The sequence below is a fragment of the Nyctibius grandis genome, chromosome 17 (genome assembly GCF_013368605.1).
Source record: "Nyctibius grandis isolate bNycGra1 chromosome 17, bNycGra1.pri, whole genome shotgun sequence".
Classification (NCBI taxonomy): domain Eukaryota; kingdom Metazoa; phylum Chordata; class Aves; order Nyctibiiformes; family Nyctibiidae; genus Nyctibius; species Nyctibius grandis.
This window is the reverse complement of record NC_090674.1, coordinates 5,495,901-5,562,616: the sequence shown is the minus strand read 5'-3', so window position 1 is coordinate 5,562,616 and position 66,716 is coordinate 5,495,901. Positions and strand designations below refer to the sequence as shown.

The following is a 66,716-nucleotide window of genomic DNA, read 5'->3' as shown; positions in this document are numbered from 1 at the left end:
AATCACTGATGCTCCAAGGAAGGTGTGCTCTGCCCTGATACCTTTTCCTGAGCAGACGTGGCTATCGTCTGTGTGTTGGGAATTAATGATGTCATGTTCCTTGTCTGGCTGCCCAGCCAACATCCCATCCCATCCCATCCCATCGTGTCCCATCTCACCCCGGTGCAAGCGCAGTAATGAATCGGGTGGCTCGAGTGCTTTGAAAAGGCACTGAAAGAGGAACTGTGATGGCTCTGGCAGGGAGGGGAGCCGAGCCGGGAGAGCGAGGTGGGAGCACTGCTCACATAATGACCGCTTTCTTTGTGCGGTAGGCTGGCTGCTTCGTGCCTGGGAAAGGCAAGCCAGGCACGCAGCCCGCGCTGCCACCCACGCAGCCCGGGGCTGGAGCTGCTGTCGTGTGTCAGAGGAGCACCTCGTCAGCCTCCCCGCTCACCCCACCTCCTCCTCCTCCTCCTCCGCTCGCCTCCCTCGCCATCGCTGCCGCTCGTGCAGCACACGCCGGGGCTGCAGCACCTACTCAGCACTTAGACCCGCCAAGGTTCGCAGAGCCGGGCACATCCCCCTCCCCAAAAGTGTTTGTGCTGAGATTTCAGTGTGGGATGGGGTCGGGGGGACTTCTCCATTGTGCCCAGCTCATCCTGAAAGCGCGATGTGTATTTCTGTTTGCACACATCCCCTCCCCTTCCTTCCTTCTCTCCCTTGCTATTTTTTCCTCTTTCTCTGTATTTCTTTCTCTGTCAGCCTCCCCTCCTGCTTTGTGAGAACAAACATTGCACGGTCGCTGATTCCTAGCCGCATGCTCTAGCCAAAACACAGGGAGCTGGGAGGCTGGATAAGACTAATGGGCTGTTCAGTGCCCTCCCCTATCTTTGACAGGGAGCAGCACAAGTCGCTGCTGAGGATGGCGTGCCCCTAAAATACCCTTTCAGCCTCCTCCTGGATAACCTACTGCCCTCGAGCAAGACGTCTTCCTACACACAGCCGGTGCTGGATTAGTTCATGCCCCAAGCACGGGGCTTCATCCTGCTTACTGTAACTGGATGTTTCCTTGTTATTTGAGCAAATGCCTAATCCTGGTGATTGCATATGAGTACCTAATCCTTGTGCTGTCTAACCCCAGCTGCTCACTGCCTGCCTTGTGCTCAACAATCCCCCATGGAGCATCTTATGTGGAAGCCGAAGCCCAAGAATCACCTAGGTGTAACTGAAATGCATCCTGTACAGGCCGTGCTCAGCTGCTTCAGGGTATTCCTAGATGCTGGATGATGAGTTCCCAAGGGTCCGTTCATTTTGGGCACCTGGCTGGAGGCACTGCACAGACCATGTGCCTCATGGTGGCATCCAGGTACCTGTGGGACGCGGGATGAGGATGCTCACTGTCCAGTCTGCTTCCCTGCAGGGCAGTGATGGCTGCCATGGTGCCCCTTTAACATTTAAACATAATTAACATTTAAATATACTTTAAACACCTTGTGCAACCCAGGGCACGCTCAGCTGCATCTGCTGCAGCCTGGAGAGCAAGAAATAGGGGCCAAATGCATAAATCTCACCCTGAGAACATGAGGGTAATAGGTCTAGGCAGGGAAGGATAATTTTTAAAAGAGCTGGATGCAAATAGCGGTCGCTATCTTCAAAGGGAGGGGAGATTCAGATCTCTGTGTCCCTCAAGGTACTCAAGGAATGGGGAACTGAAACTCATCAGCCCTGGTCTGACACAGCACAAGGATCAGCTCACGCACGGTCAGCTGCGGGCTGGTGGCCTCAGCCCCGAGAGATTGATCGATCACCTGACTCTGAAGAGGTCAAAGTAGGAGTCCCCCTTTAATTGCTGTCTAATCTGCCCTCCCCGACAGACAGGACACTGCCCAGCCCTCCAGTTCAGCAGGTGTGTTGAAATAAAAATGACAACCAATTAAACAAATGACTTTTAAAAAGAAGGCAGCGCGCTGGCCTGAATGTTCATTTTCCAACAACACAAGGACAAGCGCAACGTCCCTCTCTTCGCTTCCATCTGTTTGTTACTGTTGAATGTCAAAGCCTTCCGTGCAAGCATCTCCAGTGGCTTTCCCACTACCCTTAAGCAGAGGCAAGCGGTGCCCGGCTCCCCGGGGCCACGCCAGGTCTGTCCCAGAAGCACGCGATGCCCAGAGCTCACCCAAGGGCAGTGGAAGAGGCAGCCACAGCGTGTTCAAGGTTTTATTGTCGCAAGCTGCTCCTGTCCTAGCCACATCCGAGCACGGATGCCAAATTCGTCATTCCCGATATAAGCTTAGGTGCTAAAAGTAAACAAGGCAGCTTAGAGGAATGAACTCACACCAGGTCCCCTGTGGAAGCCAAAATACTCTCTTTGATGGCCCCATCGCCCTGCCTCTCTGGTAAAACACACCACGAGGACTCGGGACTCCCAGGTTTATTTCCCACTTGCCGTGTGGGCCCGGCATAAATCACTTCTACCCTCTCCGTGCAGCCACCTTGTAAGTGCGTACAATAACCTCGGCTTCCCTCGGGTGCTGTGAGGTTTAATTGCTTGCAGACTGCTCTGAGGTCCTCAAAGATTTGCAGAAGCGCAAAGTAATATTAATGCACAAACTCAGAGCACACATTTCGCATAGTTATCTACCCTGCCTGGCTGGACTGGTTCCCAGCATCTTGCTCAGATGATTTTGCTTCATTTAATCCATTTTAATTACCTTTTGCTGATTGCTTTTGCCCTTTGTTTAAAGCATTTCAAATTCCTAATTGCATCTCCGGGTTCTCCCATCAGTTGTTGTCACGGCTGGTTCTTATCAGCAAGGCAGGGTTTTCTGAGTTTGTTTTCAGATGCTCTCGTGTGCTGGTGAGGCTGAAACCCAGCTCCGGGTCATGTTTGTTTGTTTGCTTTACTAGCGCAGGAACTAAGCAGGTTTTCACAGTTTCTCCAGGAAAGGGGCCACCCATTTTGTGGTCTGCTGTTTGCTAAACAGACAATTTAAGGCTTGAAAGTAAACAGGCGATTTTGCCTGCCTCCTGTTGTAAATTACTGGTTCCTGTGCTTTTTTGGGGGCAGCTGCACCAGTTAACCAGACTGAGACCTTGTCTGAACCTTGCAGCTTTCAGCCCAAGGTGGTTTCTGGGATGCTCCAAACCCCAGGCTCGGAAGGCAGCAGCCCAACCTCCACTCAGCATCATCACTCAAAAGCAACTTAAAAGCTGTATGTGCTGATCCCTCTGCTTGCCGGCAGAGGAAGGAAGCGTTAACCTCCTCGTCCCCACTAAGACATGTGCCTTGTCCTCTCCAGAGGCTTAAAAGTTGAAACCGAACCGATGACAGAATCTCAGCGCTTGTGAGTGAAGGCCACTGCCCACCACACCTGACATGGAAAGGAGGAGGAGAGGGCAGCCTGTTCCCTGCTCTGTAAAAACCAGCCCGGGAGTCAGACCAGCACGCAAGGTTTAACGCAGAGCAAAGCAGAGCGCAGACAGGTACCATGTCACCGAGTGAGGAGCAGGAGAAGACCAACCCCCCTGGCAGCCCTGCAGCCAGCCCTTGCCTGGCAGCACATCACTCCTGGCCTGGCCTGGGGGAGCCGCTGGCCCAGCATGGGCATCGCCAATGGCACAAGCCTCCTCGGGCCCCGGCTCTTGACATTATCTTCAGACAAACCTCTTACAAGTGATCCTGGAGAAGAACCTGCAGCCCCTGGGCTCTGGCCACGCAGCCTGGCTGCCCCAGCACGGGCTCTGTAGCTCACACGACACACAACCGGGGGCTTCCTGGTGCAAATTCAGAGGGACTGTAAAGGCCAGGGAGCAAATTCACGGCGTATCAAGACAGCATGTGTTGATACCATCCACCATGGCAGGACCTGACTGGGTTGTAACAGCACCGTGAAGAGGACAGGCCATAAAGGCCACCATGGACCAAAGAGGAGCTGGGAAAGACTGCACAAACTATACCCCCGCACCACGAGTGTCCAAATCAGGGACATTTCAGTGGAACCTAAATCCATTTCAGAGATTTTTCTGAGCTTCCTTATCAGCGGTTTATGAGTGTGGTGGCAGTGAACTTTGCACTGAGCTCTGCGTCGTGCTGTGCCGACGCACCTCAACCTTCGTTCTCGCCTGACAGTGCCCTGGCTCTTACAGCTCCCTGCCAGCCCTCTGCTCCCCGCGCCTCTGTGGAGCGTGTGCCTCCATCCACACCTCCCACATGACTCTTTCCTCATCTGCTTTGCCCCCGCTGTCTAGCCCTGGCTCTTAGACATTGTCACAGGCTGCCCAGGGAGGTGGTGGAGTCACCATCTCTGGAGGTCTTTAAGAAAAGCCTGGACATGGCACTTAGTGCCATGGTCTAGTTGACATGGTGGTGTCAGGGCAATGGTTGGACTCGATGATCCCAGAGGGCTCTTCCAACCTGATTGATTCTGTGATTCTGTGTGATTCTTTCCACATGTCAGCTAATGTATTTCCACACTTCGGGGTTGATCCTGTTACCTTTTTAGCTCCTTCACTAGCCTGTCCATGGTGGGGTTGTCAATGGGTACATGCAACAGCTTGCTTTCTGCCACTGTGACCTGCAGCATCCGTGTTTCTTGTGTGGATGAATTCTGTGTCTTTATTTCCCCAAAGAGAGATAAAACTTTAATCTTTGCAGCTCCTTCTACCTCATACTATTCCCCTCAGAGCAGGCATGACCTTGGTGCCTCGCTACCTAGCGTGTGCAATGACTCAGGTTGGCCAACATTAACCTAAGGAGCCCGGAACCATCAAATTAATTTCACTCGTTTCCTAAAGCAGGATTTTCACTTAGCTCTTTGGTGATGAGCATATGGTAAATACAACATTTCTGCTTCTTATTTAACGATCCGTTGACAGGAAAGATCGAGTAGGCAGAAATCTAAATTCTGGATTCTCTCCAATTTTTTATCCACGGGAGCCTGAGCCTTTCAGCATGGGGAAAGCAGCAACAGGAAACGAGTCAGGGGGAATTTTAGGAGCTGTTGAGATGGCTCCAGTGTTTTACATTCCCAGAACTCAGCAGGCAGCCAGCTGTCTGGTCTATTAATCCTCTCCAAGTTCCTCTTTTGCCCCACAAATGCATTCCTATTATGCCCGTGGAACATGCAAGGCATGGTCCCATCCTGGCGTTATCCCCTCGCACACCGCAGTGGGGAAACACCAGCAGCTGTGTCCCGTCTTGCTGAAAGGCCCAACAGGCCCTGTGCGCCTGTCATGTTTGCCTCCCACAGCTTCAGATTCAGCCTGAGGGGTTTCAGGGCTCCCTGATCCCAGCTGGATTTCCCGTGGCAGAAGGGTGTGTGGAGGTGACAGGAAAAACCTCAGAGGGAGATGGGATTTTTTCCTTAGGAAGGCACAGGAAAGCCTCCCCGACGGAGTGAGGAGCGAGCTGCGCTTTTCTCAGCTGGATGTTACTGTGACACGCGTGTTTTTCTTCCTCCTTGGCCCAGCTGCTGCAGCTGCTTTCCAGACCCCCCGAGGAAACTTGGACACTGTGCAGGACTGTCTCTCCTATGCAAAACTATCTGTGTGCATTCCGGGGGCTGTCTCCAAGACAGCTTTGGAGCCCAGCACCCTCCCAGAGGCCGCTTGGACAGCCCGAGCATCAGTGCGTTGCAGAGAAACTGCTCCCACCTCCCCTCGCAGACCCTCGTGCCCTGGGGAAGTTCCTTTGAGGTCAGGGTCAAGACACATCAGCAGGGCTCTGCGAAGGAAGCCGCCGTGTTAATTAGAGGAGTTCTGTGGGTAAGAGGAGCGTGCCAGGCTCAGCGGACTGTCACTGGAACCTTACACCCGCGCGCAAGGCAGACGGGCCTCGGCGGAAAACTCTTGGCATCCAGAGGTTACCACTGCAGCCTGGCACGCTGTCAGCAGAAAATCCCCGCTGGCTGGTTTCTACCTGCTGGAGGAAATCTTGGGCAGGAGAAAAGCCAAACCTCCTCCCTTTTCCACGCTCTGTCCCATCCCGGCCCCCGCCTCCCCCACCACCGCCCGGAGTCAGCGCTCGCAAGCACCTCAGCGGAGGCCAGAATTCCTCCCACAAAAATACGGCTGGAACGCAGCCACGAACTGCTCAACCTAAACACAAAAGGGGAAGACAAGCCTAAAATAAACACGCACGCACAGAGGCGCGCGCACGCACGCACACACACGGCGCTGGCAATGCTCGGCAGGGGGAGAGGTGGAGGGGGGACGCGGCGGTGGGAGGGTGGCTGGGTGGTGAGGAAAAATTTCATGCTGGCCTCTTTAAAGGTGTGTTATTTGTTCAAGGCTGTCCAAACATTTGCAGAGCGCTGGCAGGCCCGGAATGTGTGCAAGAGCTCCGGCAGCGTGTCTTAGGCGTGGGAAAGCTCTGCTCTCCTCAACCTTTACAGGCTTGTTCCCCCTCCGGCAGTGATTCAATAAAACCCGCGCCAGAGATTTATTGAGCTGATAATGACAGCTTCAGTCAGCAGGCAGACACCAGCAAAGCTGGGAGAGAGGGGGAAAGAGACTCTCAAGTCGCAGAGGAGGGAAGAGAGATCCCAGCGCCTTGCCTGGATGGGGCACGGGCTCTGCGTTTCCCGGGGATGGGCTGGGGTCTCTGCCTTGGGTTAGCAACAAGGGCTAAAGCCGGGCTTTTGGGCCCCTTTCGCTAGGTGCCTGGGCACGCAGCGCTGCCAGGCAGAGCAGAGGGTGTGCCTTGCAGGTGTGCAGGGCTGCCTGGCGTGGGAATCGCCCGGTGCACTCCCTCCGGGGTCAGGGAGGTGGCCGTGGGACGGGCTGGGTACCCCCAGTGTGACCGTGTCCTGGCATTGCTGCTGGCCTGGGTCGTGCAGCCCAGCTTGTGGTGCCCAGGGATAAAGAAGATGCCCCGTGAGAGAGCTCTGTGCCACTAGCAGCACCATTTCACTGGCCATCACTGGCCTGCTCAGGCCAAGCGTTGGCTTCCCTGGCTGTTGTCTTTAACTAAACCCTGGCAAGTAAAAGCAAGGGAGAGCCCAGGGCTGAGCACCTGTGAGAAAGGCCAGCAGTTCCAGCGAGGCACTGCCCTGCTGTCCCACAGCACTTTGTGGTCACTCTGGGGTTAAATCCCATAAACACACCTGTGGTTATCAGGTCCATGTTCCCAGTGGGAAATGCAGGAGATAGAAGGGAAGTGACTCACCAGCACGGCCAGGAACCGGCCTCGCTGACTCTCTGCCCGCGATAAGCCCTGGGCTTTGTGAGCCCGCACATACGTTCAGCCCAGTGAGCAGCGATCCATACGTGTGTGTAAGGACCGTGGCGTTGCGACTCCCCTTCTGCAAGCCCTGAGGGGTTCCGCGCCGGTTTCACTGGGGTGCAAAGCCATTTAATGGCAGAGCCCGGGGCGTTTCGGGCAGTGCTTACCTTGGGAGGGCCTTTGTTGGTGTTTTAACAAAAAATGCTCCAAGGAAAATCCTTCCCAAGATAACCTTCCGCAGCCAGGGAGACACGTATCTCTTAGCCTTGGCAGGCAGGTAGCTGAAGGCAATAGAGGCAGAGAAAAATGTGGCTGGCTAGCATTGCTGGGATAAAAGGGAGCTCGCATCGCCTCTCTTGTTTAATTATTACCGTCTGTGTTCTTTCTGGCATCGTTTGGGAACTTGGCGGCTTACTGCCCGTGTTAATACAAAGTGTTTTCTCTATAGTGAGAGTATTCGGTGGTGCTGGAGGGGCTGGTTTCAGCCTCACGCCCCGAACAGATAGACTTTCTCAAGCGTTAGGTTCAAATCCCAGCAGGACCTAACGAGAGCTTCGCGTTGCTCGATGCAGAGAGGGAGTTTTGCGGGTGTTTGGGCCGAGGCCACGGCTCTGCACGGACTTTAACAGTTCCACCAGGTCTTTGCAATTTGGCTGTCAACAAAGAGGGCAACTGGTTTCTATAATAAACACTTGGGGATAGGTTTTCAAAGAGCAGAGGCCCTGCCTCCTTTGGGTGTGGGTAATTTGTAACAGAGAGCAAATCTGAGAGTCTGGATTGCTGCCCCTTCCTGGCTTGCGCTTGGCTCTAACGTTGGGGCCTGGGTTTGGTGGGTACGAAGGCAGCCGTTCCTCTGACAACATGAGCCCTGGTGTAGCAGAGCTTCCCTGCTCTGGCCGGTCAGTGTCTTTGCAGTGGCTCGTTCCTGCTCCCTCTCTCTGATGGAGTGTCCTGTGTCAGCCCCAGCTCTTGGGCGTTATTCCAGTGAGGTGCCCCGAACTGGGCAGCACCCAAAGAAAAGGGCAGTGGAGCCAGGATTCAAGCTGCCAGGCAATCCTATATAAACCTGTGCTGTATCACAGCTCCAGCCGTTACAGCCCGCAGGGGAACAGGGAGACGGGGGTGCCAAGCGATGAGAAAGCCACCCAGGTGCCACAGCAAAGGCACTGGGAAGATGCAGAGCTGCTCTCTCGTGTTAAACTGGTTTTGTTCTAAACCCACCCGTAAGTTTGAGGAGAGGCATAAAGATTGCGTGGAGGAAGGAAAGGTTTTGGTTAGAATGAGAAATGCAGTCTTAGGCCTGCAAAGTACAGCTCAGTGGCTAGCATAGACCGGGCTCTGGGAACTGTGAAAGCGACTGAATCTGGGATCTCCACACAAAGTGTGTGTCCCCCCTCCGTGAGCACCCCACTCCCAGAGCAGGAGGTGCAGAGTCCTCTCCTTCATCCACGTCTCGTCCTCCCCAGAGCCCGAGCCAGACCTCGCCGCGTTATGCAACCCTGTCTGGAGCCCTGCAAACAAAGCAGGTGGTTGCTCTGGAACATGCAGCTCTCCTGCTGATGCCAGCGCAGGCAAGTCATAGATCAGATGACCGCTGCCCAGAAGCAGGACACTCCGTCCAGCTGCTGAGTGTGTCCTCAGACAGAGCTAACTGCAGCCAGGATGGAGCTCTTCTCTTTTAGCAGCCGTTGTTTGCCTGAGGAGAGCACCCCGCTGTCTTCCCGGAGCTTCCCCGGCGCTGGCTGCACCCCACGTGCAGTGGCCACTCAGCCATAGAGCTGGCTTTCTTTTCCAGCAGCGGCACGAGTTGCTCTTGGCAAAACAGCCCCAGCTCCTGACTTGCTGCCTGGCACAGCTGTCTGCTTCCTCCCTGGGTGGCAGGTATCGAACAGATCCGGTTCTCTCAGCCCTGCCCCGGGAGAAGCCACAGAGATATTGCACACACGTGCGCGCCGGCACGCACCCCTCGCCTGGCCCTTCCAAAAGCTCCACTGGATCCCCAGCATCTGTTCCACATCACCGTCCTCGTTTTCCAGGCTCTGCGGACTCACTCCATCCTGTCCCAGATGTTTCCATCCTCTACATCCCCTCATGGCATGAACACTCCTAATAGCACTGAGGAGCGAGTGCAGATGTTTTGGGTCTGGAGCAGGCTCTGGCACAGGATGTGTGCAGGGATCAAACGTGGGAGCCGTGGTGAAAGGCAGCAGCCTCTGTGGGGTGGGGACCCCCACAGGACCCCGGGGGCTGCGGGGGGTGTCTCCGCCGTGGGTCGGACCCACGCTGCAGCGTTAGCACCCGGCTGAGGGCAGGGAGTGGCACCGGGAGCACAGAGCTCAGGGAGAAGGTTCGTGCTGTTGGGAGACTTCATCTTTACTGGTACATTATCGAGCCTGTTGGCTTCTAACACACTCCCAGGATGAAAGCACAAGGGGAGTGATTGTCCGAGTATTTACCAAAGTTTAGGTCCGATAAGCCCTGTTGATTTTACAAGTGCTCCTTGCGGCCCCGGGAATGACTTTATGGCTGGAGCTGGCAGGTGGAACACTTGGCAGTGGAGAGGAAGGAGGGCAGACACACCAACCAAACCCACCATTATCCACTTGTTTGCTGATTATTTCTCTGCAATTTAACTCCTTGCTAAGCACCCCGGTGTGCTGCGCGCTTTCCATCACCTCTCTACGGGCAGCTCACTTGAGATGAGGGAAGTCCTCACCAAACTCCTCATACTGACATTTTTGCACGACCTTTCTGACAACCTTAGTAATTACCTTCAGTCCTTCTCCAGCCCTTCTCACTTTGTACATTGGCTTTATTTTAACAGGTGGAAAATAATGAGCATTAGTTTGTTGAGGGCTAGACAAATCAAACCAAACCGAGCTGAACCAAACCAACATGTCTTAAATTAGGGACAACATAAACCAGGGCAGCAAAACAACTGGGCAAATCTTTACAGCACCTGGGAAACAACCCACTGAGCAAGACCCTTTCTTCCCGGAGCACAGGACCTCACAGAACGAGCTCTGAAATGAACAGAAGCTGCTGAAGTCTTCATTTCCCCCCCATTACTCAGCACCAAAGCAATGACTCTTTCCGTAAATGCTATTTACGGTGAGAGGCACCTTCAGAGGGGTGAGGATGGGAGCTTAGATTTTTCAAATAGAGATAGTAAGGGGTTTGGCATCCTCAGGAAGTCAGAGCATCCTTGCTCTTAGCATCTCAGATGTTAGAGGAGAGGAAAACATCTGAAGTCAGACAAAATAAATAATTCAGTTGCTACATTAACACAACAGTTCCCTCTCTACTAGCTCTGCCATTTGGCTGCGATCCTGGCAAGTAGCCTTCTTTAAGATGGCATTTAAGTATTTTCTTAAGTGCTTTTAGATAGAACAAAGCAAAGCGCCTGTTTAAGCGCTTTCTTGAACCGGGGCCTTCTAACATTCCTGCCTCTCTGATAAGAATTTGTGTAACAGACGACGTGTGTGCATGTGTGACCATCAGCAGAGCGTGTCTCACCCAGGCAGCGTATGAAATCTGTGTATATGGTGCGTGTGTGCCTCTATCTGCCTGCATGTTTGCCTGCGTTCATGTGGAGATGTTTATCTGGCTGTTACAACAAACAAAAGGCACCTCGGTGTAAGTGCCTTCTTTCCGAATAAAGCTGATAATGACTGTAAACATCCCAGGTGCTGGAAGGCCCTGCTTGTTTGATGTTGGGTGACAGGGCCTGCGTGCCCACGTGCTGCTATCTCCTCAAAGTCTGCCCGGCTGCCAAAGCCACTGTTGATATTCCAACATACTATCAACAGCCAAAAGGCTGTTGATATTCCAGGTATGGGCAGTGTGGCTGCTGGAGCAGCCTACAGCTCTCAGGAGCGGGTCACTGAGTAATTAGTTATATTACTAATGGGTAGGAAACCCGAAGCAGCCGGTGACATCCAGTCCCGGTGGAACCGTGGCCCTAGGCTAGGACCTGCTGCCAGTCCCCGGTGTGTGACCGGAGCTGCGGGTCCCTCAGCCCGTGGGGTTCATAGAATCACAGAATCGTTTGTGTTGGAAAGGACCTTTAAGATCATCGAGTCCGACCGCTAACCCAGCACTGCCAAGGCCGCCACTAACCCATGTCCCTCAGCACCACATCTCATGTTCATGGAGCACCCTGGTTGTGTTGCTTCAGAGAGGAAACGCGGTGCTGGGCTTTCTCTTTTTTTTTTTTGCAAGTATCTGTCGAACAAAGCGCCTTTCTTCCCCGCAGACTGGCTGACCTAACACAAGGGGAATTGTCCTCCCCAGCACAAAGGGCGGAGGACGGAAACGGCCGGGTTCCTTGCTGGGCTGCACCTGTGTCCGTGGGCTCCAGCCCCACCACGGATGCTCTCGCCACCGGCCACCCCCGTCCTCACCTGCACGGAGGCGTGGGACCACGCCGTGGGAACTCTCCACCTCCCGTCAGTCCTGGGGCTGCGCCCGGACACCCGGGTTAATTAATTGCACCGGCCAGCAAGGGCAGGGGGAAGGAGGGGACTGCTCCGGGGAGTAGAGTATGTGAGGTCCTTACACATGTTTTATGCCCTGTCTCTTAGCAGCCTCGTCTCATCCAGGGGCACGGACAGGCAGGGAGAAGGGGTAGAGGCAGCCATGCATGGGAGAAGATGACTGTCACAGCTGATGAGAGGCGGGCGGGTGGGTGGCGGTGTATTTTTCTCATGACAAAGATGCCCTTGTGCTGCCCAGGCCAGAGCAGAAGATGCTGATGGGAACTGTCTGTCCCAAGCTGAGAGCGCTGCGATCTCAAAGAGCGACAGAGAAATTGTAACCAGAGCTGTAAGTACCCACGGGAGCATTTTGGTTGCCTTTTAAAACTCTTTGACCGCTATGTAAATCCACTTGAAACAACCTCAGCTGAGACCTCTGGTTTCTTCAGCGTTCAAAAAGCCGCAGAACACACCACACACAGTTCTACCTGAAGCCGTAAATGGCCCACAGAGAGCTGAGAGCCAGGAGCATCCTGCAGCCACGCTTCCCCCTTCACCTTCCTTTTCCCCTCCTGCTCCTCCTTGGATGTCCTTGCAAACCAAAATGAGGAGCATCTACGTGCAGAGACATCCAAGCCATGCAACAAGGATCTCTGAATTTTCCTTGCGCTTTGAGTTGTTAAGGTGCAGCTTCTCCATTCAGCCTCATTTACGGCCCCAATACGAAGTCAGCCCTAAAAGGACAGGATCACCCTGCCTCCAGACCCGTGCCTTCTCCCGTGGTGTGAGCCAACAGCGAGCTGGTAGACAGCCTGAGATTTCTGCCTTGTGCCCCATGGACGTAGGCCAAGGGCTGCTGGTGCCAGTGGTGAGACCTCAATGGAGTCTGGGTGAAGTTCAAGCCCTGGACATCTCCAGCTGTCTGAGGAGACTGCTTGAATATGCGTGTGGCTCATCAGGGCATGCCCTTGAGTCCCGAGGCAAAAATAGGAGGATGGAGTAATAGAGGTGAGCTTGTCTCTAAGACATCCACCCAAGGGCTGGGCATGGTATTTTCTGCAATATTTATAGAAGAAAACATGAGCGTGGAGTGATTGTATAGAGGTCAGGATGGAGCCAGGCCCTCGGACTGTTTCTTGCTGAAGCCCACATTGCCGCTGTGACCACGCAGGCTGATGTCTCAGAAAAAATATCCAGGAATGCAATGGTTAATCACAAGTGCATTGTTCCTCCTTAGGCTTCAGAGTCAACAACCCCAGAGCACTCCCCTGAGCTCCGACCAGCTCCCCTCCTCACCGCCCTGCAGTGATCTGCAGGGAACGGGGAAGTGGGCAGAGGAAGAGGAGGGACGCAGGACACAGCCTCTGTGGCCATGGCTTCCGTGTCAGGGAGTTCATGTCCGGCAAAGAGGGAAGGCAGGGTGCCTGCCCATTCCAGCGCTCACCTCTTGCTGCCTGCCCTGCCACACGCTGCCTCTGCCTTATTTCCTTCTCCCTGTGCGTGTGTGGTGTTGCCTTTGGCACCCAGGATGTTGTTTACACTTTGCGTACAGAATAACACAACTCGATACGAATCTGGCTTGAGAAAAAACAAAAAAAAAGGAAAGAAAGACAGAAAGAGCAAACCCCAACCTGCAGCTGAAAAAATACTGCAAGCTCCCTCGGCGGCCAAGATCAACAGCAAGGACGGGCTACTACTCTCTAAGGGGGATACGGATGGGTTTTGCTAACCCACTTCTAAATGGGAACCAGTTTCTGTTCCCCCAGTGTGAGCAGGTGAAAGCCTCTGGAAGATGGGAGCGTCCCCATGGGGGGGTGGTGACTGTCCTCCAGTCCCGTCCCAGCCCCCTGGGTCACGGACAGGGGTGACATGGGGTGCTCTGCACAGCCTGCGTTGGCTGCTAACAAGGCAGGTGGGTGCCAGCCCGTGAGCCTCTCAGCTTTCCATCATAGGTCCATCAGATCTCAGAGATGCTGATCCCAGCCCTTCTAACACAAAGGCCTTTTGCAGCTCGTTTGTGGTTCTGTTGAGGACCTCTCAGGGCACTGGTGCTGGAAGGCAGGGAAGACTCTTTATTTGGCTGTCAGTTTTCCTTAAGTCCTAAAGAGGTGTCATCTGGCTGGAGTGAGGAACCACCCGTACCTTTCCCCTGCCCTGTCTCTGTCAATTGTCTCCAGGACTTTCCGCTCTCGCCCACCTTTCCAGTTCAGCTCTTTTTCAATCTCAATACCCTTATTGGCATGACACGGTTTGGAAGTATTGCCAAAGTTAATACATCAAATGTCCGTCCCTAGGAGCAAGCATTTCTCAGCACAATTACTCCCCGAAGACTCGTCGAACGCACAGGCCACAGCTGAACACTACAGTTTAATGTCCTCATTAAATAACGATGAAGAACCAGCCCACCCCCCCACCAATGTCATTCTGGTTTCAGAGCACACAGTCTCTTGCGCTCCGAATCTCAGGGCCGCATGGGAAAAGCGTTGGGAGTTCGTTCCAGCGTGTATTTGGATTACAGGCACCCATCCAAAACCAGGCCCCTGTCGTGCCTGGCACTGCACATGCACAACAGGGAAAAGTCCCCGGCCCAAAGAGCTTGGACAATGCAGACAGAGGAATGATGATTCTTTTCACTTGGGAGGTGCTCAGGGACTTGCCCAGGGGTGAGCAGTGAGTCAGCGTCAGAGCTGGGGATTAAACCCACATCTCCAGAGACTAAACTGCAAAACCAGTTCTCCCTCCGAGGTGTAAACCCCAGTTTTGCCGGCCTGCCCGTGGAGTTCGCGCTTGGGACACTCGGAGCAGCTCTGTCTAAGCTAGCCCGTCCCTCCTCTGCTTCCAAAGATGCAACCGGTGCGTTTCAGCCCCGGAGCTGCCCGCACGCTCACCCTCTGTGTACAGCGATTCTCTGGGCGCTTTGGGATCCTGGAAGAGGAGAGCCGTGCACATGCTGCCAGCATCTTAATTCTGCTTTTCTGCTGCTTAATGTCTCGCAGGCAGGAGAGGGCTCGGCTCCACGCTCAAATTACCACTGCGAGATAAACCCCCTGCTCGGCCGAGCGGAGATAACTGACCTGTGCGTGCTCTTATTCAGCAGTGAACGCAGGTTAATTCCGTTTAGCTGCCCAGGCCGGGTTGTGTTACGTGGCTGACGGGCAGGCAGTTGCCAAGGCTCAGCTGGTGCATGGTAACACAGAGCTGCAGGACTCGCTCACGTCTTTCAGCCCTTCAGACAGATTTCCCTGTATCTGGCCTGAGCAGATGAACAGACAAGAAGTGATTCACGAGGCTCAGGAAGGAAGCTCTCCTCCCAGGTAACTGCTGGCAGCACTTTACATGTGCTTTTTGTGCAGCCTGATCCTGCCTGTTCTTGGTTGCTGGATCCTGCACCAGCTGAACCACAGGACTGATCTACCTAAGAAAAACACAGCCACACCAAAACTGACAGGACAGAGTTTAGAACATGCCATGACAATTCCCTGACCTCTCTCCTTCCCCACCTCAATGGGAGCAATTTCTAGCTACTAGACTTTTTCTCTGTTAATTTTGGAGTAGAAGAGATGGACACACCAGGCTTGTCTACACACAGAGTTCTGCACGTGCATCCTGCATCCCGATCAACTTTATCTTGCCAAGATAGGTAGCTGTGTCCCCGCCAGGATCAGCAATGCTGGGCCCATGGCCTGACATCCTCCATGCTCTGGTTCTTGCTCCCTCCCAGACTTGGGGATGTTCAATGGGCTGGGAGATACTCCTGAAAAACAAAGCAGGAGCCTCGTAAAGAAAACCTCCTATAGAGGCATTTCGGTGAAGATTTCCCCATCCCTGGGCAGGGAGACAATGGTGGGAAGGAAGTCAGAGTCATTATCGTCATTGTTTCAAGGTTTAATCAGTTGCCTAGGGATTAGCACCTCAGCACGGAGGGCACAGCTGGGTGGGAAAGGGCTTGGCTTTGTCCACCGCAGTGGAGAAAGGCCCGTTTGCTCGCTGCTGAGCTGCTGTTTCACGTGGGTTTGCACTCTCCTGCAACCAGGCTTGTTGGGTCCTGTGGCGGGTCATTGTCAGGTCCTGTGGTGGGTCCTTGTCGGGTCCTGAGGCCAGAGGCATATGGGCAACTTCAGGCTCTGGGCAGCAAAGAAAGGCTGACACTCTCTGGGCAGGCTCCACACCAGGGACTGGGGACAGCCAAAGGGGCAGGGGGGAGCCCATCAGCCAGGGCCCCGCCACCTCCTGCTCCAGCCTACGTCAGAAGGAATCGGCGAGAGGGTGTATTTCCGGAGAACCTGTTTTCCAGATCCCCTGGCATCCTTCCACCGCTCTCAGTGCATGCGTCATCACTTTATGAGGCTGCATCATTCCCCGGGAGCCCCCTTCCCCTCCCCTTTCTCTCTCTCTCTTGCACGCAGAGGTTTTATTTATTTGTTTATAACACTTCGCCTATCCCCGGGATGCCTTTCATCTGCAAGCGCTTAACCGTTTCGGTGACAGGAGGGAGGGCAGCAGCTCGGGGAGGCAGGGCAGAGCTGTCACCCTTCTGTTTCAGGCAGGATGGCCCTGGGCAGCATCGCTGGACCTGTGTCCGACAGCACTGCCAGCCATGCAGACATGTGGCTGAGAAACAGACCTTTCCCAGTGAAGCACATCCCTTGGGGCCTGCTCTGGAAGCCTGATGTCCCCTCCTGGGACTGGCCTCTCCATTAGCGGGGGACAATGTCTCTGAAGGAGACAATGAGTCCAGACCAAGCAGCAGCTTGGCCACCCTCATGCTGTGGGTGTTGCCTCCAGACACCAACTGCTGCCCTTGGCTCCTCTTTAAAGGGCTCTGAAAGACTTTTTGTTCATGGGTTGAGTGCAGGGCTGTGAAGTGACAGGGCTAGCTCCTTCCACACTCGATGCTTTGAGAGTGGGCTTAACTCTTAGAATCACAGAATCATAGAATCGGTTTGGTGGGAAAGGACCTTTAAGATCATCAAGTCCAACCATTAACCCAACACTGCCAAGCCCACCACTAACCCATGTCCCTCAGCACCACATCTACAGGGCTTTTAAATCCCTCCAGGGATGGTGACTCCACCACTGCCCTGGGCAGACTGTTCCAGCGCTTGACAACCCTTTTGGTGAAGAAATTGTTCCTGATCTCCAATCTAAACCTCCCCTGGCTCAACTTGAGGCTGTTTCCTCTCTTTTGTCCCTTTGCTTCAGCTGTGCTCGTTTCCTTCCCCTGGCATCAGCCTGTTGCATCCCAGTCCTACTGCAGCACTGTCCCACCCACTCTGTCACCGCTGTCCCTTCTGTCACCATGTCTTAGCCCCAGATGACATTTCTGGCTGTAGGAGAAGCACGCAGTTCAAACGAGGGCTGACCTGTGCATGCAGACCCCAAGCACAGGGAGCTCTGTGGGAGCAGGCTGGATGGAGATGTTCAAAACCACTCTCATATCCAACGCTGAATGTCATGCCTGGGCACACGCAGGACAGGAGAGGCACAAGTAGAGGTTCTGCGTGTGCCAGGAATTTGTGATATACATTGAAAAAGAGCCAAGGAGAAGTGTGGACACATCCACAGGCCAAACATCAGGCTCTGGAAGGCCAAGGGAAGCCTCTCAAACACCTCCAGGTGCAGCCACCAGCCCCTCGTGTTGCTGGGTGTCTCTGCCCAAAGGACATGGCAGGGAAAGCTCAGCCTGGAAGATGCATAGGTGGGGAAAAGCCCAGCTAAAGCAGAGGAGATGCCCAAGAGCTGTGAGAGGGTGAGGGCAGGGTCAGCCTTTGCACTCAGTATTGGGGGGAGTTTTCCACACCCAACGTGTGCGTGTTGGAGGCGGGGAGCTAAATGTCCCAGCCTGGCAAGTGTCAACAGCAATTAGCGTTTCACACTCGGCCTGAGAGGGGGATAAACATTCACAAGTCACCCAGCAGTGCTGGGCTGCCTGGGAGGGAGTGCCAGACAGGGAGGAGGGGAGGATGCAGAACAATGCCTTCTAATGCTAGTGCTTTGTCGGGAGAAGTTTGCAGCTTGGTGGGAAAGATGATCCATCCCACACAGTTTCTTGTCTCCCTCGTTGGGGAGGCCCCAGGCGTTGGTGCTCAGCTCCGTGCAAAGCTGCATCACGATATCGTGTGAGCTTAGCTAAACCAGTGCGAAAGGCCGTGGGAGTGCTCTTACAGCCACAGCAACCAGGCTGAGCAGGGACCACGTAAGGCAGCACTGAGATGAGCCTATCTTGAACGGTGCCTTGCATCAGGTACAAAAACCAGCTTCCCTTTTCTGTCTCCCTGGGGAGAGCGAAGGATCTTGGCTCTGGGTGGAGAGAGGCTGTAGGCATTGCAGCTGCTGGGGTTGGGCTGTGCCGTGCCAACACCAGCTCAGGTAAAGGTCTCCCCTGCAAACCACCCCCGCGAAGCTCCTGGGGCCAGTGGAAGGGCTTGCCCCTCTGATGCTCCAGCCTCGAGCTCCCCGCAGCATCGCACAAAGGAGCTTTGTCCACATGATTAAAAGTCAGACGGTCACTTTCTGGAGCCTGGCAGTGGCAAGTCCTGCTTGCCCTCCTCCTGCACCCTCCTCCCCAGCTCCCCACCCGCGCCGGCAGCCCCCACACTTAGGGGAGCCGCAATCCATACTCTCGCCTCCTCACACGCGCTGCGAAGGGGAGCTTCAAAAGCAGGATGCATTCCCAGCTCTGAACCGCAGCAGCTCCTCGGGGAGCCCCTAATCCTACCCAGGGCAAGCGGAGAGTGCGGCAGCTCCCGGTGACACCCTCTCCGGAGGAACGTTAATGGGCTGCCTGCCTCCGGAGGCATCGCCGCCGGCTCCGCGTGCCTGGCGCTCGCAGCCGCGGCCTACCCGGGAGGTACGAGCTGCAGGCAGGCTCCTGACAGCTGCGCTCCCGTCACCAAAGGAGCTTTTCCTCCAGAGTCACATGGATCCCATTAGCCCTTCACTTAACATCAACCAGAAGCAGCAACAGCCACCAGCGCCAGCCCCAAGCTGGGCTCTGTCACAGAGCATCCTCCCGTGGCACCTCTTGGCAGCCACGCTGCTGCCAGCGCTGAGCCCTCCACACGGTGACCGTGCCGGGCCTAACCCATGCCACCAGCCCTGGCCCAGCTCACGGTGATGCTCTGGCACCGCTGAGCCCTGCGAATGAACCAAAGCGCTCCACCACTGTCGGCTCAGGGTGATTAACTGGAGTGTTAGGCAATTAACTTTTTCACGCTTGCAGCCTCTAAACTCCCCCATAACTCAGAGGCAACAGACACAGTGTTTATTTTCTGCTTAAAGAGAAGTCAGTTGCAGGTTCCAAAGGAAAACAACCGTTCCCCAGATTTATAGCTTCAAGGCAGATAGTAGGACAAAGGAGCCAGTCAGTTTGAAAAGCTGAAGGCCAGGTCCTTGTCTGCAGAAACTGGCATCAAGGAAGCGATTCCAGCAGCACAGGCCTTGTACAAGTCATTTGATTTCTCGAGTCAGCATCTTTCTCCCTGCCTGGATGGAGCGGGAGCTGCATGTAAAGGGCAGCGGTGCCAATTATAATGTGGCAGTCTGAGGGCACGGCTAAAACCAGGGTAGGTCTTGCTGTGTCCCAGAGCCCCATGAGCAAGGCACATCTGCTCATCTGTCACAGACTGTCTTCTTACCTTTTTAAGTATCTGGGGGCAGTGACCATAACTTGACACGTGTCCAGTGGGAATCCTGCATCCATCCATGCTCCCGGCTGGGAACAGGCCTTTGATTTTGTCATTAGGCAGCCCAGAGCCAGGAACGGCGTGTGTCCTGCCGGAGCGAGCCCTAAGACACCATCAGATCGCTCCATCTGCCTCTTGTCTATAAAATAAACTTCTCTGCACCCCTTCCCTGCTGCAAGAGGATGACCCAACACAGCCAGATCAACGTGTACCTGGACAGCAATCTTCCCACCAGAAAGCAGAAAGCTCTGCTTCTGCCTCTGCCATGGACCAGTGGCTACCCCGTGCTGGGAACTGGGCAAGGGAGGAGGGCTGAGGATGGGTTTGCATGCAGGTGTTACTCATCTTTGCAGCTATCTATTTAATTTTTTTTAGCTAGGAGATATTTTGTATGCTGCAACAGGCATGTTTTTGCATAAAACTGGTGCTTGGTGACAGCCCATATTTGCATTAGGAGTGAGGAGGGACACTGGGGACCAGAAAACTTGAAACAAAAACGGGGCTCTGGCTGACTAGTCAGGGTCCTGATGCTAACAGATGATTAAAGGAATTTGCTCAGAACATCCATATTTTGATTGGAACCAAGAGCATCTTCCTGATCTGCTGCAAGAACTTCAGCTGCTACACAGTGGCTGTTTTTTATAGTAACATCTCCAAGGTCTCAGCCTCATTATCCCCATTTTAGAAATGAAGAAGTAAGCAAAAGGAGGTGCTGTTTTGAATAAGGTCTCCTGGGAGGCCAGCAGCACACCACAGCTTTCCTGAAGGTCCCAGCCCTGTGGCCTTCCCACCAGACGCTGCTGGGATTACCCCATGAGCAACCCATCGCTCACGGGGCGGCTGACAGCAACTCCCTGACCCACAGCTGCTGCCTGCGAGTTGACAGGAAAGCCCGTCTGCTATTAAGGTTAAAAATGTTGCCCATAGGGAGAGCAAAGTCTGACATTGCCTGCGGCATACTTCTCGCCTGGAGTTATTGCCTGTGGATTAGCAAAGGTCAGGGTTTAGTGCTCCAAACCCTTCCCAGTCTCTTCCTTTACCGCAGGTTAGGGCTACACTTGAAAATGTTGTTGATTTAGCCTGATCTGTAAGTGCATGGAAAAATCCCACCCAGTCTGGGGGAGCCATGGGAGCAGGATTCCTAGAGCAGCTGTAATCGTGCTGGCAAAGGGAAAATACCCCACCCCTTGGCTGCTGCGAGGGAATTAATAGGATCCCTATGGGCAAGAAAGCTCCTTATCAGCGATCGCTGTGTTCTCCTGGCCCTGGCACCCTCTCTCCAGCAAAGCTTGATCCCAGCATACCCTCCGCTCCTCCTTTTTCTGCCTTCAGTCTTTTCATCTCTTTTCTCTCTCCCGCCCATTTTCATTTTTGCCCTGACAACTATTTTTTTTTTCTCCTTGCAGAAAGTAGGAGGGATGAAAGCTGCAGATAATTAATAACCCCGGCACTTCTCAGCTCTGTCTTCCTGGGAGAACTCAGATATTCCTGCTCCCTCCACCTCTGCCTCCCCCTGCAAACAAACGCTCTCGCACTTCCAGTCATGTGCTGTCTGTTCCCATTGCCTGAAAAATTGCAGCTGGCAGCCCTTGCTCCAACTGACTCCGCTTATTTTATGTGTGCGCTCGTGGGTAAGGATTCAGTATGAGCCAGGGATGGGACGGCTTAGCAGGACTTCTGGAGATGGGTGTCACCACAGTTTATCCACAGGCAACACCCATTTGCAGAAGCAGCTTCTTTCTGTGAGTCTGTGAGGGCTTTGCTGAGATGTTTGGGTACAGTTTGGGTATAAGGAAGAAATTTTTTATGATGAGGGTGGTGAGACACTGGAACAGGTTGCCCAGAGAAGTTGTGGATGCCCCGTCATTGGAAGTGTTGAAGGCCAGGTTGGATGCGACTTTGAGCAACCTGGTCTAGTGAAAGATGTCCCTGCCGGTGGGGAAGGTTCCTTCCAACCCAAACCATTCTGTGATTCTATGTCCCACTTCCCCACCAGCTCTGAAGCTCGGGATGGACAACTCAACTCCAGATGTATGCGCTGTTGGTTTATTTTGGGCGCTTCTCTTGCTCTCTGTCCCCTTTCCTTTTCCCATTCAGAGAACTTGGGGCCCTGTGGCTTTTCTTTTTTTCCCATTTGTGGGCTTACTTTAATCTCTGTGACAGCATTTTGTCTCCTTACCTCCTGCCTGGTGCCTGAGCCGTAAGACAAAGCAGTGTTTACACTCCTGGGCTGCCGGAGACAAGCAGCACAGCGGAGGGCGGATAGAATTGAACATTTCAACATTTCTTTTTTTCCATCTGTCCCCAAAACCAATATTGACCCAAGACCCCTGGGTGGCCGCTTTAGTCAAAGTTTTACCAGACAAAGCAACTCTTGGGAGCTCAGGTCTGAGGGGAGGTGAGGACATGGATGCTCCCCAGAGGGGACCGTCCCACTGGGGTGGCATGTCCCCTGCCCGGGCAGAGCCCGAGGGGTGCTTTGCTTCCCAACACAAGGAGCCAGCACTGCTGGGCTGGTGCTGAGTAGGACCATGCAAGAGGAGGGCTGGTGGCCTTTCTCCCCAGGCAGGACCAATCCACCCTGCTTGCTGGACGTCCCCCTGCTCGGGGGTGCAAGGAGTCGAGGGGCCGGAGCCCTCCATACTGGGTGACAGATTTTCAGCTCCAAATTATGTTCAATTAAGGAGCGCTAATAGGGCTGGATTTGGCCTGAGCAATAAGGGAGGGGGGTCAGTGCCGAAAAATATCCTGTTGACATCGCTTCTGAGGAGCGATTCACCGCGCAAGAGGAGAAGGGGCCTTGCTGAGACGATCCTCAGCACAAAAAACCCTCAAAGAGGGCTTTGGCCTCTCCTCCTGCCTCCCCCGGCTCCATTATCCGTCAGGGCCATGTGGTTAAGGACGAGGTGGAGGGGAGTGAGAGGGGGGAGAGTGGCCATTTTCCCTCCGGCTCGTCTGCTGGTGCTAGCACGTCCCCTTGGGAGGGGGGCCGTGTGGGGCCTGGGGTTTGGATAACCTGCCTCATTAGTGGCTGTATGACATCATTATCTCACATTAGCGACACTCTTCCAGAGGTAATTGGGAAGCCTCTGGAATGGCCCCGTGACCTTTAATTAATGCAGTGGGGCCTTTTCCTTGTGCGATTCCTCACTCTGCCTCAAGCAGCTGCTTCTTGTTAAGATGCCAGCACAGGGGAGCCCTGCTCCCATGCCGGGATTTTCTAAGCCTCCATCCCCCAGGGGAGAAATAAAAAGGTGCATGAACAGTCAGCAGCTGCCTGACTTGTTTCAGCTTCTGTATTCACCAGCCCCTTGCTCGGGCAATTACCCCCGGCTGCCTCACGCAGAGCTGATGAGCTCGGCCGAGGGTCTCTACCCAGCGGGTACCCCACATCCCACTGTGCCCACGGGGGCTCTCGCCCCACTGAAGGGTGGGGATGGGGGAGGAAAGGGAAGAGGAAGAGCAGATCTTTGCGTATCTCTGGGGAAAGGGCTTGGAGGGGGCTCGAGGCTTCCAGAGGCCCCCGAGCAACACATGGTTGGGGGGATGCTGCTTGGGGGGATGTAATGGCCACAGCTGCAGACAGGACTAGCTCAGATGGGGCAGATGCAAGGGAGAAGTGCCGTGTTTCTGCAATCGTCCTGGCTGCCAAAGCAAAGCAGAGCCCTACGCGCTGCTGTGAGAGCGAAGGGATAGACCGTGCTCCTCCCAAGCCTTTCATCTCACTCCAGCTGTAATTCTGGTGCCTGCGCCTGTCTTTGCAGTTGTTATTGTCTCTTCAGCTTGGTCTCAGCTGCTAAATCAATGGCCAGAGATTAGTCGCTGGCAGCCCCAGGTAGCACGGAGATTTCCATTAGTGCTGTGCATCTGGGCTGTCATTATTCCGAGCGCTGTTATTACAGCAGCGTCCGGAGGCTCGGGTGCGGAGTGGCACTTTGTTGTGCTTGGCACAGCGCAGGAGGGGAAAGGGTGCCAGTGCTGATGCGCTGAACCAGCAAAGGAGACAGCTATTGCATCCCTGTCCTCCAGCCAGGGCACTGAAACACAAGTAGAGCAGTGAGTCCCAAGCAAGGTCCACAAAAAAACCTGGGGTGACCTAAAATACACCCCAGACCTCCCCATCTACTTCCCAGTGCGTGGGTCCTGGAACTGCCTTCTCTGTGCCCTTGCCAGTAAGAAGCCTGACTGGAGCTGAAAAACATAGGTTTGGATTTGTTACCTTAAATTCTTTTTAAAGTAGCACAAGAATTTTTGCAGCATGCAAAGGAACCCAATACCTCAGAAACACCCAGTCCCCAGTCAGAACCCAAATAACTGGTATGCAAATACAAATGCAAGCTACACATCCACCCCACTCACGAGGAATGGGGGAAAGAAATATCTGACTTTCGGTAAGTAGGGGAGGAAAAAATGTGCACTTCAAGCAGGATTCCCAGATGTGGCGGGGGGAGACAGGAGGATGGGGAGAAATCAGTGCTTGGGAGGGTTAGGGTGGCCAGCACTGACCTGGCTTGTGTTTGAACAGACATAAGCAGGGAGGTGAGAGCTGCAGGAAGACCTCCCCGCTCCGTACGATGGTACTGGGTTTGGGTACTCTCGCTTGCGTGCACACAGCACACTGAAATGGTCCCAAATAACCCTCTGTCCCTCATCACTGTTTATTATTCCACTGACAGGGCAGAGGAATCATGCCCAGATGTTTCTGTTCCCTGACTGCAGGACTACAAAGACGTCCTACAGCTAAGACCAGGACTTGAGAAGGCTGGTTGAGCCGTCCCAGTCCAGTGGACAAGAGCAGCGTATGGGCCCCTGGAGCCAGCCAGCCTCTGATTTCGCCACCCAGACTGAGACACCAGCAATCACTGGAACATCACATCCCAGCCCTGTGCTTCTGCATCTCCTATCACCTCATGTTTGGCTGTTCTCTCCACGTCCCGCACAGCTTTCCTCCCTTGTGCTGGGCTCCTCCAGCAGAACCAGCCCCTGCACAGGTGGCAGGAGCTTTAGGTGCTCCTGGGATGTAAATAAAGCTCCTGCCTTTGTCCTGACTCAGGCTTTACACTGGCTGCTCTACCCAGGCTGCTGGGAAGCCTCCAGCACACACATGCCTTAGGCACTTGGGTGGATAACCAAGCGTTGTGGTGGTGGTACTGGCCCAGCTCTCATCCTAATTTTGTCTCAGAAGCCTCTGTAATAATCTTCAACCTGAGGAGATAAGGACCGCTGGTTGTTATTCTCCTGGCCACGATTCTCTGTGGGGCTTTTGTATTTAAAACGTGGAAACGTGGAAACAAACACCCTGGAAAGAGCTAATCAGAACTTTGGGGCTTTTAATTCCCAGGTGACCGAGGGCAGCGTATTTCCAAAGCAGGTGAAGGATGAAGGTCCTTGGGAGCCTTCGACTTGCAAAGAGCTTTCAGCTTTTTTGACAGTGGCATTTGGACTCCTTGGGCTTTGGGGATCAGTCTGCCCAGTGCACAGCTCACTCCTCCGCAGAGGACACAAGTCCCACCATGAGTCCCGCCGTCCCTTGATGCAGTAAGCAGGGCCGGCGTGTCCATGGGTGCTTGGAAAGCACTTCCCCATGGGCATGGAGATAACCCATTTGTTATCTCCATCACAAACAAGTATTTGGGGATTCCCATTTCCCAGCCACAGCCTTCAGAGGGTTAATGTCATCAGCTCTCCAGGGCTGGTTTAATCCAAGCCAGACTGGAGTGCCGCACAAGGAGCCTCCCACAGAACTGGAGCCTCTGCTCGGGGACCCTCGGGCGCGATGGTGAGCAGAACAGCCGGGTGCGAGGAGCTACCGGTGCCTGTTGTATTTGCAACCTGACCTCTGCTTTGCTCTGTGAAGCTGCTGACAGTGGGTGGGCTGAGATCAGCGGAGCAGCAGATCTGCTGGGAGTTAGAATAACACGACCGCAATGCCCCGTTCTGCTGGGAATCAGATCTGTTGGGAAGGGGGTGGGCAGCACAGGGGTGAAGAACTGGGGACCTTGAGGACTGACAGAGTCCTGCAGATGTGGAACAGCTGGCCTTTGGGGCTGGGGTGGGAGGGGAGGCCCTTTCAACCCAAAACATAATTAATCAGTGACTTGGACAGAAAATGGAGCTGTGGCTGCAGGTCCAGCTACCGTTGCCCTTTCCAGGCCCACAGCCAGCACGGGGAGGGGAGAGCTTCACCAAGCTGATGCTCTGTGAGAAAGTCTCAGGTCCTTCACAGTGGGACTGTGAAGAAGACCGGGCCATGGGGAAGGGGAGGCAGGTCCTGCTGCGGGTGGGGTAGGGGGAAGGGGTGGCTCAGCGATGCCCGGGGCTGCCTGCACCCCTCTGCTTTGCATAGGAAGAAGAGCCCTGAAGGAAAGGTCTGAGCCAGCACTTTGGTGTGGTGCCAGGCTGGTGGGGTGAGGGAGGCTTTTTTCTTTCCCCCAGAGGCACCACACCAGCTGGGTGGGATGCTCAGGAGGTGTTGGCTTCCCCTACACCCTCCCTTACAGCCTGCAACCCTGACTGCTCTAATACCACTACAGTCCTAACGTCCTGGACATCTAAGACCCCTTTTGTAGGATTAGCATAGACCTGTGCATCAGGAGGAGGTTAAAAATCTCGGGGAAGGGCTAACTTTCTGGCTGTAAGTGACATCTAGTGGAAATGGCAGGAAAAATGAGTTCCACAGGTAAAACACTGATCCTGTTGGATTCCCTGGTGAAACTCTGGTTCCTGTGAGCTGGAACTTCAGCCCAGCAGCCTCTTCTAAGGACTTGTAAAAAAAAAAATAGAACAGCTCTATCTGTCTGGGTATGACTTGCAGAGAGCTTGGCGTGCTCGGTTTGTCTCGCATCAGCAAGCAAGGTGAAAAGCAAGGTGGCTGTGACATGACAGTGGTCACCTGGCCTTACGGCTGCTGGTCCCGATCCAGAAACGCTACAGCCACAACAGACCGGGCACTGGGCTGGTATTACTGTGCTTTACTTCAGATTAAAACAATGCAGTGGGGTCACTTTGCACTGCTAAGCTTCATACCAGTTACAGAATCACAGACTCACAGCCTGGTTGGGGTTGGAAGACACCTCTGGAGATCATCCAGTCCAACCCCCTGCCCAAGCAGGGTCACCCAGAGCACGTTGCACAGGGTCGTGTCCAGGCGGGTTTGAATATCTCCAGAGAAGGAGACTCCCCACCCTCCCTGGGCAGCCTGTGCCAGGGCTCTGGCACCCTCAAAGTAAAGAAGTTTTTCATCATATTGAGATGGAACTGCCCGTGTTATGGATACTGGTCCCACCTGTGCCCTGGGACAGCTGGGTACCCTGCTTCCCCTGCCTCCTCTTCCCTGGCACTGGAGGTGGCTGCCCGCTGCCGCCCCTGCCCCGGCACGAAGGGTCCAGCCAGCACAGCAGATGTGGCCTGAGGTTATTCTCGTGTAGAGCAAAAGCCAAAGCTTGCACAGAAACCTGAAACCCAGCGAGACTTGGATTAGCAGCCCGAAACTCCGGCCAGGATACAAGCCTTTTGGAAGAGCTTGGCGGAGTTTCAGGCAAGCGCAGGCTGAGTTTCAAGGCAGCCAAGGCTGACCTTTGAGTGAGCTGCTCGGGAAGCATGGGCCTGAATTTTAAGAGAGCCTGGGGAGTGAGTTTCAGGCAAAAAAAACCCCAAAACACTTAAAGGGTTTAGGCAAAAACAATGCAGAGCTCTGATGGTTTGGGGGTGATGATCATTCCTAGCTGCTCACCTGCCCCCAAACCAGCAAAACCAGACCGGTGGTGACAGCTTCGTTGCACTCAGTTTCAATGCAGCCTTAACCCCTTCCTCAGCATGGAGTAACTGTTGCTTCCAGGCTTTCTCTGGGGTAGATCTAAATTCCCTGTTGGCTCCCTCCCTGTCACAAGGGAGGTCTCATGGCTGTCAGTGGTGCGAGGTGGAAGCTGTACCCGAGCAGCTCAGCATTCCCTGCTCGTGGAGACGAAGGGCTGAGCTAGCTACATGGCAGTTTGTACCTCGCAGGAATTGATGGAAGGGGAGAAATGAATCAGATCTGGGGGGAGATCACAAGAGGGAAAGGCTGGTGCTGTGAGAGCAGAAGACCAGAGGCCAGGGATCAGCCAGAGGATGATCAAAATGGCCACAACTAGAGCTGTGTGTCCCAGGCAGTGGGAGGCAGCAAGGGCCAATGCAGCCTTGCTCCTGAAGCTGTGGATATCTTTCTCTTCCCATTATGTTTTTTTTTTCCTGTTGCTTTTCCTGCAGCCTCATCACTCTCTTCCTCCCCTAACACACCGCATGCGATGGGTCTCGATCAGGGCAGGGAGGATGTGTTTGTAATCAGACCCACAGTTCTCTGCACTCTCTGCCTTGTCTCGGCAGTGAATTCAGCCAAAACCCCCATACCCGTGACGTTTTAGTGCTGATTTTAAAAGCTCTGTGAAGGTAGAATTTTCCCAAATGGAGTTTCCTGGATAGGAAGTTGCTTGTCTTAGAGTATTATTCTATATGGCTCTGATAGCTCCTTTCCCCCCTGCCAGTCTGTTGGGGGTCCTTTACACTGGGAGTAACGAATGTGGAGCCTGAAGCGGCAGAAGGGGTCTTTATGCCAAAGGATGTGCCCCCCCATGGCACTCCCAGTTTTCTTGCCTGACTCCCTCCTCCGTGCCCTTGATTCTGGGTCTTTCTCCCACGCTGTGTCCTATGTTGTCAGGCAGAGAGGGGCCTCATCTGCTGCTTTATTTCAGGCCCTTCTCTAATTACACGTTGACATTAGTTATTTATATAATGTCCTTAATACCAAAGCGTCAATACTGGAGGTGCTGGGAGGTGGTGGGGAGGCCCGTGCCCACCTGCCCCCCATCTTGGCAGGTGGCATCCACCGGTCCCGTTGGTGCAGAGGTGCTGGAGCAGCCCTGCAGCATCCCAACATCTGGCATCAGCTCTTCGGATGATGGCTGTGGAGAGCTGGAGCCGGGCATCCCAGAGAGGCACAGGGTCACGCACCACACGCCAGAAGGCAATCGGAGACCGTCTGTCCGGGCTGCAACTGCTGGATGTCCTCTGACGCTGCTGTGCCTCGGGGCAGCATGCCTTGCCCTTGAAGTCCACGCTGCGCTTTTATGGCCCCCCCCAGAGGAAGGCAGGGAAGTGCTAGCAGATGCGTAATTTCCCCAAGGACGGTGTGTGGGCTTTACCCTGGACAGCTAAATAAATACTGGGATGTCTCCTGCGCCGAGACTTGTTTGTGTCTCTGAGGCCGGGGTGGGAACGCGTGGTGGGGTGTGTGCAGTTCCTGTTGGGTTTGGTGTGTGGCTGCCCCAGCGCTGGTTTTAAATGTGACACTGATAACGCGGGCCGCCAGCCCGCTGCTGGCTTCCAGTTCCGTCTCGCTGCCTCTGGCTCTTTTATGTTCTCTGCTGCGGTTTGTGAGGCAGAGTTTAAAGGTTTCTCTGACTAACCCTGGCTGCTGGACTCAAAGGGAAGGAAGTCGACTGCAGCCAAGAAGAGGAAGCCAGTTGGTTTCCCTTCTGCGTCTGTGAGCGCGTGTGAGGGGGAGAGGGAGAAGGGTGTAGCCAGATCAGAAATGAGATAGGATGGGAAGACAGCAGACCTCTTTCCTTCCATATTTTCTCAGCTCAACAAGCTCCCTGCGTGCGTCAGCCTGGTGCAGGGAGAAAGGAAGCGTGTCCTGGTCAATATTTACCCGGCGGCGTGGGGCAGTGAGCTCCAGCTCCAGCTGCACGCTCCTGGCTCGCTCCCCGACAATGCAGTGCGTGAAGGCAGCCACGATGGGGAGCTTCCTTCCCGCAGGCTGGCCAGGGCTGGCAGGGAAGGGCAAGAGGTCTGGCTGCCCCCCAGCCTGTGGGGCAGGAGCTGGGTGCTCACCCCCGGCTCCCTGGAGCGTGCGGTGCGGCATGCGGCACCCCAGCCCCGCCAAGGAGCCCCGAGGTTGATGCTCCCGCAGCATCTACACAGCTTGGCCAGCTCCAGTTTGGGGTCTCCAGCAGCCTGGTGACCCAAGGGGTGGCCGGAGGCTTGGGGCAGTGCTGGCCGCCCTCGGAGGGCTCGGTCTCACGCTCACTGTGCTGCAGGCACCTACTTCAGGGCATCTATTTCTGGCCCCTGGGACAGGGGAGGGCATGCAGTGGGAGGCAGGCGCCGGGACTCGCAGGAGCTGAGGGCTATTTCTGGCTCTGGTTGCTGACCCACCAGGCCACCCTCAGCCAGTAGCTTCCCCGTCACTCCCTAATGCCAGGCTCACCCTGAGTCTCCGACCCGAAGCGGCGTGGGACGGCTGCCACGCACCACACCAGGTTTGTCACAAGACCATGATGCTGGCTGTGATCTTTTGATGTAGATCTTGCAGCAAGGTGGCAATAAGTGCCCCAGGAGTGCTATCAATAGGCAAAGGATGCCCCTGAGGCATGTTTTTATCACCCTAGAAATAGGTAACCTACAGACTGAGGCAAAGAGGTGGGTGAGTTGAAAAAAGAAGAGTCATTGCCACCCAGATGCCTTGTGCTAAAGGCTGTGAGCTCTGTGGCCTGGCCCCCTTCTCTGCTGGCCATCCCATGGAGCAACCCCAGGCAGAGGGCTGAAGCGAGCAGTGGGCATCAGGAGTGGTCCCAGCGACCCCGGAGGCTGTGGGACAGAAATGCACTGGCTGGCACCCTCGCATCTTCCCCACCAGCTTCTATATATGGGCCTGCCCTCTCTGAACCCGCCACACTGGGATCTCAAGTGACACACTGGGGAGGGAGGGTGGCTATTTTTAGGCTCTGAATGGGTCTGTGCTGGAGCCGAGCTCTCTGCCCCCGTCAAGGGTATAGCATCATGTTGTGCCGGGAGGATTTTCCTGCGTGGCTCTTTGAATGGCTCCATCACCGGCTTAGGTTGTGGTACAGGTAGGATGCAGCTTTGTGATCTCTCTGCTTCTTCTCCCACCGCTGGATCCCCCCTCCCAGTTTTGGGCTCTGTTGCATCTCCCTCCCCAGAGCCACCGGTATGAAGGGGCTGCCGTGGCTTGCTGAAATGTCCTTGTTCGGACTGTGCTTCATGCTGCCTTCATGCATGATGCCGCTTCAGCATAAATCCCTCACTTTTTGAAATGGGTTGTAGGCAAAAGGAGTAGGCAAGGGGTATGTGAGGTGCAATGGTGCTGTGGAGAGAATCCCAAACCCTCTGTGCTGCTGTGCTGGGCGAAGCAGAGGCAGATGGGACCTGAGGGGGGTAGTAGCAGTCTCTCTCCCTGGTCATGGTCCAGCACAGCGATCCCTGTCCTGCTGAGGCTGCCAGGACCTGCCCTTGCCTCCTGCTGATTTCATCCGGAGATGAGTGAGGAGGAGTGAATACGGGTGGCAGGGAAGCAAGGCAGGACCCTGGGGAGAAAGGGTTAGGGGCATACACCTCAGCTACGCCTGCTGATGCTGGAGCCCCCTCCTCACGCCCTCATCTCTCTGGCCCCCTCCCCTTGCTTTGCTGCTGCAGGCATGGATAACTTCGAGTACAGCATCCAGCTGAACGACAGGGACTGGGCTGAGTTCTTCTTGGCATCGGAGGAATGCAACCTAGCGCCGGCCGCCCTGGCCACGGCCGAGGAGCAGTGCCTCAGTGACATTGAACAAGGGGACGGCGTGCCGGGGAGGGACTGCCGCGCCAGCCCAGCGAGGGTGGGCAGCGGGCCAGGGCCTGGCACGGCGAGCTCTGCCCCACGTGGGGTGCCCGGAGACGCCCCCCTGCGCTGGCCTGCTGGCGGGCACCTTGCCCTGACGGAGCTTCTCTCGGGCAGCGAGGACGAAGCGGACCTGGGCTCTGTCGGCAGGTTTCTGTGCGGGAGCAACGAGCCCCGCTGCCCTTCGTCCGCTCCGATGCCCAGCGCTCAGGGGAGGCAGCCGTCCTGTCCCCCCGCAGCCGCCCTCGCTGGCACAGCTGAGAGCAGCCCGGGGCAGGACACAGCATGTGAAGCAGCAGCAGCAGCGAAAGGAGCAGGCAGCAGCAGCCAGGCCATGGAGCCCCCCGGCCACCCAGCTGGAGCCAGCAACCCTGAGCAGGGAGGGGACGCGGGAGGGCAGCAGCCCCGTGGCAGCCCGGCAGCGGCACAGCCGGGGTCTCTGGTGCAGGGCAACTCACCGGCACTGGCTGCCTCCCCAGAGGGTTCGGTGAGGATGAGTCCTAGCAGCGCTTCCCGCTCGGAGCCCAGGCTACGGGGACCCTCGCGTGACCACCCCCCGAGCCCAGCCCTGGAGCCTGCGCCCAGTGCGCCCGTCTGCCCGGCGCGGGAAGAGGCGAGCAGGGAGAGAGCAGGCGCCGAGCCCAGCTCCCCGGCTGGGTCCCCGGACGTCGTGAGGCCCAAGGTGCCAGGACAGCTGAGGAAGAGCCGCAAGCAACGTGGGGCCAGTGCCACCGAGGCAGCCCCGGGGGACAGGGAGCCTGCAGGGGCTGCGGCACAGGGGACGGTGGCACCTGTGAAGGCACCTTTAAGCTCGCCGCTGTCCTTGCGGAAGAGCAAAGGGAAGGAGAAGGCAGCCAAGGCAGCTCCTGTGAAGCTGGGGAGTGAGGAGGCAGGGGAGGGCAAACGGCTGGTGTCTGGCCCTGGCAAGGACGAGGGTGATCCAGCTGCGAGCCCTCCCCCAAAGCAGAAGGTGAAGGAGCCGGGGGCACAGCCCCCAGCGAAGGTGAAGGCCACCAAGCCTTCAAAGCCAGCGCAGGCTGGTGGCTTGGGCGTATGTGACAATGTGCCGGCGATCCCCGCCAGCGGAGCCGCAGCTCCTTTGGGAGAGGCGTGCCAGGAGGTGCCGGAGAAGCCTCTCCATCCCAGGAGCGTGGCAGCCCTTGGAGGGGACGCTGCTGTGGGAGCTCATGGGGAGCCTGCAGCCGAGAGCCCCGCGGAGCTGGGCCCCCCGTGCTTCACAGCTGGGGCCTCTGCGAGGGTGGACACCCTGGACGTGACTTGGCCCGAGATGTACGAGTATTTGTTCTGTGATTCCCAAGGGGAAGAAGAAGGAATGGTGAACTCAGTGGAGGGGGAGAAAACACCCTTGGAAAGGGAAATATCCTTGCCTGAACTGTATGAATATTTTTTCAATGAACCAGAAGGAACCAGGAAAAAAGTCAAGAGTAAAGACAGGAAGAGAAAGAAGTTCAGCAGCTTGGACCACACTCAGCTGCAAAACAAGGATCCTGACCCAGCTCCGGTCAAAGACTCCTTGGTTATCTCGGTCCCTGAGGTGTACGAACACTTCTTTCCGGATGGGCCTGCGAACAGGGTGGGCTGGAGAGGGATTTTCTCAATCGTTCCAGCCTCTGAGGTGAAGAAAGCTGTGGGGTCTTTGAAGTCCCTCCTGCAAAGGCCAATGCGTCTGGTGAGAGGCCAAGCCCCGGCCCCGCAGGCTCTTGTGCGGAGAGGATCTGGAGAGAAGCTGCCCCTCGTCCCGCTGGCTCCGCTGGGAAGAGGCCAGACGAGGCCGGAGGAGTTGGACATGGCCCTGGCGCTGACAGGTAACGCCCCGGTACCCCCTGCCCGACAGCTCACCTCTGCGCAGAGATGTGCCTCTGTGTGTGGCTAAAGCCACCGCCGTGACACGCTGTGTCGCGCCGTGGTGCCCACGCTGCCCCTACGCCCCGCAGGCTGGCTCGCAGTGCTGCAGGAGGCATGGACGGGGAACCTGGGTATATTCTGTGCGTAACTTGCTTTGCTCCCCGCAAACTCCAGCCCTGGGGCAGGGGCAGTCGTGGCAGCATGCATGCAATAGGCTGAAACTCAGTCTGGCCCAAAGTCCCTGTCCAAGCCGATTCAGTTGTCCCCATGATGGACATAACTCACTGTGGATCTGATCTACTCTTTTGCACTCTGGCCAAGAAAAAACTTACTGAAGCAGATAGCTGCATTAAATGTGGCTGGTGTGACTGTGAGGTCTGGGAGATATAGGAATCCCCCATCCCAGTGCCATCCAACTGCCTGCAGAAGCACCTACCTGTATTTCTGGTGAGGGAATGGGAGGCAAAGCAGCAAAATCCTTCTGTACCAGAGAACTCATGTCCCTGAGATAAGGCAATGGCTGCTGAGCTGCTGTCCTGTTAAGGCTGGGCTGCTAATTGATCTAATATTGGTGGGGGGAAAGGCGTGCAGAGAGTGGAACATGTCCAAGGCTTCCAGCTGAGAGAGGTGAGGGGGACTTTAAAACTTGAAAAATACTCTCCAGAGACCTCAGATGTTATCTGAACATTGGCTGTCACTGGGAAGAGAAACAGGAATAAAGGGAGCACACGTCTGACCCACTAGGACAGCCAGCGTATTTATCTTAAAGCTTATATGATGCTTACAGCCACGGTGCCTCACAGTTAATATTAAAACCAAACAATGAGTGAGTCACCCCAAAGAGTGCCTCAAAATAGAGCTCCCAGTCTGTTTGCACAGAGGAAAAACCCCTTTGCCCTGGTCGCAGATAACTAATAAGCCAGCTTTAATTAAAGGCTTGATCAAATAAAAATAGGAGCAAAAATAACCTACTCTTGCAACATGTCTTCAAGTCGTGCTAGGCTGGAATTCCAGCAGAGAAAGAAACGCAGAGCACTCAGGGCTGTCTCCCTCCCTGGGCCTAGCAGGCAGGAGCGAGGTGGGATCCATGGGTAGATGCTGAGAACTGGTCCTGTGTGTTGTCTCAGAGCTGCGTGCATCTCAGGGCATCGTCTTGCAGGAAGGGGACCCTGCCCAGAGAGACCTGCCCGCAGCCCAGGGGCATGGGCAGCCAGCCCAGGAACTGCTCCCTGCTTCCAGCCACCTCGCAGGGGTGCTCTGGGAAGATGTGCAGGGAGGTGGTGAGGCAGTCGAGGTCCTGGAGGCAGCATGTACACTCGCTGTGCCTCCCAGGCATGTGGGTAGCAGTAACAAATATTTGCCTCGGGCTCTTAACAAAGTGTGAAACTGAGAGGAGTGAAAAATGTGCCCCTCTCCTTAGGAAACATATCTGAGTCCTAAAGACGTGTTTGACTTGACCAGTGGTGAAAAAAGGTCTTCTGGGAGGGGAAAATGTGTGACAAAGACGTATTTCTCCGGGAGTGCAAGGGACCCACTGCCCAGAGGGACTGGAGCCTGCTGTGGCAGAGGAGGTGGTGTAAACCCCAACCCTGTGCTCTTCTCCTCCCAGGGCGGCCCCAGGCTCCGCTGGCGCTGACCCACAAGGACATGTGCCTCGTCTTCTGTGCCTTTGCGTCCTGGGCGGTGAAGACCTCCGACCTGCAGGCTCCAGATGCCTGGAAGACCAGTACGTACGGTGCCCAGCCTGGTGGGAGAGGGGTGGGAAGGACCTCATGGAAGACGTGGTGGGGAGAAAGGCAGGGATGCTAACACACCTACCAGTGCCTGTGGGAAATGCGGTTGTTTTCCTGCTTTTCCAAAGCATCCTGTTACTTTCTCATGCCTTCTCTCTCCTGTAGAAATGGCAGTCCTGATTCCTACTCACTTACGTTGTCCTTTCCCCACACAAAGTGACTGCTGACTTAAACTGAGCTGTAGGATGAGTCTGTATTCCCTGCTCCATCCAGCCTCTGACAGGGACCCACACCCGTAGCCTCTTAAAGAGGCTTCTTTAGGATCCATGCTGGCTAGAAGCTGAATCAGGACCTCGAGTGTGCAGGTTTATACTCCTCCCTCTCAGCTGGAACAAATGCATGTATTTTTCTAATGTGCTGTAAAGGTATAATCTTTTTTTCTAAATACAGCTTAGCTGCAGTATTATCCTGGTGCACCGAGTCCTGCGAATAAACGGAGCTCTGCCAGTTCCTCTCCTCTCCGACCACAGCATTTGAATAGCTGGTAGGGAGAGAGGAAGCTCGGGCAGCACAAACGAGCCGAGCTGTGGCCCAAGGGGTGCGGGTCGCTGGATGAGCAGGGTGTGGGACAGCGAGTGCAGCAGCCCTGTCCCAACTGCAGCAGCTGAGCACGGGGTCCAGCCCGTGGGCACCCGAGAGCCCCCGCTGCGGGGCGAGAAGCCGGGGCCAGGGCTTCCTGCTGCTTGTCCGGGGGAGGAATGTTCCCTGCTAAGGTCACACAGGAAGCTGACACCCCAGGCTGAGAATAGCTCATTAGCTAAAGTTGCTCAGCACAATCATCACAAGGAGCTTTTGGCCTGCTCCTCCTTGCCTTCTTAGTATTAGATGGTAGATGTGGCCTCAGAGAGGGTGTGAAAAGCAGGATACGGGCCTCGTGCCCTCGGGATTGCGTAACCGAGCGTGGAGGCGAGAGACACTTTGACATCCTGGACTAGCAATCCGCTTTTGGCATTTTAGGTTCTAACAAGTTGAATTTCCCTATGTCCCAGGCTCATCCAAGATTAGACCCATCCTACACGAACCTGTATGTCTAACCACTACCCATCTCTACCACACGCATGAAGTCTATGTTGTGTTTCTCTTAAAAACAGCCATTTCTTATGGAATGGTGGTGTGATCTGTGTGCCCAAACTGTAGGACTAGATGTGGTTGGCCAGGCTGTGGGGAGCTCAGGACTGAACACACTGGGAACACACAGTGTGGTGGGGATGAAGAGCAAAGGAAGGAGGGGACTGGGAAAGGGAGGGGACCAACCACTCTAGGTCCCATGGACCAGAGTGAGCCAAGTAGCTTGTGATCTTCAAGTCTGGAAAAAGATCTTCAGGTTTGGAAGAAGCACCCATACTCACTCTGGAAATGTGTTGGGCTCTTTTCCAGTGTTCCTGGCAAGTTTTGGCACGCTTTCTGCCATCCGCTACTTCAGAAGGCAGGTCAGAGAAGGACGCACCCAGACCTAGGCTCAGCGCACACCAGAGGTGCTTCCCGAGGACAGACGAGGATGGTGGAGGCAGAGGCCGGGGACTTTGTTCTTGGGCAGTGTGAGAAGCCTGGATCCCAGCACCAAGACTTCTCTGGACCCATCCCGAAATGGGACAGGATGTCACAGGAAGCAGGATCCTTCCGGTGACGGTCCTTTACGATACGGTAGGCACTTTGTACCTGTACTGGACAGAAGAGGAGCCTGGCATGGGCTGGCTCTGTTCGTTCTTTGCACACTTCTTGCGTACTTGTGCTGTCTCCTAGGAGTAGTCACAGTGTCTGTTCTAGGGCGCTGCTTGTCCGTCCTCCCTCCTGAAGTCATCTGGTGGCAAAGGAAGGTGCTGAGGCAGTGGAGGGAGGAGAGAGCAAAAGAAACCAGGAAAGTGCTTCGTTCCTATGAAAGGGTTGGGGTATCTGTGGAGGAAGAGAGGAGAGAGCTTTGGGGAAGAGCTGTCTCTGTCCAAACATGGTGCTTTGCTGAGCGTGTGCTGGCTGTGTGGGGCTAGCTGGGCAGCAGCTAAAGAGGGATGGAAGGGCCATGCACTTGGCAAGGCCCAGGTCTCCCATGACTGGTTTGGCTCACTGCAGGACTCACCCTCTTGGATTTCACTCCAAGAAGTCACGGCTCGGTCTAACAGTTCGGGAGGCTGGGATAGGGTTTCTGTTGCATTTGGCCGCCTCAGCCCAGCTGAGCCAGAGCTGCGGATGCGGTGTGTGTCCCTGCAGGTGAGCAGCACCCGCTGCAAGGACACATCTCGCTCCCGTAGGCAGAGGATGGGCAGGTGTCACACCAGAGCCAGGGGAAGCGGCAGCGGGGAAGGATGCTGCAGGAGGCTGCACGGGATGGAAAGGGGCTGCAGGGGCAGCAGGGAAAGGGGCCAAACTCACGGAAGCCTCAGGAAAGAGCCCTGAGAAGGACAGGAGCATTGGAGAAGTTGGAGAAGAAGAAAAGGCACATGTACATGTTTGGCTCTGACAATCACCAGAGGAAAGGTCTACATGTATCACTTGGTCCCTCCACTGCCTCCCATCCTAGAGACATAGGGCTGGCTGGGAGGAGATGTCCAGTGAGGAGGTGCCGTGGCTGAGTGTGTAACCTTGTGGGGCTGGAGAGGACCCAGAAGGGAAGGTGGGATGAAAAATTAAAAGGAAGTGGTTCAGGTTCTTCCCTGCCTCTAGTGCCTTCCTGATAACTCAAGGGCATTATTCATGAGGGTTTTTCTTCACTCCCAAGTCTGATAACAGCAGGAATGTGAGATTTGTTAAGCACTTAGGGACCAGATCCACAAAGGTACCGGGGGAAATCTGCCCAGAATACCTGTGCGGATCTGCCTATGAGCTTTATAGGAACAGTCTGTGGCAATGTTTTGTCTTACGAAATGAGAGAAGAGGTTTAGCTCTTTCCTTGTAACGCAGAGTGCCATGCAATTTTAATGTGTGTGGGGTTGTACTTAAGACCATGTATTATTGCTGATAAGAGAGCACACTGTGCAGTTGTACAGTGAGATACGTAGCAGTAAATAGCAAGAGAAAGAGATGTACAGGCTCTATATGGACTATAGTAGCTGTATGTCCAGTAAGAGGAGTTTTGTGAAGAAGAACAGATAAAATATGCTGGAAGCTTCTAATAAAGATCTATCATCTCATTTACTACTTTTGTGTACATTCCTGTGTCTACATTGTTTGTGTGTGAAACTGTTGAATGAGTGCTTAGTTTCAAAGAATGAGAAATCAATCCACTATGTGTCTGATGATACAAAAATGTAAGAGTTGATGTGCTGGTTGAGGACAGAGTATGCAGGGAGATGGGCTGCTTCTCCTCCTCCTTCCCCTCAGTCCCCATGCCTGCCTCTCTGAGACACACCTTGGCTGTCCCACGTCGCTAACAGCCTGCTCCAGAGAGCCCTGTCCTCTCTCCTGCCACAGAAGCACTCAGGACTCGAGCAGAGTCCTGCTCTCACCAGCCCTCCAGCCTCCCGGGACCCCCTGCACAGATCAGTGAGCACAAGTCAATGCACAGCAGCAGCTCCTGGGTTCGGTCCATCGATCCTCATCGCCTCTGTCCTCCCCAGTCCCCCTCGATGCAGCCAAGCTCTCCAGCCTGAGCGGCATCCAGGACTGCCTGGCACTGCAGCCTCAGACCCTGGATGATGTGCCCAGCCGCCCTTGCTCCCTCCGCTGAGCAGGAGCCCAGCAGGCACTTGTTCTGCTGACATCTTCACATATGCTCAGTTTTATTGTTTATCCAGCCATAATCCATTAAGCGCTCCCCGCGTTCTCAGTGGCAGGTGGAAATACAGCAGCCTTGGCATGGCGGGTGGGTAACGGGGGACCAGCTGGATCGCTATGCAGGGCTTTCCTGGGAGACAGGCACACAGAGCTGAGCAAAGCAGGAGAAGGGCAGAGGAGGGCAGCAGACAGGTTTGCTGAAAGGAAGGGGGTCTCTGGGACTGCCAGCTCCGGTCTCAGGGGGCTCTGGCTCTTCCTGCCTGTTGACTGAAGTCCCCAGGGTGAGGGACATGGTTAAACCCTGACAGGTCACTGCTGACTTCTTGCTTGGTTTGAATTTTCCAGATTTAGTGTTTTCTAGCCTTGTCACACAAATCTGGAGGAAATAATGTTTCCCCTTGACTTTGCAGGTGCAGGAACTGTTCATTTCTCTCCCAGCCATGTCCAGTGCTCCCAGGTGCAGTGCTGGCAGTTCATAAACGATTGTGCTAAAAGTCACTGAATTTAATCCTGGGCAAAATGGTTGGGAAAGTTGTTCTGGTTTGTCTCTGTGTCTCAGGGATTGCAAAGTTGGCCTGAAGATCTCACAGGAACTGGGAGGGTTTCTGGCCAGAAACCATAATGTTGAAGACACCTTTGATGACATTAGCCCCTCCAGGGAGGTTTGGATAGGGCAGGGCTGGAGAACTTCACAGTGAACATGTAGCTGCTAAATCGCTGCTGGGAAGAGACTTGTGCGTCCTCTTCTGCCACCATTGCTTGAAGGCTCTGTGCATGGGTTTTGCAGGAAGCTGACTTGTTCTGCTGCTTGGGGACAGTCAGGCTACGATCAGAGACTACCATCAGTTGTCCTAAACTGCACAGGGCAGATGTGGCACTGATCGGAGGCTGCATTGGGTACAAGTAGTAATATCAGATACGATCCAGAAAGGAATCAGACGTAGATGTTGCAAGAAGCAGGAATGGTAGGTAATGCTCCACACTCCCAGTGTCCCAGTCTGTTGGTGAGCCACGTGCAGCTAAAACACCACGCTCGGGGTGGGACAAGTGGCCTCCTGGCTGTCCCTGTCCCTGACCCGCTCAAGCTGGGGAAGGCACGGCAGCACTGAGCGCGTGTTTCCCCACTCCAAGGGACGCGGGGTGTATCTCACTCTCTCAATGCCTCTCTCCTAGTGTTCAAAACCTCATGCTGAGTTTCTTCCCAGGAGAGTTCAGTACTCATGTTATGCTGTAGGTAACACGAGGTGCCTGTCACCTCTACCAGCAAGTGCCCTTTGCCCATCAGTGACGATTGTCACCTGATCCTTTAGAGCTTGGGGAGATAAATGTGATTTATGCTAAAAGTTACTGAAGGTGCCAGATGATCCATCAGGTTACAGGTGCATTTCACACTCCTTTTGATCTCTCCTGGAAGATGTGGATGAGATAAATATTTCAGAAGATAGGCAGACATTTTCAGCCCCCTGCAAAAGCAAAAGGAAATATTGAAAGATCTTGTTGGTATCAGGAGATCAGCTCTGGGAGTGTCTTCTGTGCTCAGTCAAGCAGCAGTGTCTCTGGTGTCCTTCAAGGCAACCAGCCTGGACTTGCCTGCAATTTTAAAGCTTGGTTTATTCTCTGACCTTTTAAGCTCTCTCCTCTCCCTCCATGGCGAGGTCATCTTGCCTGTATCGCACCCTGGAGGGAGGAGCCAGGAGCTCACCATCTTTTGCAGTAGCAGCAGCCACCACAATAGAAACGACCTTTTCGGTGCATCCTTGCCGCCGTGACACTGTTTTCCCTTCACCAAAGAGAGCGCCAGCGCTGGAGCTCTGCCATCCCACCCCTCTTCCTTGCCTTGCACGTAGCTCCCACATCTGACACCCCGTCTTGCCAAGCAGATGAAAAAGTCAGGCAGGTGCACGCTCAAGAGCTGCCTCTGTGTTTCAGCTGGCCTCGACACGCAGTGTGCCACCGGCTGCCGCAGTCCCAGCCTGGAAGGGGACTCTTGGCTGTCTCTCCCCCACCTCTTCTGCAGCAATCAATCAGTTTTGCCACAGCAGCTCCTTCGCTCTTATTTTTGCTTCGTCTCTCTGTAACAAAACCAGAGCAAAACTCCCCGTGGACATTTCTGAGTCATGACTCTCTTTTCCCTGCAATTTAAAGAGATTTCTGAGGGCTCGTGGTGCTGTGTCAGAGCCAGGAGGCAGCGAGCAGAGCAGGGGGAGCGGTGACCTCTTATCTAGGACTAACACAAAGCCAGTCGCTTTGTGAGAGCGTGCTATATTCTGGTGGATTCCCCCACCCACAGGGCAGTGAGGGAGTTGCTCATCACAGACCAGAGCAGATCCTGCCTATCCCCAGCTCCTCCGGGCACTGAGGGCTCTGCCAAGGAGGCGGCTGGGTTTCCCGAGGAGGAGCAGGCTGCAGGCCTGCCCAGCAGATCCTTCCCTGACCTCAGCCGTCAGGAAGAGACACGTCCATACAAAGTGCTCCCCGAGGAATTCCCAAACCTCAAATGTCTTTGTAAATACAATAAAAAAGCAAGTCCACGCAGAGTGAAGGAGCAGGAGCTGCTCTGCTGCAGCTAGGCCCGGTGGGCTGCTCTGCTGCAGCTAGGCCGCGCCTTCAGTTACGGGGGCTTTTTCTCCTGAAGCCAAAGGAGCAGGTCACAGGCTCCACTTTCTTTTTTTTTTAAAAAAACACCTCTCTGCTGTTTTATTCTTTGAGCAAAAGTAGTTTGAAATTGTGGCTTGGAAATCAGAAAGCAGAGAGAAATACAGCAGCCTGTGGTGTTGCAAGAGCTGCTCTGGTTTTCCAGCTATGGTTTCAGAAGCGGGGGGGGGTGCCCAGTTCAGGACTCCCAGCACTCGGAGGGAGTGGGGAGGTTTAGAGATCATTTGTCAGAGAGTGAATTGTTGGCAGTGAGTATCACCTCATGCCTTTCATCTGCCTCTGTGAATCAGGACGCAGCTATCCTGTGACCAACATACAGGGATGTGTACAGGCTTGCTGGCAGCTCCGGCGCGCTGGTTCAGACCATATTTCAGCTGCAGCCGGGCTCTAAAGGATGAATACATTTTTTTCAGGAAACAAGAGTATTTTGTGTGTTTACAGGTACCACAGTTTCTATTTTAATGCAACCTGCACTGAGATGTCTAGTGCTACTTCAAGTAAACCCTCTATTTTTAAATCCTGAATCTGCTGAGAAACGTGGTGGAGGAAAAGCAAGAGCGTGGGGGTTTTCACAGTCACAAGGCAGGTGTCTGTGAACAGAGCTCACAAACACAGCCCTGTTCCCACCTGGATAGGAAACCATCAGGGGAAAACCGATGGCCAGCAAACCTGATAACTGACCAGGGAAACCAGGCCGGGCCGAGGAGCTTGGTGTAGGTCTTCACCAAGCTGATGCTTATGGGGGCTGGTTTGGAAACATTTTCGGGCTTGTACACACACATAAATTGCTCTGCACTAAATATACCAGCCTAGCAAAGCTGTACAACCTTCCAAGTCGGGAGAGCAGGAAGAAGTACTGCTTCTATGGGAGCTAAACCCAGCCGGGAAAGGGTATAAGTAAAACTACTTCAGCTGCTTCTATGGCAGGGGCTGTGGAACTGTTTCAGTGGCAGTTTGTTGTCACAGCCCTTAATTGCGACAAGGGAGCAGTAAATAAACAGCAGGGAGCAAGCCATAGAGGTCAACCAGACAGCAGCGTTCAGGGATGGGATACTCAGGTCCTGTGTACACCCACAGCCCCGCTCCATCTCGCCGCAGGCCCCTGACAGTGTCCGTTTGCTAAGGGCACGCTGGCATTTCATCCCAAAACGCTATGTACTGCGTTAGGCAGCGGCTGGGAGCAGCCAGGCTCTGCCCCAGAAGCACTGCAGGAACAAGGCAATAACTCAGGCGCAGACGCACGAAGATGGAGTTCAGGACCCGAAATAAGAGCCAAAGAGAGCCTGGCAGCTGCGCACAAAGGCGTGCTGGAAGCGTGAGAAATGAGCAGCCTGCGTGTTGAAAGGGCAGCATTTGAAAGAGTGACAAATTTAGCCCAGATGTAGCCAGGGAGGAAAGTTGCCACCCTGGGAGCAGGACTAAAATCACTTTAGAAGCTGTTTCGTGTCTCTGCAGCGTGTTGAAACCAGGCTCCGGCACCTTGCTGCTGGTGGCCCTCTGCACGCGCGTGTCACCGATCAATATGATCGCAGCTGGGGACAGATACACGGGGCTTCTGCAGCCAACACATCTACTCCTTGCCTGGTTATTCAGTTTCCTGAGCCCCTCTGGCTGCACCACAGACACCTCCCGTCTTTCCAAGCGTCAGCACCTTCCAGTAGCCGCTGCCGTGGATTGCTGTCTCGCACAGAGCAGTGTGCTCGGGAGGTCAAGCCCTCCGCCTGCCCTGCTGCTCCCAGCCCCAAGAGATTACTGAACATTAAACTGAGGGCCACATTCAGTTCCTTGCTGGTTAACTCTGCAGAGGCATCCAGGACACCTGGTTTTCTGCTCAGAGCAGATGCAGGGACAGAAGCGGCCTCCAGGCGTTCCCAGCTGCACGAGTGCACGGAGCCCTTTGGACTCACCGACTGATTTTTACAGAGCATCTTTCCAAGCCCCTCAGAAGGCAAAGTCTGAGTATCTGCCACTCTAGCCAGGTTGTGTTGCTTGACAAACGCAGGGGAGACTTTGCTCTAGGATTAGGTATTTGCAAGTGCCTGCCCTGAACAAGAGACAGTCAGCACTCTGGAAATCCTCCTTGACCCAAAGTCCTCAAGGCTTTGGAAAGGACAGCAGCAACGGACAAAAATTCACCTCCATTAAAGCAGAGGATGGCAAAGAAAGAGAGAAGAAAAGTATTCCAGAAGAATGTGTATTGCAATTGTCGAATCTCACAGAAATCTACCAGGGAACCTTTACAGCAACAGGGAGAGGCTTTTCCCTCCCGCTACATTGCAAGTATCACTGTTGAAACCCAATTAAAAAGATCACGGTGACTGTCTTCAAAGTCAATGTGTTCTTAGGAGCTCATGAGCATGGCTGCCTCCCAGCATACTACGTGCTTCTGATGTTCCCTAGTGCAATTTTGTTCTGAATAAATAGATCCTTTTGGGATTATTAGATACAAATTCTTCCCAAAATGAGAGTAAACCTGAAACAAAACAATAACAACTAGAAGACCCAAACCAACACACACACGAATGGGCAGACAGCTGCCCATTCTACATACTAAACGTCATCCACAGCTAAAAAATTAAATAGGTCTTTAACTCAGCCACATTTACACATTAAATACATATAATCCACTCAAACCTTGCATGTAAACTTTTTTGGGTAACTTCTGAAAAGAAAAAAAAAGTACAATGTAATACATTGATATTCAAGTACAAAGAGCTCCTGAATTGTTTTGTTTGCACCAGTGAAAGAAGGAAAATAGAGATTTTTGTTAATATGCCTCTTTAGGGAACAAAGGTTAAGAATGTGAAGCCTCAGGTAAAAACATTTGGATTTGCTGCTGACCTTCTATGTGCTAAAGGATATGGCTAAAGGCTGGAAAACAACAGCACTGAGACCCTGTCCCCTGTTATTCGTGTCCTGGGGGAAGAGAGAGGTTGCAGCCCACACTGGCTTTGCTCTGATCACTGGGATGTTATGGCTGTACTGGAGTTTGGCTTGTAGGGAATTTTCTTCCTTCCCTCCCTGCCTAGATATTCATAGGCAGCATTTAGTGTGAGTCCAGTAACGTGCAGAGGGGTGGGAGGAAAGGACGCAGTCCCATAAGAGGAATCTCGGGCATCCTTTCCAGGGAAGACCTTGGTAAACACAAGCCATTTGGCATATTTGCTGGCAGCACATTTCTGGATTCCATCTGCCAAGGTGTCAGGCTCATAATATTGCAGGTCACCACCATGGTTTGAAGCCAGCACTGGCAGGAAAGTATTTTTTGCATAAAATGTAAAGAACATCCCATTCTGCCCAGATCTGGATTTTTTTCTCCATCTCTGTCAGACAACTCTGATCTTGCAGGAAGACAATCCCATGAGCACAGCTATTGCTACCAACCTTATACACCACTATGGGACATATCTCATGCATCTCTGCAGACTTCAGAGCTCAATGGGGGAAGGTCTGGCTTAACAGCTATTCTCAGGGATCACTGGATCCTCAGAGTGACCTGCCTGAGGGCTCTGGTAAAAAGGAAAATGAGCAAACGAACCCAGCCCTTTTCTTTGGCCTTTGAGCGACTCCTCCTTCAGAGCACGCAGTCCCTTTTTCTGAGGGAGCCTGACGAGCTTTTTGTTCTGCCTTTTATTTTCAGGGGGGCAACGCTGTTCCCTAGCCAGGGCTCCCCAAGCCGGGGCAGCCGCAGAGCCTGCTCCTTAGCACGGCACACACACGGCTCTGCGGAGGCTGTCACTTTTGTGCTTTGCCCCCATCCTCAGATTTCGGGGAGAATTTAGAACTCTGGACCTGCCAGGACATGGGAACCAGCCTTTCACAGAGCAGAGCCCTTCCCTTTGCTTTGTATGCCCCAGGCTCCTCACCCCGGAGGGAAGCCCAGTGAGAAAAGAGGCTTTTCTGTGCCTGGCTATGGAAGTCCTCCCTCAGGCCTGGTAAAACTGCTGGCCAGGAGATGGGGAGCCATGTGGGGTGCCCGGCTCCTTCTCCTCGGCTTCCCACAGGTTGTCGTAGCTGAAGTCGCTCTGGAAGCTCTGGAGCTCGGCATAGTCGTGGTAGGCTGCGGAGTCACGGCATGGGCAGCCGACTTCGGGCAGGTCATAAGCGCCAAAATTCCCATCTGCAGGAAAACAGACCAAAGCTCAGACAGCTTGTGAGCAACCCGGCGGAGAGAACGCACGAGGGTCAGCAGAATCGCAGCCCAGAGGCTACTAGATCTGGGCAAAGCGGTGGAAGCTGCAAGCGTGCCATGGAACAAGCCACAAGCCCCGATGTGTGACGGGTGGCCAGAGCTGGTGGGCAGCGAGGGGGAGCCAAGGCACCAGACAGACACAGGCAAGGGGCAGGTGACAAACTCTGTCCCAGCACGAGGAAGCAGGAGGAAGGATGAGTCTCTGAGACCCTTTCTTCTCAGAAAGGGTCATTAGACATTGGAAGGGGCTGCCCGGGGAGGTGGTGGAGTCACCGTCTCTGGATGTATTTAAGAAAAGCCTGGACATGGCACTTAGTGCCATGGTCTAGTTGACATGGTGGTGTCAGGGCAATGGTTGGACTCGATGATCCCAGAGGGCTCTTCCAACCTGATTGATTCTGTGAGTCCTCACTTTGAATGATGGAGACAGACACCAGCGAGGCAGGGTGGGCTGCAGCACCCAAGCAGCCTCCCCAGAGCCTCACCTGGTGGCTGCAATGAAGGGCCCAGATGTTCCTCTCGCAGAGAAGAGACCTGAAAAGAAAGAGACGCACTGATGAGGATGACTTAGCACTGCAGTCCTGGGACACTGTGCACCAGGAACCAGTTCCTCTCTTGGTTCCCCCAGCCCTGCTCCCCAAGGTGCACCCCATCACAAAGGGCTCAGAGCCTGGGTCCCCTGCACCCCGGTGTATTCCCCTGCACAGTGTGGGGCACTAGGACTGCGTGTACAAACTCACATCTTCAAGATAAGAAGCAGCAGCAGGAGGTCGCAGCTGGAGACGGCACGAGGTGCCGGGCGTGCTGTAACCCAGAGCCACGGGCACCTCTCTGCTGGGCAGGGGCTGGCCGCTCCTCTTCTGCAGGGAGAGATGCTGGGGCACCAGGAGGGCTGGGAAGCCGTTGGCCTGTCCTGAACCCGCCTGGCCGTGACACTGCAGGAACTTAACCAAAACAAATTCTAGATTTAATACCTGCAATGGAGAGTTGGGGGAACACTAACCGGCTGCTCCCCACCTGTAACCCAGCCCCGCTAGCAACAGACTTAGGCAAACCCAGCTTTTCTGCCTGCCTTGCAAATGCCACTCCTGAAGGTGTTAGATGGGAAAGGAAGAATGGCTGTGGGTCCCTTGCAGTGGCCCATAGAGGTAGGGGAAGTTGGCCAGATGTGAAAGGAGAAGGATGAAACCTACCGGCAGCTCAGGTGACGGGGAAGAACAAAGGGTGGTCAGGAAGAGCCCTCCAAGGGGAGGGAGACCTCAGCAGCATGGGGGATGCCAGCCACAGACTCAGAAACAGTCTTTTCCCAAGAGATGCGCAAAACTAGAAATGTAGCCTTTAACAGGCACTCGGTTATCACAGCTTGGAAGTTTTGGGGGTGGATAAAGTGGTCTCTGTGCCTGACTCATCTCTAGTTTCTGTAGACGGGATCACATCTCCGTCTCTGCCCTTTGTTTCGTGGTTTCTGGCTCTTCCTGGGGTTGTTGTGACACTGGCACCCAGTGATAAGACAGGGGAAACCTGTTTCCCCTCTGACTCTGTCCTGGCTTGAAAAAAACAGAGGATTACGCTGTGCCCTACCCCACCCCGAAACACAAGCCTGGAGTTTCCACATCCTGCTCAGGCTCAGAGAGCAGGAAAAGCAATGGCCCCAGGCACCATTTCTGGGGCCAAAAGCCCGTGTGCTGAGTCAGGGCCGTACGGAGCAGCGAAGGCGTAGGGTACCTCTTCCAGGAGGCTGGAGCCCGCGGCGCTGCGGGCGCTGGGGGAGCTGGGCGTGTAGGGGTCTGCGTACAGCGGGGAGCGGGGCACGGCTGGCTTCTCCAGGGAGCTGGAAGCTGTCGAGGGCTGACTTCCCACCAAGCTCCAGCTGTTCAGCTGAAACGCAGAATTGGAACAGGGACATGACATGCTGTTCCCTACTTGCAGTTCATCCCCAGGAGGGACGGGAGTGGGGGATCTCTCTGCAATTCAAGTCCCAAGTGCTGCTCAGCCGTGAGGGATGACGGGGCTGAGTCCCGACTGTGACTGTCTGTGCTAATGAGGGGACTTCCCTGGGCGTGAGGCAGATGGACACTCACTGAGGCTGAGAACATGGCATCACACCCTAAACCAGCGATGGACTCATGCTGGGAAGCCCTCAGCAGAAGACGCTGTGTCCTATGAAGCACTAACACCCCTCTTTGCAGGGCACTGGTGCTCGCGTTGCCTCAGAAGCCTCAGTTTTCTTCTCAGCAAGGGTCATTAGACATTGGAAGGGGCTGCCCAGGGAGGTGGTGGAGTCACCATCTCTGGAGGTGTTTAAGAAAAGACTGGACATGGCACTTAGTGCCCTGGTCTAGTTGCCATGGTGGTGTCAGGGCAATGGTTGGACTCGATGAGCCCAGAGGGCTCTTCCAACCTGATTGATTCTGTGATTCTGTATATAATGAGGAATTACTGCCCAGCACCTCAGGGCTCCAGGAGATGTTGCACCCTTTGCCGTGTTTAATCTCACCTCCCATGGGCCATTTTCAAAGGGAAATGGGTTTCACACCTGCCCTACAGCACCTGCCAGGACAGCTATTCCTGCAAAGAGCACTGCAAGGAAAAGGCGAACCATGCACCAGCTCCTCGGCTGCTTGACCCTCCCCAGGCAGGGGGGCAGCCCCACCGCGTCCCAGCCCCTCACATCGCTCAGGTCCAGGGGAGCTGCGGGGTGACGCTGCGAGCTGCGCACCGAGTACGGCTCGTTGTACACCGAGGACAGGAGCTCGCCCGTGGGGTTTTCGGGAATGAGGCTGCAGATGGTCCTCTCCGTGTCCTGGCTGGGCGGCTGCTGGCCGCAAGGCCCACATTTGCCCTTGGACTTTCTGGCACTGCCCCCTCTCCGCAGGTCCTGAAAAGAGAAGACAGACCCCAGAGCTGGCTCTCCTCCGGCCAGCCCCAGGTACACAGACCCCCTGCAGCCAAGGCAAGGCACTGCCCTGCTCAGGCTGCTGCTGCAGCATCGCGCTGTGCTCCTGCATCGGCACGGGCATCTGCTCAAAGGCAGCGTCTGTCCCCTCACGTGTCCCAGGCTTTCAGGGGGGGTCACTTACGTGGAGAGGCTGGGAATAGCCAGGGGAGAGTGGGTCTTCGAGCACCCTGCTCTCAGGCATCAGCACGAAGGACTGTCCGTCAGGGAGAGAGCCGCTGTTCTGGGAGAGGTGTGTTAAGGTGGCCACTCTCCCTCCCGACGCCCAGGAGTTTGTACGGCCATCAGAGGTGAGGGACCCCCTCCCGCTGCCGGTGAACTACATGGGGGAGAAGAACAGCACATAGAGCAACCCTCTGTGCAGCCACAGGCACTGCCCTCCCCAGCCCCATCTGCCTCCTGAGCATCGCTGGGCCAGCCCAGCCCAGCCCTCCGTGCCCACACGGCAGGGCCAGACCTGGCTTGGGGCTGTGTCCCCATGGCCAGTGGCCACCCGGGCAGCCGTGCCCGGTGTCGCAGGGTTTGCTGCCCTCTAGGGCTGAGTGGGTGCTGAGTCCACAGGGTGACAGGGGCAAATGGCGAGGGCTCACAGTGGGGTGAAGAGTGCTCAGGCACCCCGACCCCATCCCGGCTGCAGTGCTGGCACGGTGGGTCTCCCCTTCCTTGCAAGACCCTGTTAATGTCCTTGTGCCAATGCCTCACTGCACAAGACTGTCACAGTCCATGGCCTGGGGTCTGCTTTTGAAGGAAGTCTCCAGGGAGACCTTCTAGCACCTTCCAGTACCTGAAGGGGCTAGAGGAAAGCTGGAGAGGGACTTTTAGTGAGAGGACGAGGGGGAATGGTTTTAAACTGAAAGAGGGGAGATTTAGATGAGAGATCAGGAAGAAATTCTTTGCTGTGACGGTGGTGAGACCCTGGCCCAGGTTGCCCAGAGAAGCTGTGGCTGCCCCCTCCCTGGCAGTGTTCAAGGTTGGATGGGGCTTGGAGCAACCTGGCCTGGTGGAAAGTGTCCCTGCCCATGGCAGAGGAGTTGGAACTGGATGGGCTTTGAGGTCCCTTCCAACGCAAACCAGTCTGTGACTCTATGAATTTAATATCCTATATGCCTATATAACATCATGTAGGGCTTCAAAAGACTTTGCAGGGATCAGCAACTTCACAACAGCCTTGGAGCAGGGGACTTGAAGCAAAGTCTGCTGTGTCACAAGAGTACTCACACGTGGCCAGAGATAGGATGGGAGTCCTGGGAGACATGTACTGATGACCATGCAAACCCACAACATCAGTTACCTGGCCGGGGTGCTGCAGCTTTGATCCCGAGAAACTCTCTGATCCCGAGAGGGAGGAGTCGGCGTTTCGAAACTGGGCTGTTTTGAGACAGTAGAGCCACTCCTGGTAATCGTCATAGCTGCGGCAGGTCACCCGGATCGAATTGATCAGTCGGCCTGTAAAAACATCACTCCCTGCTGTTCCTGGCTCTGATCGACACTCCGTGTTGCTTCCTTCAGAAACCCGTGGGAATCCCCTTGCTCCATCCCTCCCCATGTTTTCCCAGAGTCTGGAGATCCCGACACCAGTGCAGGGACAACGGGAACACTCTGCTTTGAGTGCTGACCATAGGACAGGGGCAAACACAGGCCAGACCTAAACCAGGGGGGACCTGTGCAGCCACGCTGTGACACGCGCAGCCCCGGGTCCAAGCGTTGCCGCTGGCTCACAGCCTCTCCCTGCCAGCAAAGCCAGGGTATAGACGGGCCGAGATCCCCAAGCAGCTCAGCTCGCAGAGCTCGGGTGACGACGAGAGCGAGCACGGCCAAGAAGATGGCCACAGCAGCTTAGCAAAACCAGCCCAGCCCCAGAGCCCTCCACGGCTGCTGCCAGCGCACCCCTCGGCATGTCAGACACGCACCTTCTATTAAAAAGGAGGTTTTCTCGTTCTCTTCAAAAAGCACTTGGATGGCGTTGAGTGGCAGCTCGCCCTGTCGAGAAAGCAGCAGGGTTAGGACCGCAGCTCCAGCCCGCGGGCACACGCAGCCGCCTCTGGTATTTCTCCTGCCCCGACAGTGATGTTTGATGAGCAGGACAGGAAGGCTGATCTTGGCAGCTCCGTCCTCCCTAAGGCAACAGCCCCCCCAGTCCATGGGATGGGGCTGAGACCCCCCGGAGCTGGGGTCCCACCTAGGGAAGCACAGGAGCATCCCGGCAAACAACACGTGGGTCAGCTGCAGAGAGCCCCTGCGACCCTCCCAGGCACGGTGGGAACCTGCCCCCCGCCCCAGCAGCTTCCCGCTTGCTGATTTACACCTTTTCCCACCAGCGGTGAGCCGGAGCCTGGTGCTTTGGGTGAGCCCCATCCCAGCAGCTCAGCCCCTGCCTTCCCCTGCCCTGTCCCACACACACAAACTTGGCAGCGGCAGCTCCTGCGGGTTGTATGAAACCGAAGAACAAAAGGACCGGGCTATTCCTTCACACACAAACTGTAGGGCTTCAGCATCTGCTCGCGGGGAAGGGAAGTTAATTTGCAGAAGCCCTGGGAGAAGGCTCCCGTGCCCTGACATGCCTGTGGAAAATCAGGTTCCCACCGCGGTGTCACAGGCTGGTGAATCACCTCCTGCCTGCGCCCGGCTGCGCAGAGCCAGACGCCCAGGGACCGACGCTCGCGCACCGTGGGAAGGGAACATTGCACAGGGACAGGGCAGACAAATCTGGTTTAAGGTTTCAAAAGAGATGAGTTAATCCGAGAGCCCAGCCCAAGGCCCCCTTAACGTGGCGCCCCATTCCCAGGAGCTGCAAACAACACGTTCCCGAAAACGAGCTCTGGGCTGAGGTGTGTCACACAAGCCACCAGCCGCTGGAAACCACCCTCCCCGCTGCACTGGGGACAGAGGAGAGCTCTGACTGGCATATGCCCTCCTCACAGCCATCTCCTCTGGCCAGGACAATGCTCTATGCAGGTCTTCCCAGGGATAGCCCTGGAATCCAACCCAGCCTGCGTGGCTCGGGGCCTGAGGCGGACAGGGCGAAATCACGTGAAGAAGGACCCCACCAAATTTCACGAGTCCTCAGTCTCTGCAGGGTTTCCTTGTCGCTGGCTCCTCTCGCAGTGACGGAGAGGGATGCTGCTTCTCTGGGGGAGCAGCTCAGCCCCAGTCCGCCACGTGACAGCGGTGCTGCACCTCCACGTTCAGAGACAGCTCAGCGCTCTTTTCAGCACGGGAAAAGAGGGCCAGAAAGCACAGGGCAGTTTAATAGCCATTGCAGTGATGGATGGATCTAAGATGGATGTCGGCAATCAGGTTTAAAGGCCTTTTAGACAGCAGGCAACGCGAACGCAGTGCCACTGCCCGTCTGTGCCGAGGCTCCCAGCATTGCTCCTACAAGCAAAGCCACACCAGTGGACTGGAGAAGCTCGTCTCACACCTCCCCTGGGGCACTCAGGTCTCCACGTCCTTCCGCTGGCATGCCCAGACACTGCTCAGAGCCCTCGCTCCACAGAGGGAAAGAGCAGCAAACGCCGTGCCCCAGCAGCAGTCTCTCCTCGCCGCCCGCCTTCGCCCTTCCCCACGAGCACCAGATGTGCTGCCGGGATGGTACCTGCTTTCAAGTGGTCCCTCAGAGCAGGGCCAGGGCAGCCAAGCCCCTGCGGGGACACTCTGGGGCTGTTCCAGCAAGCGAGCCAGGCTCTCTGCCAGCATAACCACACAGAAACACGCCAGCCTCCCTCCACCCAGAGACTTGGATTCCTTGGCAGACAGCTCCTTTTCCCCCCCTGGGCTTTTGTAGGAGGGCAAGGTGTTTCTCATGGGAAGATAGTTTGCAACATCCCTCTGCCTGCTCACCTGCCAGCTGGAAAGGGAGCAGAGCAGAGGGAAAGCCCTTGCCAACACCAGGAGCACAAGGGAACACAGGCAGAGGGGAGCAACAAGCCAAAAGTGCCGAAATAGGGTGAGAGAGAGCAGGAAGGTGCTCCAAAACAAACGTACCTTAAAACAGAGGCTGTTGCGCTCTTCCGATACTATCACCAGCGTGGACGGGTAAAGCACCAGCAGCCGGTCGTGCTGCTCCTTGGGAAGTGAAGAGGAAGAGGGTTCCCTGTGAGCAGCCAGAGCGGGCTCAGGTCTGGAGAGCCCTTTACTTCTGGCTGTCTCTCTGACAGCAGCCTGAGGCAAAGGGCTCTGGAAACAGCTGAGCTGCTTCCACCCATTGCGCTTTCTGAGCCACGCTGACGGGAGGCTGCTCCCCGGAGATGTGTCCTACCTGGAAAGGCAGATGCTGAAGCTTCACTTTGGAAACACAGAGGACATCACCTAGGGATTCCCGCTGCGTCCCTCTCCACTCCTGGACAGGCATGTTCTGCACGGACCACCGCAGCTCCTCCTTCCCCACGGAGCTCTGCTTCCAGGCGTCCTAGGGGCAGGAGCAGAGCTGAGAAGCAGGGCAGATGTGTCCTCCCCTAAGAGCTTAGCTGGCACATGGCCCATCTCAGGACACTTTTCAAGTGTGGCAGAAGCAGGAAAGAGTAAATAAATCTGTGCAGGAGCCAGTTTTCCTTCTGGGACTGAATGATCATACTTGGTACCTAGCATCACCTGTACACTGCCTTTCAAAGGGGAGATGGAGACAGGGAGGGAAATAAAACACCCTGCAGAGACTGGAAGAGAAGGCAGGTTTCTTGAATCTGGTCCTGTTTTCTAGGCCCTGGTCCCAGTCTCCTCCTTCAAATGTTTTGTAAACTCAGGATAACTGCACAAGCAGCCAACAGGGTGAGAATTTCTCTGAAGCAGACCCCAAACCTCCCACCCTTCAGAGGCTGCGATGCTGGCACCTCTGGGTCGCTGGTCTCCCTTGCAGCACACATGCCCTCTCACAAAGCCTTTCTCTCTGCGCCCTTCCCTCGCAGGAGACTGCACAAAAGGCAAGTGCCAAGATTAGAAGCCGTGTGTGCACACACACGCAGCAGAAACGCAGCGACCTGTTGTCAGGTCTCAGCAGCACCGAGCAGCTCTGGGGCTGCCATTCAGACCAAAATCCCACACTCACTGCGATGCTGGTTGCACCAACCTAAGCCCCTAAGGACACCTGAACACAGCCAGTCTGGGTCATTCAGCTCCAAGCCCACAGCATGGGCTGCACCCCTCGCTGTCCCAAGACACTGACCTGAGAGAGGAAGGGCAAGCCAAGGCTTCCTCCGTTCAGCTGGATCTGTTTCTCCAGGTGATAAAGCCACTGCTTCAGCTCTGACTCAGTAGGGCAGAACACGATAAGGGGATTCAGCAGAGGACCTAGGTATGCAAGAGACCAGACGAGTTGAGCCGATAAGGGCACACGTTGCAGCATCAACAAGTCATCAGCTGGCCAGAGCTGTTACGCTGGGCACATCACACCCTGGGCTGCCTGGGAGCGCGTTTGCTCTGTTGGCATCACGCTCCAGGCCCTCCTGCCTTTGCCTCCCACCAGGCTGCTGGGGAGCTTCCCTGCCTTCCCACCGCCTGCTCCTGCAGCCACATCTAGCTCTGACCACCAGTCCCCCTTCACTCCAAAACCAGGCCAAGAACAAAAATTCAAAGGCAGTACAAAAGTCCAGCTTGAAATCAACAGATTTCAGCTTTAAAAGACCCCAAGAGTTTGGGAAAAGCATCTCTGCAGAACAAGCATGCTGCTGCAGACAGCCTAACAACGCAAAAGTTTTGTGCTATTTCTTAGTTTCACTCTGGCACTCAACGTGTAGAACATCAGTAGCTTTCTGACACTATTTATTTATTGCTTCAGCAAACATAATCTGTGCCAGACAAGCTGAAGCTGCTCTCAGACATCCTCTTGAAGGGAGGAACAGCCCTATATCTTGTTGATTTTAATGCTTCCAGCTTAGTAGCATGAGCAAAAAAAAGTCTCACACACCCTCTGCTCCTCACTACAGACAGAACCTAGTGACGTTAATAATCGTTTCTGGCAGGCCGTAGAATGTGTGTTATGATTAATAATTTACCGGTGATCTCATATTAAACCGTACTTGGTGCATGCTCAGTAAGATGTGGCTTTGCGGGACTTGGAAGTATTCAGATAAGCAAGTGCACTGGATAAGCATGATACTTTGCCCTTCTGTGGAGTCTTTCATCCTGCAATTTCTGCATTATTTATGAGCAACACTTAATTAAGACTTTGAAACACTTCTGTCTGTCAGGAAATGCACCGATACAGACAAAGCAGAAGTGGGGAAACTGAGGCAGGGACTCCCTGAGTGACTTTTCCATAAGTCACTCCATTCAGACCCATTACAGTAATGAGGTGTCAAGCATTACTGGGCACCCAAGTGCCTGTGCACCATCATGGCTCTGGTGCTCTCTGGTCTCCTCCTGCCTTGGTTTCCCCGTCTTTGCAACGGAGATAAAGTGATTCCCTACTTCACGGCGTTGCTAGGAGGGTATAAAGGTGCTAACGTCACCTAGATATCCTGGCAGCTCTGAATACCTCTCTGGGCATCCAGGCCCTTGTACAAACAGCAGGAATCTTTCTGGTAGGGCATGACCCTTAACATGGCACTGCCTGCCCTTCCACCTCCTCTAAGGCTAGACATATCCCAAGGGCTGGTCGCGTCGCCACATCTAAACAGGGCCCCAAAGGAAGAGAAAATGAGAAGAGAAACTCCTGCCCAAGCCTGAAGCCTGAGACATGCCTGAAGTGCGAGGAGCTGCTGGGGAGGCCGTGAAGCAGAGCCTGAAAGGCTGCTGCTAATTCAGTTGCTGCCATTTCCCTCAGCCCCAAGGGCACGTTTGCGGCATGGCCATGACACAGCCACGCTGAGCAACCTCTGCCAGCCCTCGTGCTCTTTTCTCCTGCCCTGTCCTTCCTCTTTCCTTGAGAAGGCTTCCAGAGGAACATTGGAAGCAAGAAAGCCCCTTCCCGGAGCAGCAGCAGTTTATTCCCACCCAAAAATCTCTCTGTCTGGAGACATTAAAGAGCTGCAACATTTGCAGGTGAGGCGAAGGTAACTCAAGGTGCTCAACTACTCCATCAGCATTAGAGGCTGCAGAGAGATGGACCACAAAGCCAAGGTGGTGGCCTGCCAACGCACCGAGGGACGGCTCTGCACCCTGCTGGGCTCCGTTCCCATGCTCCACCTCCCCACTTCCAAGGGTCGTGCCGGCATTTTCTGACGGACTGAGCTCCCCTAGGAAGGGCAGTTCATGGGGAACTACCCACACAGCAGGATTTCACAAGAGAATGGATGTGTGTCTTTTGTGTCTCAGAGTCATGAGACAACAGGCTTCCACCCTGGCCCTGTGTGTGGCCAGGGACAAGGCTCTTATCCCCTCCATGCCTTGATTTCTCCCCCTCTAGCAGAAAAATAAAACTGCTCCCCTGACCTCCCAGCAATCCCAGATATCACTGCCTCCCTGGTTTCTTCGTGTCCCTGCTTCCTCATACACACAGCACTCGCTGTCAGGAAGGCCCTGGTTTGCCCTCTCCCAAAGCAGGACACAAACCCAACAAAGCTCGAGGCAATTTTCCACCCAGCCGCACTCCTGCGTGTTTCAATACAAGCAGAACAAGTCCACCCACCCCAGCGCAGACGCTCCTGACAGGTTACACCCGGGAGGAGAAGTTTCCCTTCAGTTCACAGGCTCCCCAAAAGGGTTGGAGAGCCCTGCCTAGTGCAGTGCAACAAGACCACAACTCAGCAGGCTTAAACTTGATGGGTCGTTTGTACCAGCTCCTTTTTATAATTTATGTCACTTTTTTGTTCGAGTGGCCATTGTATAACTTTCTCTGTAACAGAGGACACCCGAGTGCAGTGGGTCTAGGACACAAATGAGCTTACTTGGCTCTCTGTTGTTCCTGGCTTATTTACTTACTTCTGTGATCTTCATGCTGTAACTACTACTCTTGGGGGCTTGTGACTACTGTAATTCAGCAATGACAGAGCCCAAAGAAGCCTCTAGCCAAGCTGCAGACAGGTTGTTAGCCCACGAAAGCTTTTATAAAGCAAGATCACTTGGAGAAGAATTTAAAAAGCTTGTGGAGGCAGAAGGGCTGGTGAGGGAAGAGTTGGTGAGGTGACACCGGGTTCTGATAGCACCTGGCATCATTGGTAGAGGCAACTGACCTCACGGCACCGTTGCCCATCGTGTGGACCCAAGCAGTGCCACACATCAGCACGCACGGTGCTGTACACGTGCCTGCTTGGAGTCACTCCCTGGCCTCGGGGTTTATACAGTGACGAGAGGTGGGAGAAGGCGTTTTATTCCATTCCTTCATTCAAACGTGGTGTGCAAAGAGCTGGGCAGAGGTGGGAACTGTCACCATGTGTCCTGAGCGCTATGCAGTTGAAGCACAGGACCATCCTTCCTCTGCGCTCCCCATCCAGCCCCCTCCCTGCCTGCAGCCCTGGGCATCACTGCCCAGGCGTTTAGGAGCAGGGAAGCCTTGAAGGGAAAGATGCAAACGCTGGGAGGAAGAGCTTCAGCTCTCTGCAACCTCCTTCCACAGCGTGGTTCTCCTCTGGGACTCGGTCAGAGCAGGACAAAGAGCACAGTCGTGGTTCATACACCCTTCGTTCTCTGTTCAAAGCAAATGAAGAGGCACCAACCTACGATGCGGAAAGCGTGATCCTCCTGCCCAGCACTCTTCCCATTCTCCATTTCACACACGCTGAGCTCCTTCAACGGCAGCAGTCCCTGCGCAAGAAGAACACGCCATCATTTGGGGGGCAGCCCGCAGGCAGGCTCTGCAACTAATGCCCCTTTGCCGTAGGAGACTGGAAGTCCAGACTCGGCACCAGCAGGTTGCTGTGGCTCGCAACATTTGACTGCAAAATGTTGCTCTGAGGGGAAACGTTTGGGACTTCGACCCAGCACAGTCCCCAGAGGAAGCAGGTTCAGCAGCTCCCTGGGCTCTGTGGGGCCAATAACGCAGCAATCATCTGCCATGCTGGCAAGAACACTTCCTTTATATAGCAAGTCTTTCTGTTTTAAGAGAAACCTCAGAAAAACATCGCTTTAACACAAGCAAGCCAGAAGCTGGAAGTGACCATAAAGCAAAATTGAGCTGTCCAGTTTCTATACTCCAGTTCATCAGAGTCCCACTATAACGAAGCACAGGAACAGATGACAAGTTTGTGCTCCCTGTCTTGGGCTTTCTAAACAAGGACTGTAAAAGATGCTAATTGCTGTAATGTCTAGGGGCCACTACTGGCTCATTAATTCTTTTTTAATTCCTCTATAATTAATAATCTAAGGAACCGTTTGTAATGTAGATGGGAGATTTTGTAATATTGTTTGCATTCTGACATGTGTCTTTCCAGTTGAAGGCTGGCTTGCTGGATGACTCCAGATTGTACTGGCATATTGCATTAACCTCAAGCCACCTAGAAGAAAATAAATCATTTCTAAAAGGAACCAATTTTCTGAACATCTACAAAACAGCCGTGCTCAGGAGGTCTCTTCCAACCTGATACTGTGATTCACGTAGAGGGAGAGCACGTTCAGGGCTCCCTGTGTGTTCGGCTGTGATTTTCTGGCTGCGTGTGCAAAGCAGCCTGTTGTTTGTAATTCACCAGCACCATTGGGTTAAAGGATTGAGGAATGGTTTGCCAGGACAGCTCCCCATGGCTGCCCTCGGGTTTTTCTTTCCACCCTCTCCCACATGCCTCTCTCTCTGCCCTACAGACGAAGAACCCCCCTTGGTTCAGAAGCCAGGGCCAATACTGCCTGAGTCCCCAGTGCTTGCCCCAGCGTGTCCAGGAGATGCCCTACCTGGTAGGTGAGTCCGTTGGAGCCCATAGACTGGAAGTACAGGTAAGACTGGAACAGCTCCAAGAAGCAGTCATTCACCTCCTGCAGAAAAGACACGTTTTGGGGTTTATCTCAGGATGCCTTCCTCCTCCCAGCTTCCCTCTGCGCCTCAGACTGATCTGTGCACAGAAAGGCCAGCCCTTATCCAAGGGCCACCACTGCATCTCTGCTGGTGGATCTGCTGCCAGCCCAGCATGGAAGCACGGCCCAGGTCCCCGCTGGGATGGGGGCCGTGGGTGCCAGCCAGTACCCACACACTGCGTGGTAGCAGAGGTCCCTGGACCATGCAGTAGCCTGAAGTCTCCATGAGCCACATCTCCCAGAATTACACTTTACTTCCCACGGTCACTCCACACCTGGGAAGAGCGATGCCCACAAACAGGCACCACAGCTTACCTGGCAGTGCTGAAACTTAAACTTGACCTTGGAGTAATAGATCATTTTCCCCAGATTCCTGACAACCGTTTTCCTTCGCCCCTTCTTGAACAGGCTGGGGAACCTCTGGTCCAAGTTTTCTTTCTGGTTTTCCTGGTTCTGAATATTCTGTACCAAGGATTCAGGAAAAACAAATCAGAGCTGGTGGGAGGTGGGGACCTGATGTCTGGAAGAGACATTTCCAGAACATCTTCCCAGAAGGGCTTCCTCAGAAAAGCGCCCTGGGCAGGCACCCGAGCCGGGCTGTTTGTTGTTGGGTCTCCATGCCAGCGTGGAGCTGGGGTTCGGTTACTGCTGGGAGGCTGTCCTCCTGAGGCAGGGGGAGATGCTGACCTAAAGGGAGGGTTTCTGGGTTGGGAAAGAGGGGCTGCAGGAGCACATCCTACACCTTGGTGGGACCCCACTCTGAGCACCGGCGGCTGCGTTTGCTGGGGATGCTTCCAGCGAGGGCATGGCCGTGCTGGAGCTGGGAGGCTGGGTGCAGCGGGGGGATGTGGCTCCCTGGGGCTCATACGCCTTTGTCCAAACAGCATTTCCAGGACGAGCAGGGAGCCAGAGGCTTCCAGCAGCCGGTGCTTCCCCCCCACCCAGCCTGCCCAGCCTGTGTGCCTGCTCCGGAGCCAAGCAGACAGCTGGTGAGCCCCGGGATGAACGACAAGCCGCAGAGCTCACCAGATCCCTCTCGCTGGGGCCTCTGTGACTCACCCCTCCGGCATGAGATCAACCCCCTCATAACCACGGCAGGGACATCGGCCGCGCTCAGGCCAGAGGAGAGCTGCTGAACCCATAACAGGAACTTAACGCTGTCGGGACCCTTTCACCTGCAAAGCTTGGGGTTCCTGCCAGGGCCTCACTGAACTCAGAGAACTCTTTTTAGGACACGAGTTAACCCCTTCTCTGCTCAAAGTCTCCCTCCAGCTTTTCCAGCCGGCTCTACGCAGCACCCATGAACACGCACCCACCGGAGATGGGAACCTGCTGGCTGTCAATTAATGCTCTCGCTGAGAGGCAATTAAGCGTAGGAAAAGATTACGTTTGCGCTACACGCCGCTGTCAGAACAAAGAGCAACTGATCACCTGACAGCTGTGGCAGCAAAAACAAAGCACTGCTTGGGTAAGAGAGCAACCAGCAACAGGGAGGGGGAGAGGATAAAGCAATGAAACGACAGACACAGCGATAAGCAGCAACACCAGCTACCAGCTGCCTGGGACACGGCAGCCACATGCCCCAGTAAGGCCCCAAGAAGCAAAAGCAACCTGGGAGCTGGGAATCCAGCAGCAATCCTGGCAAAAGAGCTCAGCTGACCCGCCAGCTTCCACAGGGACCCTCCTGGGGTCCGGAGGGAAAGGGAGAACTGCCACTGCCACTGCTCGTGTGTCAAGAAACAAATTAAACTGAACACCTCCCGCTCCCAAACAAGCATCCAGCAACCCCAGCCTGCGCGGGTTTAGTGGTTAAGCGTGGGCATCTCCAAGACCACGGACAAAATGGGACCATGTCACTGAAATCTCCTGCCGCCCTCTCTCCCACGCAGCCAGCCCCGTCCCCCCGTGCCACACCAGTCTTTGAGCCTGGGGGACTGGGCATGAGCCCATCTCTTTTGTCCATCTGCAATTTCTACGGTTTCTTTGTCCCCCACTTGGAGAAGTAGGCTGACTTGGGCAGGCTCAGGCTTCCCTCACCCAGCACAAAAACCCCTTGTAAGGTTGATGGTGCTTCCCATAGATGTCTGATCATCCGTCTAGGTACAACAGCCATTCCCCAGGATGCGGAGGACCTGCCTAAACCCAAGCTCTGGAGAAAACAGCTCCTGCTAAATCTCAGATGTCTCTGGGTGCAGACCCACAAGTGCATCCTGCATCTGGTCATCCCCCAAAAAGCAGCACTGGGAACCCTATGATGTCCTGCGAGGGCTGGGGTCAGAGCTGCCAGAGCCTCCTCCACAAGCATCACTTATCTCCCTGGCCCACACATACCCCAAAACCACGGTGACGCCTCAGTGTGCAGCCAAAATAAAAGGGAACTGGCATTTGTCATCCCTCTGGAACCCTCCGCAGCCAGCCGGGCACTCCCCTGGCAGGGCTGTGTGGTGGCAAGCCCTCTCCTCCCCCAGCCCCATCCTGATGAGCACCGTTCCCGTTAGCTCCGCTATCCCGCTGCCTTCGAGGCAGTGCACATCACTGGAAACCTGGTTTCCCTCAGGGTTTGGCGAAGCAGCAAGTGCCCTGACATGTTCTCTCCCTCTGCCTCATCCTACAGGTAGAGCGAGTTAATAATTAACCCGCCGGAGCCCCCGCAGACCCCAGTGACTCCCAGCTGAATCACCAACCCCGGCAGCAGGAAGAGCTCAGCCTTGCAAGGCTGGTGCCCGGGGCTCCGAAAGCTGCTGTTTAATGATAAAAGAAGCAAATGAGAAGCACTACTCTCCTGGCACATCCTTCCCCCTCGCTTTTGCTTGGGCTTTGCCTAAGCCATAACTGGGAAGCGTGGGAAACAGGGCAGAAGGCTGGTGGGAGCCAAAGGGGGTGGCTTTGTGTGCCAGCTGTCCGTGGCAGCGTCCCGAGAGGGCCTGGTGTTCAGGGATGTCACTTGTCCCAGTCCCAAACTGCCTGCCATGCCCAGCGGTTTGGTGACCCCCATCTCCTCTAAGATTGCATCGGAAGAGTCCTGTGCTGATGGATCCTCTTTAACCTGGCCCCACAGCACCCGGTCACCTCCCGCTCTCGGAGGTGTTCCTCCTGCAAAGACGGGGGTGGGCATGGCTCTAAGCCAAGGCTTTCTCCAGGCCACACAAGAAGCTTGTGGCTAAGCAGGGAGTTTGAATCCCATCTGCCCCAGGCGAGGGTAACATCTAACAAACTGCTCCACCCTCCTTCCTCCCCTGAAGAGATCCCACACTCTCTTGTGCTCCCGAATAAATAATCTCCGTGTGACCTTTGTTCTGTCAGGATTCATTTTCCAGGATCCGATACCATGACAGCTCTCCCTGCTTCCCCAGGGGAAGTGTCCAGGATCCGTGTGGTGCCTGGTCCCACCAAGTGCTGCCCAACCCTTCTGGGTGCCTGCTGAGTCCCGCAGGGAACCATGCCCTCACCACATGCCCATTACCCTCGCTCACAGATAATGGGCAGGACTATGAAACAGTCCCAGTTCTGCTGCACTTCCCACCCGTACAGTCCAGGACACGCTCCCCAAGAGAGAGGACGGCGCTCACCCATGGCCACCTCACAAGCCAGGAGCAGGATCCCAGTCCTGCTCCCTTCTCAGGCTCCCACGAGGAAAAGCAAAGGTCCTTTGGGTTGGAAAGGGCCAACCTGGGAGCAGCTGAACAGAAAGGGACTGTGGGGTCCCTGCTTGCCGGGAGCAAAGGGACCGAGCAAACACATTGGGGTTCATCGTTTCACCTCTGCTTTCCCTGAGCAGTGCTGGGAAATGAGCCATATGGCCACAAGGCTGGTACGTGCCTGGGACAGACCTGCCCTTCCTGATTACCTTCCTAAAGCTCATTGCTAACACACTGCCTGCTCCGTCTCATTCCAGCGTGGGAATGAATCACCCTACCTTTGAATGCTCGCTCTGATTTCCCCTTCTTTCACAGGCTACCCAGAAACAAAAGAACCAAGAGCAAAGGGGTGTGTGAGAGATTCCCACCGTGCTGCCTGCTTTGCCCTCAGCACTACCCTCCCACCCCGTCACACACATTTGGGCTGATGGCAGGTCCCCTCAACACCTACATGGGGACCCTGGAGCACCCAGTTCTGCTGCTGTGAAGGGCACAGGGCTCATCCCTTCCCAGGCTACAGATGTGACCTACATCTCCTTCAGACAGACCTGCTGCTATGCCCTGATCCAGACCCACCATCCCTCTTATGCCCAGTGCTGACCTTGGGGTGCGTGGGAATAATCTGTGGGAGCAGTGGGGAGCGGGGTCGGATGTGCTTGTACTTGCCTTTCCTGGAATATACTGCAGGATTTTGTCTGTGGTCGTATCTCTCTCGCACCCTCCTTCTATACCAAAAAAGTTGGGCAGTTTTTTCTTGCCGTTTTGTCTACAGAGGGGAGAAAAAAAACAAAACACACATGCAAACACAGATGTAGGCTGATGCGTAGTGAATTCTGCCCAGAAATAAGGAAGCCAGAAAGCTAAGTAAGCAATTTGTCATGGGCTTTCTAATCATCCCAGCCCAGCACAGGCCTGATAAACAGCCTGGGAGAACTGTAATGGGGTTTGTGCTGCACTTGTTGGCATTTCGTTGCTGTTTTCCATGTCTTTGCATAACCAAACCATCAGCTAGGCTCATCTGTGTCCCCAAGTCAGCGCGGGGACGGGATGTTCCATTGCAAAACACAAAGACCAAATCCAGTCCTGATGAGTATTCCAAAGCCCCTGGCATGGAGGTGCATGTGTACACAGATACCAACATACAGTGACAAACTGGTTTTATTTCTATCATCTTTGTGGTATTCCTCTCTCCTTCCTTCCCCTCCCAGCTTCTCCTCGCACGCACACCATTAAGGAGCAGTTACCGATGCTGCTCAAGGAGCACTGGGACTGTTTTGTTGGGACTTCCCAGCAGTTGCTCTCTCTTTCGATCAGATTGCAGCATTTAGTTCTGCAGAAACCAGGCTTATCTCCTCGGAGAGCCATGAGCGTGGGAAGCTGGGAGCCAGCGGGGACAGGAGGTGCTCTGGGGCTTGGCCACTCCAGCTACCTGATATCAACCCTCCAGGGTCCAAATTCCCCAAATGATCCCCACTCTTTTATCCCACAGTAGCTCCACAAATAGGTTTGCTCCTGACTTATAGCAGCACAGGAGAGCAAGGGGACAGTTTCAGCATCTTCCCTTCATTAGAAACCCCTCATCCTGCAGAGTTTATGGGGTTTGGCTCATAAGCTGAACTCAAGGAAGATAAGGCCAGCAGGTTGGTGAGGAATCACCCTGGTTCCCGACAGAGCTCCTGCCCAGCCCAGAGCGCTCAGGACGGGGAAGGCTCTGCTCCATGTGTGCTCAGGTACCGGCACAGCACCGACAGGAGCACGGGCAGCGGGACAGGCAGCGTGCGGGGACGCTCGCTCCCCACTCCCAGGGAGGCTCTATTTTGGGACAGCCGCCCATTGCCGGGGTACCCGAGCGCTGCCCCGGCCAGCCCAGCACCAAAGTCCCCAGAGGATTTCACACACATGTTCTGTTGTGTCTTCCCTCAGGGTTACAAAAGCAGACCAAACACACGGGCAGAATGTCAGGATTTGGGGCTTTCTCTCTAAAATCAGAGGCGTGTGAATGTTGTTTTTTCACAACTCTGGGCGGTGCGAATAAAAAAAAAAGCACAAGTGAAAAGGAGCGTCAGGCACTCTGCACCTTGCCCTGCCTGTCCCACAGAGGGGAGCTTGAATTTTCAAACCCAAATGAAATAAATCGCGTTTTCCCTGGGGGCAGCAGCCCTGGGCTACTCCTCCGGCACAGCCCGAGGGTTCCTCCCCAGGGACTTCGGGGTGAGCTGCTCGCGTTCGGCACTGCCCAGCACCCCGCAAAGCCAAGCGAAAGCCCCATTCTGCTGAGAATTAGCAGAATTAACTGCTAATTAACGTAATTAACTCCCGGCTTTGCCGAGCGGGGCTCGGCTGCCAGCCCGACTCCGCTCCGCGCATCGCACGGGGCTACGCAGCACCGCTGGAAATGCGCTGCGGAGTAAGAGCCGGCGTACTTACTCTTTGTTGAGCGAAGGTTTCCTCCTGAACGAGCCTCTGAGCCGCCCGGGTGCCTGGGGAACACACGCCACGTTCCCCATGCCGGCACCGGGAGCCGCGGAGGTCCGCCCGCCCGTGTCGGTGTCACGCCGACGCTCCCCTTCCGCCCGCCGTGACTCGTGGGGGTGTGGGCTGGGCTGGGCTGGCAGCGAGGTCCCTGTCCCTGCCCCTGCTCCTGCCCCTGCCCCGCTCCTCCGCCCCGCGGGGGCTGGCACCGCCGACGCGGGGAGGGGCGAGCAGGTGAGCGGCGGCGGTGGCCCAGGAGGGCGAGCGGGGCAGGGCAGAGCATCAGTCCCTGCCCCGGGGTAGGCAGGAGGGCTGCCCAGCGAGCCTGGCTGCGGGGTGCCTGGCAGGCAGGGTCAGAGGATCAATCCCAGAATGGTTTGGGTTGGAAAGGTCCTTAGAGAGGGACAAAAGCTGTACGCACCCAGTCTTCCGTCTTTAGGTTCCTCAGGTATCCCAAGGCAATGTCTTAACCCGTACAGCAGGTGTTTTCCCATCTATACCTTCCTGAGGGGCTATCTGCCAGGCTTCGCTCTGCCTATTTCTCACCTTTATGCAATAGTGCTGCCAAACCTCCAAAGAGGAGGGTTTTTCTGCTTTTACTTCTCTATTTCCCATCTATGGTCTCTCCACCGCTCCTTGCGCTGTATACTTTGAGTCACCATTGAGAGGTGAAGAGGGCAAACACAAGATACTTTCCTCAAAGTCATAAAATCACAGACTGGTTTGGGTTGGAAGGACCTTAAAGCCCATCCAGTTCTAACCCCGCTGCCACGGGCAGGGACACCTTCCACCAGCCCAGGTTGCTCCAAGCCCCATCCAACCTGGCTCTCGGGGAGGTGGTCCCTGCTGTCTCCCCCACAGCCTCTCTCTTTGCCCACTCACTTCTTATTAGAAGTGCTCCAAGCCTGGGGATTTCTCCGTTAATAAAACAGTGCCTCAAGGTGGCCAAATCTGCTCTTAGACCTCATTTTCCCTGCAAAGAGGAATTAACCACAGAATTAAAAACCCAGCGGTGCTCAGATGCAGTGAGTGACCGCAGCACGCTGACATGACTTACCAGCAAACAGAACAAAGCTGGAGCCCTAATAAATGCATCTGGAGCATTTTTCCACAAGGAATTATGGAAAATGGATAAAGGAAGCAAACTCCAAAAGGAAATGTGTATGATCAGCAAAACTGAAGGGATATTTATAGAAGAAACAGTTTAAAAGGAGGCAAAGCAAAGAGTCCTGACCATGGTTTGAGTCCTTTAGTGTGAAAATAAAAATAATAATAATGAGTAGTTAATGATAATACAAAAGGTAGATGTGGAATAAATATTTCTGTTCTATGGACTGAAAAAAAAAACCAGGCAGTATAGTCATAGGAAATGACAAACCCCTTGTCATGCCACGGTACTGCAGGTGGCTGTCAAAAACAAACACAAAACTTGGATACTCTGGATCAGAAGGTCCAGACAATTCATATCCAAGAGTTGTACAAGACCTGAACAACAAAGGTCTTGGATTGCTGCTGTTTGTTTGCAGTAAGTCTTGCAGAAACATGGAATTTGCAAAGAAATTGCAGAAATTAATGGGGATAGCAATATTTCAGTGGGTAAAGAAGACCATCCTGGTAATTATGGGTTTGTCAGTTGACACTGATTCCTCATGATGTAACAGCTGGTACAAGCTTGATTAACTTCAAGAATTAAAAGAGGAGAATGCAATTAATACAAATCAGCTCGGGGTTATGGAAATTAGATCTTGTCAAACTAATTTTATTGCTACCACATTTGAAAAAAAATCAGATTTCGTTATATAAATAATAGTGCTGATCTAAGAAATCACTATAAAGCACGTGATGTGCCACGTCTGCGCAACTTTCTACTAAGACTCTGAAACCCTACAAAGACTGTAAGATCCACAACATCTATTATAGACTGGTCAGCCAGGGAGTGTCTTGTGTGAGGTCTTATGGACATACTGGATTTGTCGGACTCTCTCTGTTTGCATCTGCCTTGTCTTGGAGCTGAAGTCACCCTACGGTAACAAAATCCCTATATCCCCGAAGAGGCAATTGTACAGTCAGCCAACACTTGCCCAGAGAGGGTTGCTGATAACGGACATGCCATTAAATTTCTCAAAGGCCTCCACATCTTTGACCTTTAAAAACAGCCTCTTAATCCCCCTCCCCTGTTTTGTATAATCCATTAACCCTTCATGGCCAAGCAAAGCAACAGGACACCCCTCCAGAGGGGCCCTATCAGAAACTCCATAATTTTCACAGCAGGGTGCTCCTGCAAGCCCTGTTCTCTCTGCACAGCTGTGAAATAACTTTCCAACAGCAAAGGCACGTCCCAGCACCTCCTGGCAGAGACCAAAAAATTCGGCAAACAGCAACAACTGGGCTTTATTCAGGAAAAATGTGATTCCTCTTAAGGGCCGTGGCTAACACGGTCAGCACCGTGACCAGAAATGTGCTGTTCCCCCAACACGTACATCCCAAATAAAAACTTACAGCTCAGAATAGTGATATAACTGCCTCTCTCCTGCTGTTATAGCAGG

The 66,716-nt window shown here is 54.6% G+C and overlaps 2 protein-coding genes across 3 annotated transcripts; one reads left to right on the top strand and one right to left on the bottom strand.

Moving 5' to 3' along the window:
• The first annotated feature begins 30,116 nt into the window (after positions 1–30,116).
• PERM1 (PPARGC1 and ESRR induced regulator, muscle 1) lies at positions 30,117–37,805 on the top strand. Of its 2 annotated transcripts, XM_068414521.1 has the most exons (4): positions 30,127–30,250; positions 30,834–32,843; positions 34,493–34,609; positions 36,054–37,805. In XM_068414521.1, exons 2-4 carry the CDS (start codon positions 30,836–30,838, stop codon positions 36,131–36,133), a joined length of 2,205 nt encoding a protein of 734 aa, XP_068270622.1. In that variant the 5' UTR covers positions 30,127–30,250; positions 30,834–30,835; the 3' UTR covers positions 36,134–37,805. The 2 variants fall into 2 exon arrangements, with proteins under 2 accessions (XP_068270621.1, XP_068270622.1); XM_068414520.1 differs by lacking the exon at positions 34,493–34,609 and having other exon boundaries at positions 30,117–30,250.
• Positions 37,806–44,651: 6,846 nt separating this feature from the next.
• On the bottom strand, positions 44,652–64,205 carry PLEKHN1 (pleckstrin homology domain containing N1). Its single transcript, XM_068414997.1, has 16 exons — positions 64,126–64,205; positions 62,365–62,464; positions 58,376–58,522; positions 57,941–58,021; positions 56,776–56,863; positions 53,346–53,470; positions 52,446–52,595; positions 52,172–52,252; positions 50,098–50,167; positions 49,479–49,633; positions 48,312–48,506; positions 48,244–48,268; positions 47,903–48,135; positions 45,972–46,175; positions 45,717–45,765; positions 44,652–45,159 (listed from the first exon to the last, which is right to left on the bottom strand). Exons 1-16 carry the CDS (start codon positions 64,203–64,205, stop codon positions 44,966–44,968), a joined length of 1,977 nt encoding a protein of 658 aa, XP_068271098.1. The 3' UTR covers positions 44,652–44,965.
• Between the last annotated feature and the right edge of the window lie 2,511 nt (positions 64,206–66,716).

What these genes read in the sequence shown, in the direction of transcription:
- PLEKHN1 (XM_068414997.1), bottom strand. Translation starts at nt 64,205, where the DNA reads ATGGGGAACGTGGCGTGTGTTCCCCAGGCACCCGGGCGGCTCAGAGGC. An exon ending in TCACGCTTTCCGCATCGTAG is followed by an intron (nt 53,471 to 56,775) that starts GTTGGTGCCTCT and finishes TTGCATACCTAG; the next exon opens with GTCCTCTGCTGAATCCCCTT. An exon ending in AGCTGCAGCACCCCGGCCAG is followed by an intron (nt 48,507 to 49,478) that starts GTAACTGATGTT and finishes TCCCCCATGTAG; the next exon opens with TTCACCGGCAGCGGGAGGGG.
- PERM1 (XM_068414521.1), top strand. Translation starts at nt 30,836, where the DNA reads ATGGATAACTTCGAGTACAGCATCCAGCTGAACGACAGGGACTGGGCT. An exon ending in CATGGCCCTGGCGCTGACAG is followed by an intron (nt 32,844 to 34,492) that starts GTAACGCCCCGG and finishes TTCTCCTCCCAG; the next exon opens with GGCGGCCCCAGGCTCCGCTG. An exon ending in TCCAGATGCCTGGAAGACCA is followed by an intron (nt 34,610 to 36,053) that starts GTACGTACGGTG and finishes GCTCTTTTCCAG; the next exon opens with TGTTCCTGGCAAGTTTTGGC.